This window comes from Myripristis murdjan, chromosome 19, assembly GCF_902150065.1.
Source record: "Myripristis murdjan chromosome 19, fMyrMur1.1, whole genome shotgun sequence".
In the NCBI taxonomy this organism is placed as follows: Eukaryota; Metazoa; Chordata; class Actinopteri; order Holocentriformes; family Holocentridae; genus Myripristis; species Myripristis murdjan.
Window position 1 is genome coordinate 2,767,305 of NC_043998.1, and position 72,089 is coordinate 2,839,393.

Genomic DNA, 72,089 nt, shown 5'->3' on the forward strand with positions numbered 1-72,089 from the left:
GTAGTGGGACACAGCCAATAACACTACCCTGTTTTCTGGCCACCGAGGAGAGATTTGTTTGTATTGGTTGTACTTTGGAAGGTCAGAGCTCAAACAAATGTGAACTCCACATTCCCACCATGAGGTGCACAGGAATATATCAATCTTATATCGAGTCGTATGATCAAGTCAGATGTATCAGGATTCTGGATGTATTTCCAATTGGCCCATTTGTGACGTTTCAGAATCAATCTATTTATATGCCCCCAAGTGCTTTACCCAGTGATAACTCTGGTGGAACTGGTGGAGTGTTGGGTTGCATAGTTCCCTGCTTGTTATGAAGCCACATGGTGGTGAAGTGTCCTTATTAGTCGCTCTGTGCTCCCCTGGGCTGCTAATTCACAGCCTTGTATTGGTATCACTCCATTCACTTCAAAAATAACACCTCAAACACATAAATAAACATGAACAAAGGTGACACGACCAATATGGAACACAACAAGTCCTGGTTCCCATTTTTTTCCATGGAATTCCAATTATTCATGAAGTTATTGTCAGGTTGTTTCTTCCTGGCGCAAGACTACCATGCGGACATTCGCCACAGACGTTACCTGCCGGATCTATTTTCCAATTCAACTAAGGGAATAAAAATGGGTTTGGGAACTTGCTGCTTGTTATATTGGCATAATCTGTTTTATTTGCGTTTGTTTATGTGCTAGAAGTGTTATTTTAGGACTAGTTTCACTGCACTGTGCAAGTGATAAGAGACACTAATTTATTCCAGCTTCCAATTTCCAAAGAACATGGATGCAATTAGATTTTTATGTCCAGTTTCGCAAACTTGGAGGGAGTTTCCGAGCTGTGGAGAGAAGATATGAACGTGGCATTACTCTACGTCCACACCGTGAGCTACTTGACTGATGTGTTTCTCTGCTCTGTTCTGAATGCAGCTGTGTAGTGGTGTGCTGCAGAAAGTTTTAAACCGGAAAATCATGTATTTATCCCCACTTTGGTATTGTCTTTCACGACGTTGCATTCTATTGGTAAGTTAGCACAGCAAGCCACTAATTGCTAAATTGCTGTATTGAAAATCAGCAAAGAACCTCACTTCACAGCTCACCATCCGCTGAAACGATCAATGCAACCATTCTCATAGCTTTTTTACGATTGTATTCCTGTAATCTTTCAAACACGAGCTGCAGCGAGCTCTTCAGCTTTTTGTCCATTTTGTGCTTGCCAAGCGCAACTATTGTTGAGGAAATGAAATCGCATTGTAGGGAAACAAGAAGTGCAGCAATCATTTTCATTCGTGGCCCAGATCGAGCTGACAAGCTTGTTTACCCTCCACATGTTGAGCTCCCCCAGGCTGCACAGCTCTATAGGAAATGGATGGGCTTACAGTGTGGATGTATAGGGTTAAACTAATAAAAGACCAATCATAATTCTTAATCCCACACCCAAATCCTGACCCAAAACCAGCTCTCTTGAGGGAGGGAGGACTTACTTAAACAACATCACTTAGCAAAAGCATCCTCACAGGTCCTCGCAAGGATAGAAACACAGAAACACACCCAAACACACGCACACACACACACACACACACACACATAAAGGCACAATCAAATGCACTCTCCCTCTGCCGGAGAAAGCAACATGTGAGCTGTAATGGCTATCGATTCGCCACCTCTCTCCTCCTCACAGCCTCCACCGTCTGCTCTCTTCCCTCTGTTCTGCTCCACAGGAGTCTGCCTCCTCGCCCTCGTCTGTTTCCTTTAACAAGAGCCGCTGTCAAACTTTAACTTGTCAACTCAACTTCAGAGAAATCCTCACTAGTAAAAACTTGTTTGTGCAAGCGCAGAAAGGGTGTATGTGCGTGTGTGGGTGTGCAGGCTTTTAGTAAATGGAGCTGTGGAGAGTGAGTGAGGCAGTGAATGAATGAATGGAGTGACGGCTCAGTGTTGCATCTCTGCTTCCATCTAGTGGTGGAGGGACAAACTGCAGCAAGGCCACATACCATAAGCAGCACTATAATGCTCACCATTTGCATGACGCTTCTATTCAGAGTGCATTACTATGGCATGATCACATACACTTTTTAATACTTCTTGTCCCTGTGAGAAATAAATCTTAACCACGTTAGAGCTTTAGTGCTATGCTTTAACCATCGAACCTTGCAATTTATAAAACAATAGAGCAAAATGATAGGTAGGAGACAACAGTGGTGCAGAGTCCATGTATGCAGAAACACCACTGGCACACTATTTCTAACACTCTGATTGAAATAATAGTGCAATTAATATGGTTGTGATTTTATGAAGCGACACCAAGATTGAAAATTGGTTTACAGGCGACATGGTTGTTGCAAATCTCTTGCAGAAATTCCAAAACAGTGATTTGAGTTATGCAAAACATGATCCCAGACTGGCTGCTCTGTATAAGTGCATGTGAAATCAGAGGGCAGAGCATGTTATCCGATTATGCTTACTCCACTGGGCGTCATTTCACGAATAAAACCGGCATGTAATTGCATTACAGTTCCAGTTTTTGTGCGCATGCAAGTGTGGTTGCAGTGTTGATCAAGGAGACTGCAGATATTTAAAGTCTGTGGGTGAAGTTTTGTGGAAGATTAAAAAGTGGGTGCAATATGACTGTTAACTGCAGGCGGATGGTTGAATATTGTGCATGTATAACCAGATTTTGTAACCTCCTTTGGCATATTCTAAGTTAATGTTTTCCCTCAGCCAGAGACCAGAGTACTAAATGACTACTTTTTAATGTGTTAACATTTTTTCCAATATTCTACATCGATTAATTCAATCAGTTTGTATAGTTTGGTTTATAAAGCTGATTAAGGGACTTTACATCACACTATCTGGCCCTGTTCATGTCAAAAGAACGTGCTGGTTACAAATTAAAACCTGTTCAAGAAGAGTGATCTGTCCCTTTAGCAGACGTCTTTCAGAACACTTCAAAGGGTCAAACCCATGATGTTAAGCAGGATGTTGGATTGCACTGAGTATGGCTGTGAATGATGCAGTTACCAATGAATTCAGTTTTGCTTTGCTGTCCAGTTTTCTGTCTATTTTTCAGGCACGGCTGTTTCAGAGTGAATTATGCAACAAAACATTTCAGGTTCAGCTTTATGTCAGCCAAGGAGGACACAGACATTTCTTGGTGGTTACGCCCCCTGTGGGAGTGCATTGGTAATAACTTTATTGCAAAAATACAGGTTCCCTCTTTCCCCGAGCAACACCACCCCAGAACTGACACACACAGCCTACACACACCCACATACAACACGCCATCTGTAATACCTGTCTCTCCATTCTCCATCTCTGTCTCTTACCGCCGGCTCATTCACAGACACACACGTTCATCCTTTTGTCTCAGTGCTCAGTCGCAGTTTACATTCATTCTCTCTCCTTCTCCCTCCGTATCGCCCGCCTCGTTGCTCTCTTTTTGCATTCCATTGGCTGTAACAAAGTAGAAGATGCAGAACAACAAAGTTCACCAGCAGCATTGCATGAGATTTCATTCTCTCTGCCAATAGTCCAATAAGGAGCGTCCGTGGGTGGCTGTGTCTGCCTCCGGTCTGTCTCTGATACAAGAACGCGAGGGAAGGTTGATTTGCATAGCGGACTCATGCGCTACAATTGGCTACATTCTCCCACATCCAGAAACCAAAGAAGGAAAACAACAACGGAATCCAAACCGAACCCAAATTAAAAACCAAAAAACAGCAATGTTAAATACGCTGTCTGAGTTAAGTGCCAACCTTTGGTTTAGTTACAACAATCAATCAACAATCAGTAAATTCTTTAATAACTTTACATTGGCCAGTTTTTCTCAATAAGGACTTTGTTATTTTATATCATATTAAATAGATTAAAGCATATAATGAATCTACACATGTCAGAATGCTACTCTGTAAAGGGAAGGGGGGGAGGGGGGGGCAAGTATGCAAGAGTGAATCAAGTCGTAACTGTTCATAACTGGAGAATAACTTTTCATAACCTGTGTTACAACTGAGGAGTGGTTGACAACTCTGTGAATAAGATAGCTCACTGGCTGAAAATATACCTCTAATACATATACATCATATAAAGCATATTCATAGTAGACATGTCACTCGTCTCAGGCTGAAGATGAGCGCTTCCTATTCACATGGGAGGGCTCCAAAAAAACAAACAAACAAACAAACAAACAAAAAAAAAACAGTGTCAGTGGGAGGGAGGAATAATGACGTGTGTAAGTGTGAATTCATAAGTGCCATTGAAGTTCACCTGAGGCCTAAAGTAATGCAGACTCCACTGACCCCCTCACCAGCGACTGTGCCCTTCAGAGAGTACCTCTCAGGGAAATACCCTTCAGCAAGCGCACGTCTGCCCGGCAACCTTCGCAAAGTGCACTTGAGTCACGGCCTATGAATCTCACTCTCACTGAAAAAAGCCAAAGACAAGGGTAACCGAACCTAGATTCTCTCCTTTCTCTTTCTCTCCTCCTCTGTTGGCCTGTTGCTGGCGCTACTGTTGCCTGAAAGAAAGAAAGAAAGAAAGAAAGAAGGAAAGAAAGAAAGAAAGAAAGAAAGCAGAGAAAAAGGAAGCGCTTGTCTTGTTTAATCTCCCGGTAGAAACGGGAGAGCTGTCATTAGGTCGGCGAGCGTTTGGGGGGCAAAAAACTCCAGCTAGACACTTGTGAAGTGCACTCCGCTCCTCTTTGAAATGCAGACATGAGGAAGTACCACTTTAAGTTTATCAATATTCATTAATTATCATTATCAACATTCCATAAGGTCTTATTAATTAACATACAGGTTTCATACATGAGTTTTTCTGTACATGACTTTTAGTTATTAGAGAGTTCAGTCTCGGACGGGTTTACTGTGCGCGCACACAGGAGAAAAACAAAGAAACCAACCCAAAAAAACAAACCAAAAAACCGCTAAAGAAAACATGGCCGTCCTTCTGAAACGGACCCAGTTCAGGTTCAGGTTCAGGTTCAGGTTCAGGTGCGTGTGCGTCCATCAGGAAATGCCCGTGAAGAAAGAGGAAGAGGCGTGGCTACTTGGTAAAAGCCTCCCCCTGAGCTGAGGATCCTGCGGAGGACGAGTCCGCCGGGGGTCCAGGTCCCTTCGAGAGAGAGAGAGTCCCGGTCGGACCCGGCTTGCACCGCCGGACTTAAAAAAGCAGCACGCCAGCCAGCCAGTCCGACCGCACGGGGACCCCCCCAGGAAACCCAAGGGGGAGAGAACAACAGTCCTGGGAAGTAGAGGGAGGGGTTGAGGTTGTAGTTGGGGGGGTCAGAGTGACTGCATAGACAGAGTAGTGGACTAGGAGGGGGGAAGAGGAAGGAGGGGACAAGGGGTGGGCAAGGGGGAGGGGCTAAGCAGGGCGCTGCAGGCGGCGAGGGAGGCTCTAACGTCAGTACAGATGTGCATGTGCCCGTGTGCGTGCGTGTGCGCGTTGTTTTGAGGGGGGCGGCAGGGGGGCGGGCGGGCGGCCTTCCGGAGCCGCCGTCCTCCCGGGAACGTCGAGGCGAGGTTGTCGAGGATCACCCGCCCCCCCTCCTCCCCTGTCTTGCTGCCCTGTGACATGCCTGTGCAGAGGGTGGGGGGTGCGGTGGAGGTGGGGGCGGGGGACGGGGGAGACATCAGTGAAGCAGAGCGGGACTCTGGTCAGAAGACAGCTTGACCCCCGTCAGACACAGCCAGAAGCTCCCTGCACCACTGGACAGCTCCTGCACGAGAGGGGGGAGGACAGCATGGTAAACAGCTGAAAAAAAAATGCATATCTATATATCTATACCTATATATCCATACTTTCCATACAGCAGCTTATACTCAAAACACACAAAATAAGTAGGTTTCCCTGGGGGGTTTAAAGGAAACAATCAGTGTTTGCTCTCTGTTCTACTCAGCACCATCCATACACCTCTTTTATGTAATATCAATACCCCTTTACTGTTTGATTGTTATTATTATTTGGTGCAAGGTCCCTGAGGTGACAAGAAGCCCGGAGTGTCTCAAATTTCAATTTCCAATTTCCACTGCAGTGCTGGCTCCTTATGCACACTATCTACCGAATGACGGGTTTCATTTCAAAACACCACATATCCATTTTAGGAGGGGAAAAATATGTCCTGTTGTCGGTGTTGTCACTGCTCGATATTTCAAAAACAAAATGACTGCATCCCCTAAAAAGCTGTTATTTCAGGGGCTGGAGATATAAATGACAGCCTCAATGAAATCCAACAATGGCTTCGTTAAATCATTTTGTCAGACTCACAGTCGGCTGCCATGCTTTAGAGCCACAGCCACCAAGAAGGGCCAAATAATGGAGTTCCTCTTTTTTTTTTTTTTTTTTTTTGTCATCTTCCTCTTATTTGTTATGTGTCTTCTGCTCACATACTGTATATTTGAACTGTCTCTGACCCAAACTAAAGCTGTTTGTTGAATCTGATAAACATTTCATTTCAAGAAATCAAAATTATTATATGACCAACATGCAGCAGCTCCTCCTTTGTGCCGAACACACACACACACACACAAACACACACACATGCACAGCACATGATACATCAATATCTAAGTTTAGATCCCGACACACGTTTTGAGCCTATCAGCAGCAGGGGAGACGCCTCTGCAAAGAAAAAAAAAATCAGCCTTTCAAAGCTTTAGCAGAGGAAGACAGACATGCCATCAGATTTAGCAGGAGCCATTTTTAAACTGTGCGGCTGGCAGGCAGGAGCCACATGATGATGTCACTGATGACGCCGCATCAACACGATCAGGGAGGAAGAGATTTTAGGGACATGCTCTTTGATGCTACGTCATGTTGAATGGCTGGGGAGTTTGTCTCCACAGTGATCAGGTTGTGCAACAGTTCGCTTTGCGCTATATACATCAATGCACACTGGTTTTATTGGTTTTTTTGCACATTGTTTTTTTTTTTTTTTTTTTTTTTTTTTTTTGCACATTGGGTACTTAGATCTTTAGATCTCGAGGGTCATCTTTTATTCTTTATTTTTGATTTACTTATTCTTTATTTTTGATTTACTTAATCTTGTACTCTGTGGATACTGCTGAAAACTGTGAATTTCCTTCGGGATGAATAAAGTATCTATCTATCTATCTATCTATCTTTATTTTGAATCCTTGCAACAATACTATCACAGTCATTTATTTGTAAAACTGTGTTTTTTTTTTATCAATGTTTATTTGTCATAATCTCTTTGCATGTTTTAATTTTTTAATTACATTTTTTGAAACATCTGCCTGATGTGATTGTTGTACTTAATTTTTATACTCCATTATTATTTCCGTCATCTTAAATCATGTTTTTTTTTTTTTTTTTTTTTTTTTTTTTTTTTTTAATTAAACTGTCGTTATCTCTATTCTGTGTCTGTGTGTGCATGCGTGTTTGTGTCTGTTCATTCAGCTGTGAGTAATTTGATGGATATGGTGAGAGCGTTTCTGCCCCACAAACAGCCAACTCTTTAAGGACACCACAGCTCTGTTCACACTGTCATATTGTTTAAATGCTGAGTGTCTCATTTTGGAATGACACTTTCTTTATTTACCATGCTACCCTGTTAAACCTAGTAAAAGTACTGCACATTATACACTGACACTGGTCCCAGTTAGATAGCACAACACTCCCACACTGAGGTGTGATTTTTACACTCTGAAAACACAGTCGAAAGTGTAAAAATGGCCCTGGCACCTCTATGTGTCAGTCTGTTTGCTGCCATTAAGTTGCATTCTGAAAGGAAATACCACTTAGAGGCATAAGATGTGAACAAATCAAAAAGGTTTGCACTCTCTAGGTGTCACTTTGGCCAACCATAAAAGTTAGAAGTTGGAAATAAAAGTTCCCTCTAGGTGCCCTGTTTTAAATGCCACTCATCCCAGACCTTGTTCATGGCTCCCTCACAGCTGGACCATGTTATTGCCTGCAAGAAGCAAAGGAAGATATCGTCTAAACTAAGGTGACAGTGCCGGGATTTGGAAAGTTTGGCTATGTGCTCAGTTGGTCGAGGGTATCTCTCAGCGGGATCTGTGCTGGAGTTTCAGACTAAACAGGAATCTGTGATCGGTTATGCAACGCTGGATGTTCTGACATCGTGACAAAATGCTTCAGACCCGACTCAAACAGGATCTGGAACTTCTATCTGGTTCGCTTTAAGCCCTGTTTGCACTGATCTAGTATTACATGTGCACCACATTCAGTGAGTTACATGGAGGAAGAGTGAAATCACATATTTACAAGGAGAATAAAAAAAAAAAATAAGTTGCTTGACCAAAATAAATAACAGCCAAAATTAAGTGTTAGGGTTAGGGTTAGGGTTAGTAAGTAAGGAAAGTGTTAGATTAGCTCAGAATCATTACTATCATTATTATTGTTAGGGAACCTCTACTTTCAGCAAATTTGACAGGTAATTTGTAAGTTTTACAAATTACAAACATGGCAAATTCACACAGGATTACAATCACCACCAATCTCCACAGTTATTACAAATCACTGAAAGTCATCAGGTAGTATTAGATAAGTGCAAATAGGACATTGGTCTACTTATATGTCATAAAAATGTGGTTTGCCACATAATGCATTAAAATGCTTGGCAGAGAATTAAAAATGTATAATATCAGTTTGGTATAGTAAATTGCACAGAAACTCACTCATCTGGTCTCTAAGGTGTTCCAAACAAAGAAATGCTGTATTTGTGTGTATTTGTGCTCTATAAATTTATATTTGTGTGTATTTTTCTTTAAGATCACAATTTGAAATTGATATGCATCCAGTGCAGTGTTTACCTGTGAAGCAGTGGAGGGAGGTGGTGATGAGAAGGTGTTGGTGATGAGGAGGATGGAGGTGATGATAGTGGAATAGCGACAGGGACTCAGAAGAGAGGAAGTAAGCAAGGAGAGGCACTGACATCTGCCTGCTTCACCTTTGAGAGAGAGACAGAGGGTGAGAGACAGGGGGAGAGAGAGACAGAAAGAGAGATAAAGACAGAGGGAAAGACAGGGAGGGGGCGAGAGAGTAGGAGGACAGATTGGAAATCGAAAAGCGAGACAAAAGGAAGAGTCAAGACAACACAGGAGGGGAAAAGAGCAAAGGGACAAGCAACGCGTAAAGTGCCAGGATGGGTGCAGTTAAACAGCATGGCCACAAGGAGGCAGCAGAGCACAGGACGTCAGACTCACAAAGCTGCGTGTTGCAGTCAGGCGGCTGCGGCGCGAGGTCACCATCGTGCCGCTCAGGCTGCGTCCGATTCGCTGCAGGTTTTCCCCGTCGGCAGGCTCCGCCCCCAAACGCAGATCCCGCAACACCATTGGCTAGGGAGGGGGACAAAATGCCTGTCATGTGATGGACAACTGATCAAGATGAGAAACGTGGATGATCTGTGAACATGTGAGGGGACTGCAGCAGAGAGAGCAGTACATGCGTGCGACAGAGACCTTGTTGAGGTAGGTGGGGGTGCTGGTGCAGTCCGCCCCGTACACACTCCTCTCCATGTCTGCGTTGGGGGTCTGGGAGCGAGTCTGCCCTCCCACCCTGGAGATGAGCCTCTCTGATGGGCTACAGCCTGCAAGCAGACACAGGCAGTGCTGGAGAACTGGCACTCTAGTGGACACTTTTTACTGCAAGCCATCTTGAAGTAACTTGAGGACAGACATTTTTCGCATGTGCCCATTTCTTTGTAATATTTGTCTTATTGTGATTTTGATTTGATTTGACTCATCTGGTTGTGCTTTCACACCTGATTGATCTGTTTATCTCACCAGCCCCTGCATTCCTGGCTGGCCTGGAAGAAGTTGCCCACTCTCTGTGGTCCTTCCCAAGATTTCCTCCATTTTTTCATCTTTTGGTTTCTGTTTTCTTTTTCTTTTCTTTTTTTTTTTTCTTGCCCACTATCAGGGTTCAAATCCGCAGGTGTCAATTTGTTTTCTATAAACTGTGGACCCGTAAAGCCCTTTGAAACCGCAACAGTGATTACGGGCTCTAAATAATCCCAGCAGGAACCAAACACCTAACACTTTGTTTGTATCATGCACTATTAGGCTCAATTGAGTCTATCATTCTATTATTTATTAGGCTCTGTTTAAATATTAAGCATGTATTACAAAGCATGATACAAATAAGTGGTGGTAAATACATTTCTTCAGCAAATTTGACTGTATGAGCTTTTTGAGAAACGTATATTTCACATCTAATATCCTGTAATGACTCCTCAAAATTTCCCCAAAGAGTATTTATGAATCAATATTAATATATTTGCTTTAAATTACATGGTCTATGCTTGAAAAAATAAATTGGGCTGTAGCACAGCATTCCCAAATCAAACATGCAGATCAAGATCAGTGATATTATAAATAATGGAGCTTGCACTTCTGATGCTTTAGCAAAATGGCCAAGTGGACACGCTGCTATGATGGGATCATTTTGATTTGCACATCTGACACTCCAGCCTCTGTATCGCTGCTTACAAGAGTGCCATCATGTCACTTCAAACAGGCCTAATGAATTTATATACTACAAAAAATCGTTTAGTCAGCATTTAGTCCCATATTGAGCCTTTAAAATCTTAACCCTCCTGTTATGTTCACATTTTTGAACATCTTTTATGTTTGTGGTCAATTTGACCCCTGTAGTTTAAACTTCCACGAAATTATTATAACTAAAATTGTTATTAAAGTTTATGTGTCAAGTACTTTATGTTTCTTTGTTGATTACCTAAATAGTCCTTTAAATAAAACATAACTCCCTCCCACCCCCACTTATACATCCTGTATTCCTATTATGCGACAATGGAAAAATATGCAAATCACCATAAAATCTCACTGATTGATCTAAAATTGGAAAGAAATTAAAATTTTTGGTGTTTTAATGGCTTCATATTATTTCTAAGTACAGATTTTTGTTATTTATAACTGATGCGTTACAAAGTGTGTACAGGACATTGAAAACATATCATCACGTGAATTTCATGTTTACCCGGTAGTGCCCATTACATTAGGAACACTTATTAAATATGAAGCAAAAAAAATGATGTTAATCATTCATTTAGAGATGTTACACATTGGCTGGGGTCAAATTGACCCCAAACATAATAGGAAGGTTAAAACAAGTGAAAAATGTCAATAATCCCATGTTTCCAATGCCCTCTCACTTTTCCATGCTGTTTCCACTCCAGACAAGTTTAAAGATGTTGAAGAAGGCAGGATAAGTCAGATCAGCCCAGTCGGATCCAGAAACCACGTGATTCCAGACAGTTCTGGGAACTGCTTGATTAACACTGGAAGCAAGTGGGATTATCTCATCCCGCTGGCAGATTTGTTCACTTATTTGAAGAAAAACAAGATTTGAACACTGAGTATGAGCCGAAATAACTTGCTAAAAAAACAGGGATGGAGATTGTTTGAAGTGCATATGAAAACTGACCTATCAATATACAATTAACCACATATTTGGAGGCCTGTGAGATATTTGAATTGCCGCTTTATTTCAATACATTATTTGAATAATTTACTGATCTGAACAAGGTGAGGGCACGTCTGGATGAGAGAAAGAGGATAAGGGGAGGACTGAGTGTGTGTGTGTGTGTGTTGTACATTTACCTGTCTTGCCAGCCATTAGACTGGCCTGATAGAGAGAATCAAGCTCGGACAGCTCTGCCTCCTCATAGTCACAGGGGTCACTGTGCGGCCCAGAGGCATGCTGGGAGCTGTAGTGCCCGGGGGAAGACTGGCAGCTGTAGCTGTAGCTCTGGCTGGGGTGCTGTGGCCTGATGGGAACGCAGCGGTCCGGGGGCGTGTCATACGGCGTGACCACGGCATCCGGGCGGTCCAGGCTCCAGGAGGACCAATGGCGCGTGGCGGGGTCGGGGGCGGCTCCGTGGCCCAGCCAATGGCGGGCGGCGTTGGCCGGGGAGCGAGGCCGGGGGGGCTGCCACAGCGGGGTGGGAGGTTTCCTCTGCCCGGACGCATCGAGCGGAGGCGGAGGAGGAGGAGGAGGAGGCGGAAGAGGAGGACGAGGAAGAGGAGGAGGAGAGGTGTGTGAGGGTCCGAGGTGTGTGTGCGTGGAGTGTGCGGTGTGTGTCTGAGGCCTCGCGGGCGGGCCGTCGGCGTGCGTGGTGTGTGTGTCCCAGAGACGCAGAGGGAGCGAGGGCAGGGAGATGGCTAAATGCTTCCCCAGGGGTCTGACGCTCACCCCCCCCCGCCTGCAGCAGCTCGCACAGCCTCACCCCGGTCCCCTCCGCCCCCTCCTCCCCCCCCTCCCCTCTCCTGGCTGAGCCCGCGCCCTCGCTCCCCTCCTCCTCCTCCTGGCTGGAGGGGGCACAAGGGTGAGGGAGGCTGAGGGTGAGCGGGGGCCGAGGAGGAGAGGGCCTGTAAGGTGGAGGGGGCGGGTCGGGGCCCGGAGCGGCGTCCTGGTTGGCTGTCGCCTGGTCCTCTTCCTCCTCCTGATTGGGCGTCAGCAATATTTGGAGCGGGCCAGGCTGTTCACTGGAGGACGGAAGAGAGGGAGCGCGTCAGTCAGAGACGAGGAGAAAAAAAAAAAAATCACAGAGCTGCTCTGACGTCAGGTGAGTTACTGCATCGAGGAAGGTCACAGCCGCATACGAGAATAAACAGACAGAAAACAGACCGAGACACACACACACACACAAACACACAAACACACAGCACACACACACACACAGAGAGAGCGAGCGAGCGGCGAACAGTCACTGAGCCCGGTACAAGCAGCACTCTGATCAAGACGTATGGGATGTTAATGCCGTGCTGATTTCACAGCCATGCCGCTCATGAGTCAGACGCAGGCGCAGGCTCAGCGTTATTGATCGAGAGATCACGACAAATGCAGCAAACTAACTTTGTGATCCAAACAAATCCCAAGAATTCCAGTTGAATCTCAGCGACTGATTTTGAAAACGGTAATCTAGCATTTGGCCTGGTTATGAAGCTGCACCGAGCACTGGTGCACTACATCACCGCTGCAAATAAATGTGGCTTCTATAGAGTCATTTGGTCTCACTGGGCACTATATTACTTTATTGATTTACATAAGGCTGATATGTGCAGGATATGATGTATGCTGAACATTAGAGGCTCCTCTCTGAGGGGCCAGGAGGAGGAATGCAGAGGGATGGTGTCCACGCTACACTTTATTAGTGAAAATGTGTGTGTGCATGTGCATGTGTGTGTGTGTTTGTATGTACCCAGCTGCATTTAAAAATGGATGTTTGTGTGTGTGTGTAGTAAACTAGTGTGCGTATGCTTGTGTGTGAACAGCAAGTCTGTTAAAGTCTGTATGTGTGTGCCTGTTTTTATGTGTGTGTGTGTGTGTGTGTGTGAGTGTGAGTGTGAGTGCCAACCCCCCTCCCCCACATTAACTCTCCCCATCTCGTACAGCCTTAGTAATTACCCAGCAGGCTTTGCAGCAGCAAGCTATAAATCAGAGGCTTGTGTTGATCAATAGAGGAGAGGAGGAAGGTAATAAAAGAGGAGAGCACTGAGCTGCACCCCTCCTCCTCCTCCTCCTCCTCCTCCTCCTCCTCCTCCTCCTCCTCCCCTTCAGCCCTACTGACAACAGTTAACCAGGCCACTCCAACACACAGACAGAACAACACCAACACTGACACGACGGCTCAAAAACAAGTGAAGCAACACATCCGATCGATAATCAAAGTTGAGTATCCTCCTCAAACGTCGCATGTGCCACCTCACTCTTTTTTTTGAACAGTCGCATTGGGTTGAATTTTTTTTTTTTTTTGGCTCAGCGCACTTCATACAGGAGCTCCATAAAGCCAAAGCTCACTTCTCGCCAAAAAACGAGCACATCGGGAGGGAAACACACGGCTTGACTGAACACACCGACACAGCAGCGGAGGACAAAACACAAACCACAGCGGTGCAGGGTGTGTGTGTGTGTGTGTGTGTGTGCGGACGGACAGGCAGGACAGAAAACACACGGTGGCTTTACAGTGTGCAGACGGACAGATGAGCCGCACACACACACCGAGCAGAGAGGGGCTCTGGCAGCACGGAGCAGCACAGCGCAATGAGAGGAAGCAGTGAAGCACAGGAAAGCAGAGAGCAACTCTCTCCCTCTCTCTCTCTCTCTCTCTCTCTCTCTCTCTCTCTCTCTCTCTGCTGCTCTCTCACTCTCTCGATAGCAACACAGAGCCTAGCAAAGCAAGTTTTTGCTGCACTGCAACACACACAAACACAAAGTGGATTAGGAGTTATATACTCCGGTGTGTGTGTGTGTGTGTGTGTGTGTGAGGGCACGCACACATGCACACGCGCATACACACATACAGCAGGGTGTGAGGGTGCAGTGCTTGGAGGGGAGGGGTTCTGGGTTTTTGGACAGCCAGTGCTGAAGACACATACATGAGGGTATTGGTGGTGTTTTTTTTTTGTTTTTTTGTTTTTTTTTGTTTTTTTTAGACAGCCAGCACCCAAAGGACACACACAGAGGGGTCCCGAGGCGGGTTTTAGGACAGGCAGTGCTGTGGACGACACAAGTGAGGGAGGGAGGGGGTTGGGAGGGAGGAGAGAGGTGATTCTGAGACAGGCACCTGTGCGGACACATAAGGGGGACAGTCGTGGTACCTGCGAGGCCCCTGTGGGTGGGCGCTTCCTGTCTCCCGCTCCATTTCCTGTTCCTGCCTGCGTTTGATTGGGCCCCCAGCGCTCCTCATGCACGCAGCTACAGCCAATCCGCTATGAGCGTTAGCCTCATGCAGGGGTCTGAGCACAGCTGAGGATGTTAACAACAGAGCGGGAGATAAAAAAAGGAGAAGAGACAGAGAGACACAGAGGCAGAATGGGAGGGAGAGAGAGAGAGAGAGAGAGAGGGGGGAAACGGAAAAGGAGTGGAGAAAAGGGGGCGGGGGGTGGGAGGTGAGAAAGGACAGAGGGTGAGGTAGAGGAAGAGAAAGGGGTAAAATGAGGATGAAAGAACAGGACAGAAGAAGGGGGACAGAGAAAAGAGAAGCAGAGCAAAAGGAGTGGTTATGAGGGGGCCGGCATGCAACACGCTCCTCCACCGTCAGTGAACATGTGTCTCTGCCTACAGGAGCTGCAAATCCATGAGTGTGTGCACGTTAGTGAGTCACAGAGCTCAAGTTAGGAGATGAGGAGCACAGTTAGGGCTGCGTTCACTGAGCCACGGACACCCTGCAAAAACTCCACATCTTACCGAGATTATTTGTCTGATTTCAAGTCAAAAATGTCTTATTTCTAGTCAAAATATCTCATTACACTTAAAATAAGACATGATCACCTCAGAAGTAACTTGTTTTTAGACAACTGTCTCTTGTTTCAAGTGAAAATTTGCTTGAAACAAGTGAAAATTTGTGAGTTCATTTGCAAAAACAGATAAAAGCCATCCTTCAAATGAATACACCTTTTTCACTGATACTGCTTGGAGTACACACACACATATACACACACACACACACACAAAGCATGATTTAGGATAATAAACATTATGCCAGGCTAAATAAACATATAAAAAAATTAAAATAAATATAAAGTAAATTCTAATAAAATTCAAAAAAAAGTTTGAAAAGGTTTAATAAATTCAAATGGAGATATCTGTTTTTTGCAAATGAACTCTTCATTTGTTTCTTGTTTCTAGCTAATTTTCACTTGTTTCAAGTGAATTTTCACTTTTTCCACTGGCAAATTTTGCCAATGAAACAAGCACATTTTCTAAAATTGTCTAAAAACAATTTCCTTCTGAGGTGATTGTGTCTTATTTTAAGTGTAATGAGATATTTTGACTAGAAATAAGACATTTTTGACTTGAAATAAGACAAATACTCTTGGAGAGTTTTTGTGTTTTTGCAGTGCGGGGAGGCGAGTTAGAGCTAAACACAGGAGCAAACAGGTGGAGAGCAGAGCCGAGTGAACGCAGCCTCCATGTGCGTCTGACTACTGTTAGTGGGTGGAAAGAAAGACGATGCAGCAAAGGACAACAAAAGAGCAGCCATCGCCCATCTGCCCTGCCATCAAGAAGAGCCCGGTGTTCAACTTTTCACCGATAAAGACGGGCCGGGGGCTGGAGGGCGCGTGGCCGCTCTGTTGTTGCTGGCTTTAATGTCCTCTAATGCCCGAAACCATTGATACGGATGTGGGAAACCAAATTCCGTTGCGTAATCGTACTGATCGTGATGCCATCTGTTCATCCGCAAGTTGTCCTCTCACTTCACCAAGGTTGAGTGTGCTCGTAGGGGTGTGTGTGTGTTGGCTCTCTATGTGTATATGTGTGTGTGTGTGTGTGTGTGTGAGGTACCTAAGGCAGAACCATACACGCACTGAAGCACACACAGTAGGACAGAACATAATAATCCCTGATCTAGAGTTAGTTGGTAGGCCGCTGGGCTGGAGGGGAAAACCCGCACACCTACAGTTCATACAAGGCTCACACACACACACACACATTTTGTGAAGGTATGTGCGTGTCACAGAAAGACACGCACATACCAGTACAAAAAAACAGAACTCTGATACTTTTTTTTTTTTTTTTGGTGCATTTTTCCAAGATGCCAAAAAAATGTTGATTCCAAATGCCAGATCAAAACTGGGATTCATAAAACAGAAGCTGACAAACGCTGGTGCAGTTGCTATGGTTACCATACCACACTGCTAAGGCCCATGCAAACAATCCATTCGGCTGTTACATGGTAATCTACAGCAGGAAATGCTAGCGCAGTGGTGTTTTTGACTTAGGGGCAGGTTTTCTCTCCTGAGTGTGTCCCAGCTGTTCGGACTGCAGGCAGACCTACCCCAAGATCCAAACACAGCGTGAGCCAGACTACCTCCGTTTGTGGTCGGGCAGATCCCATCAGATTTCAGCAATGACGCATTTACACATTGCATCAACCTGATCTGGATTACGTGCCCAGGTACAGTTCACAGTTTAAAACCAGGTATAAATGGGCTCAAGGTAAGCTCAAGATTTCTGCATTCAAAAAGAGCTTGCTTGTGTTTTAAAGCCTGTGTTTTAAAGTGTGGTACTGTCACATGACCATGATCCCCGACCCAAAAAGGAAGTGACCTACAGCGAGGACTGCTTTTCTGCACCAGCATGTCTACATACCTTTGTTACTCTTTTTTGACCACAGTAGCCAACCTATAGCACTAAGTGTCTTATAAATACACCATTACTAAATATACTGACTGACCTCACCATAATCACTTCCTTTATGTTTTCAATTTCATTATTTTGTTATCGTGCTCAACATTAGCTCTTTCACCTCTAGTCTAACACCTCTGCACAGATTACATGTCAGACCAAGGTCCATTCAAAAATCTGGCAATTTATTTCTGCCATGCAAATTGGTAAAGGACATACTTTGGGAAATATGACTTGAGAATTTTTTTTTAATACTAACTATAAGGGTATTCTCGCACAAATATAATCTGCCAAACAGCTCCTATTATCGCAAAATCTCAACTGTTATATCTGGATGGTGCCTGCAGGAGTGTATTTTGGTGGGAAAAGACAGTAGAAATAGTCAGTGCATCCTGTCTAAAAATTGAAAATGCACTGATATAGATGCAGTTTGGTGGATAATATTTATGCTGACTTTTTAAATGGCTATTGAAATGCATAAATCTGAAAGGGGGCTGCATCCAGCGTGAGCTATTTTGATTTTTAGTTCTTCCTCAATTGCCGAATGGAAGAAGTCAGCCTATAAGCTGAGAATACACATGGTACTTTTAGGACACACAAATACAGAAAATACACATGCATACACACATTTGTGTGGAAGGAACTTACAGGAACACACATACACACACACACACACACATGTAGTGAACCTCATACACTTTAGCAGATACTGTAGCTAGATCTAACATTTGACTCTTACATTGAACCTAGCTGGAGCTCAGCTGGAACTGATAGAGGGCATTCACACACACACACACACACACACACACACACTGTGTACAGTACATAAACACACACATTCTGACATAAACATGCAAACCTATCATCACGCACAAGCATACTTGTAGAGTCATTACACTTACACACATGGACAACACATAAACCCAACATATGTATTCCAGCGTAATACACACTGAACTAACAGACAAACAGATAATAGACAGCTAATAGACACAGTGGCAGATGGGGGGACAGACGAACAGATGGGGAGGAGGACGAAGAGGAGGTCAGACAGAAGCACAGACATACAAGTCGATGCGATGACTAAACTAGGTGATAATATTGTCTTAAAGCTGCGCTGGGGAACATTTTTATGTAGAAATGCTCCCATCTTATCAGACGAAATGAAAAAGTGGAACTGGGAGAGAGACTAGATTCACGTCATCCCTTAAAAGATACGACGCGGATTCGTCCTGTTAGATCGATTCCATTCTGGCATCAGGTATGGTCAATGGCGGGAAACTGGCGAATTAACTTGAACTCAAAAACGATTGCTAAACCTCTGAACCACCTCCACCTCCACTTGACGACTAAGATGAAGAAATTCGACCTCTGACATCATGCTCAGTTGTCTTCGCATGATATCAGAGGTCCGCAAAGTCTGCAAACTTCAGTCACCTCTCCCATTCACTGCAAAAACTCAACATCTTACCAAGATTATTTGTCTTATTTCAAGTCAAAAATGTCTTATTCCTAGTCAAAATATCTCATTACACTTAAATAAGACATGATCACCTCAGAAGTAACTTGTTTTTAGACAATTGTCTCTTGTTTCAAGTGAAAATTTGCTTGAAACAAGTGAAAATTTGCTTGTTTCATTGGCAAAATTTGTTTCTTATTTCTAGCTAATTTTCATTTATTTCAAGTGAATTTTCACTTCTTCCACTGGCAAATTTTGCCAATGAAACAAGCAAATTTTCACTTGTTTCAAGTGAATTTTCACTTGAAACAAGTGAAAATTGTCTAAAAACAATTTACTTCTGAGGTGATCATGTCTTATTTTAAGTGTAATGAGATATTTTGACTAGAAATAAGACATTTTTGACTTGAAATAAGACAAATAATCTTGGTAAGATTTTTGCGTTTTTGCAGTGTTTGAGAGCAGAGTGAGAGGATGCCTGTGACAGTGCAGCTACAAAGGTGCACTACGCAAACTGGTCCAAGGTCAGTTTAAGACTCAAGCTGACAAAAACCTGGAGAAAAAAAGTCAACCACCAAATGATGTGCTTATTCCATGCATTTTGTCAGTTCAGTCTAAAGGGTCCTGGCTTCAATCGAGCCGCTGAAAGTTTTGCAGAGTGCACCTTTAAACGCAGTTGCTTTATTGCACTTGTGTTCGCCGCTCCTCATAGCTTCTTCTCCACCTTTAGCTCCATCGATTTCACTTTCTCGTTCCCTGTCTAACTCTTGGTTAGTGGCCCCGCCCTTGTCCTCTAGCCTTCCTCCCTCTCTTGTTCTCTCGCTCCGTCCCTCCCTGTGTTCATACCCTGGTGTTGGAGCTGGTCCAGGTCCATGAATTTACTGGGTTTAGGGTTGAATCCCATGGCGGCCTCCCGTTCCGCCTCCCTCCGCCTCTGCTGCTCCTGCTGGCGGGCTCTCCTCGCCACCTCCTCCTGCAGCTCGTCCAGCTCACTACGCCCTGAGCCTGCATGCACACACACACATGCACACAAACACACACATAGACACACAAGGCAACATGCACAGAACACACGGGAGAGGAGGGTGGAGGGAATTCATTCATATGGAATTTTATGTACAAATAACATGGCTGCACCTAAAACAGAAGTCCAAGTCTCATACACAGACACACACACACACACATACACACACATACACACACATGCACACCTATGTTGGTGCTGCTGCTCCAGCTGGGTGAAGCCAGCTCCTGCAGGATGGCACCGCTACTCTTTGACTTGGGCACTGTGCGCCATGAAGGCCCTGACATCAGCACCCGCTTCTGCTGCCCGACCTCTCTGGAGAGAGAGAGATGGAGAGAGAGAGAGAGAGAGAGAGAGAGAGAGAGAGATGCAGGATTGATGATGAAAAAATGTTAGGAGTGCAGTTCATGTGTCCCTAGATAAATTTGTCCATTGATTCATTCCAGATTATTGGACCATTTGTTGTTGTTAATGTCACATTTGTATTTCATGCCAATAAAACACCTTAGAAACGAAATTGAACTGAAAAATGAAGAGAGAGAGAGCGAGAGAGAAGAGAAGGAAGAGAAGGGAGAACAGGTGGAGACTGTAAGAGAAACATGAACACGAACGACTGTAGCTATTGACATGCTGACGGTGTAATAAAATACTGAAGCTGCAAACATGATATTTAATGTCTTTTGAGGCATTACTGCAGAGCAATGAACTCACAAACAAAGGATAAATACATGTGCATTATGTATTCACATGCATGGCTTATGTACAATCTCTGCTTTGTAGGAGGTGATTAACTGTTTCAATGTGTGTGTGTGTGTGTGTGTGTGTGTGTGTGTTCTACCTGTCGGGGCTGCTGCTGTTCCTCTCGCTGCTCTCGTAGCCACTCTCCATCCTCTGGATAAGACGCGGCTGATGCTCCATCCCCCTCAGAGGCGGAGGGGGAGGAGGGGGGCCCATTTTCCTGCCACCGCCAAGTGACCCAGGCAGCCCGGTCAGCCCGGTCAGCCCGGGCCCGAGTTCCACGTCACCCAGCTCCCTCCCCACCACCTCCGCCAGCCCTTGCTGCGTGGGGGGAGCGGGTCCCGTCGAAGGAAGAGTCAGGGGCTCTTGGGGCTCCAGAGGCAGAGAGGGACCGGGCAGGGTGCTGTAGCCCAGAGGAGAGCCTCTCTGGCGGGTAAAGATGCTGTCAATATTCAGGGCCTCTCTCCTGGGCCTCCAGGCTGGCCTGTAGCGCCCTCCAGAAGAACTAGAGAGGAGGGCAGAAGGGAGGGACAGATGGATGGAAGGGAGGAGAGGATGGAAGTTTGGAAGGGAGCAGATAAAGGGAGGAGACTGTTATATAGGATGTTATATAAATCTAACACTGCAGTGCAAAAGGGTGCATTACCCTGGTCCCTAGGTACTAAAGGCTTAAATTAAATAAACTGCAAGTGTGGTACACTGCATAGGACACAAGTCTCTGGTGCAGCGGCAACTGCTTGTGTTGCTGTGTGAAATACAGAGACGCAGAAAAATTTGAGCGAGCATGAATATGTTTTTTTGACGCTGGACCGATTTCATCAGGAAAATGATGATCATGATTCCACACAGGGCATCAGGGTCCAGCTGCCTCATGCACACAAGGCCAAAATGTTCACATGGTTTGAATGGGAGTAAGACTTATTTGCAGTTAAAAACGCTGAACTACAGTAGTCCCTAAGGGAGCTCCAAAGATTGATCAATTTGCTCTCCAATGGGAATTTAGCAGGCATGTGCGAGACAAGGCGCCAAAATGTTTCTGAAAATGTTACGAACAGTCATTCAAACTATTTCATTTTTTGATCATTTTAGTCATTTCAGTCCCACATTTTACTCGTTTCATTAACAGTTTAATTAATGGCATTAATGAATTCATCATGTCACTCATAATAAACCGTGGCCTTGATCTGTGCTTTAGTTTTTCCCTCAGCTGTCACTCCGGGGCTTCAAACTGCATCCACTGTCTGAAAACTCTCTGCTTCTCAGGGACGTTTCAAATCTCTCTGCCTGTTGGTATGTTGGTATATTTGTATACTTTCAAAGGGCTATGACTGCACATATAATCTGCTTTCCAACCCCGTTAGACCTTACACATTGAAGTGGGTTTTCTGAAGCATCTTTAATTTTACACTAGTTGCATACTCAATTATAAGCTCTCTGTTTAAATGTCAGTGAAATGAACATGTGCAACCCTACAAGCGAGGCTGAGTGTGTCTCTGTGAGCGGCTCTGAGCTCAGTGGAGCTCGATGCGGTAGCCCAGTACCTGGACTTGCTCTCACTGCTGGTGCTTTCATCCTCCCAGTGGGGTCCCCCAGTCCCTCCCTCACAGCCCCCCACCCCCGAGGAAGAGGAGGAGGAGAGGGGACGAGAGGAGGAGGAGGAGGAGGTGAGGGGCCGACGGGAGGAGAGGAGGAACACGGCCGTCTCCTTGTACTCCTGCAGGGGAGGAGAGGGAGGGCGGGGAGGGCCCTCCACTGCTGACTCTGAGCGTGAGAGAGGGGAGGAGAGAGGAGAGGCGGGAGGGGACACAGAGAGAGAGAGAGCGAGCGAGGCAGAGAGAGAGAGAAAGAGAGAGGGAGAGGGAGAGAGAGAAAGTAAATCCAATAACATTTTATTTATCCCACAGGGGGCAATTATGTAGGCAGCAGTGCAAGTAAATATGAGAATAACCACTAACGAGGCGCATAACCTGAAGAGTCTGCAGTAATGAAGCACAAGAACAAAGGCAAGCGACAAAAGAAAGGAAGGCCTTATTAACTTCAACTAAAACTTGAAAACGGACCTTTATTTGCTACGACTTGTTGCCACAAAAAAGCATTGAAATTCCTTGACACATCGCACGCGGTACGTTTTCTTCCTGACGCTGCCTTCACATCATATCGGGAAAACCCACTTGATGCTTAAAAGCACCCTTGAATTTGTTGGAAGCTGTCAAAACATCGTGATTTAGGTTTTCTGCTGGCAAAGTCTGGCTGTTCCTGATTAGGTGTTGCATGGCATTGAGCTCATGCTATGCTGTGTTTATGTGGTGAAAATCGTTCAGTTTGTTTTTTTCAGTTAATATCGATATATCAATCCCCATACGGGACTATGGCAATTTCACTTTGCTGGTCAAAAGTCAGAGCAAGCAGGGTCCAGCAACAACAAAGCACACATGCACGATAGGACACTGGAAGCAGCGTTACCTCCGCTGCTGGCGCCGTGCGGAGGGGTGCCGATGTCGTAGTTACAGACCACCGTGGTCTGCGATTCGCTGGAGAGGTGGCTGCCCGTGGATTGGTGGAGGGATCTGCTACGAGAGGCGCGGTGGCTGGAGCTGTCTGTCGATGAATCTGTACGGGTGTCGCTGGAAATGGAGGGCTCCCGGCCTGAGAGAGAGAGAGAGAGAGAGGAAAAAAAAACAGAGAGACAGAGCAAGATTAGCAGGGTGAATCTAGAACTCTGTCCTCCAACTTCTGATTAATCCTGCGCCTCCATATGTTTACTGTTGGAGGCAGGGAAACGAGTCCAGGCTTTGCAGCGTATGAAAGCAGAAGTTGGATTATGAGGCTGAAGGTTGGGGCTTTGAAGCCGTGACCTTGCGCGCTCGCACACAACAACAAACACCGAGTAATCTGATCTGATCCGGTGTGCGGCGTGTTGTCGCGGCTGTACCGGAGTCCTCGCTGTCGTAGCCGGCCTTGCTGCAGTGCTGGAGATCCAGCTGCGGGTTGGAGCTGGAGCAGGGGTTGGGGCTCTCCTGCGTTACCACCGGCGTCCCGCGGGGGTCAGCGTAGAGCAGCAGCAGGGGCTGGTAGTGGCCCTTGATACAGCGAGACACCACGTCCTTCCACTTAGGGCCGATCTAGAGGTGCAGCAAGGGAACACACACACACACACACACACACACACACATACAAAGAGGCACAAATGCATATACACACACACAGTAAGTAAATCTATCTGCATTAAGATATAACTTTACACATATTCCACCAAAAGTAGAAGGTCAGCAGAAGAACAAACCCTCCTGCTGCCGCTGCATATCATTATCCATATCATATTCTCCCACTTTCTCAATGGCATAATCATCTCGTGTGAGTGTGCAGTGAGGTGCACTGTGCACTGATACAATGATCAAGGACATATGGAGTTCAGCCTCAATTCCTAGCGCACTTTTCACACAGCGAAAACACCAAGGTCCCCTCTTACAGGAGGGAACCGCTGCAAGCAGTCCCAAAGCATGATTCATGCTTTCATCACCAAAGTATCACAAAGTCAGACCAGCACTGCAACCTGCGCTAGAACATCAGCTGGGACTAAAACATGGACAACCGCACACACAATCAGCCCTACGGGAACCGCTGCTCCAAAAAAAAAAGAAAAAAAAAAAAAAATCACCATGCAGCACGAAAACTACCATATAGAGAAGTTCCCATCATTCCTGCCCCCACAGGGACAAGCAGCGATTTATATCCCCCCCAGTCCATGTCACAGCATCAGGATGCAGAGCCCCAAACTGCAGCTCACCTCTTTCACATGGGCGTCGTCGAAGTACATCCACTTGCGTATCTTGGTCTGGAAGAAGAAGGTGGAGTAGTGCTTGCCGTAGTAGCACACCATGCCCACCAAGTAGAGCTCCGCCTGGCGAGCCCTCTCCTCCGTCACACGGTAGAACAACTACAGAGAGAAGGAGAGAGAGGGAGAGAGAGAGAGGAGGGAGGGGGAGGAGACAGTGAGGAAGAGAGCGAGAGAGAGAGAGAGAGAGAGGGGAGCAAGGAAGAGGTGTGCAGTAGGGGGACGAGAGAAAGGGAGAGAGAGACAGAGGAGTTCATTTGAGCACTAGTATATTTTTGCACAGCCAGTGTATATGCTGTAATCCTTCACATATTGTCCTTTCTCATACTCTCATTTCCCTCTCATTGGTATTCATTGCACACACTGATATATATATAAATATATATATATGGATAGATTCTATATAGATTCTATACCCATTAATGCACAAACCACGCATTGATCTTATGTGTCACTAAGTTCTGCTGCTGCAGATGCTACTGCTGCAATTTTGCACATCCTGCCAAAGCTAGAATCCATCTTTTTTTTTTTCTTTTTTTTTTTTTTTTGCACATTTTCAGTCATGCAGTCCTGTTTAAGATACAAAGGAGGAACAAAGTTAAGTGAGACAGCGAGAGTAGCCAGGACAAAGACACAGTTTCTGCCCTGAAAAGTACCAAACCTATTGTTTAATGTTGCATGTAGAGGGGGGTAACCAAAATATAATTAGCCTTATATCATATTTGCTTGACAAAACTGATTGATAAACAGATGGGAAAATAGAAAGAGCTGGAGAAGAAAGGAAAGAAGGATGATTAATCCAAGAAGCAGATGGATTTACTTTTGGTGATCTATCCACTATGCAAAAACAAAAATCAGGAAGCAAACCACATTATGCCTCAGACTCGTGTCTGAAAACGAGAGTCATCCAGCGACAGCGGGCCAAAGAGACAGAACGGAAGGCTAAGCAGACAGAAGACAGAGGGAAAACATGATTGAATATAACACATATTCATATTCGTCGATTCATTATTCATAGGTATCATTTCAGGATGCCGCCAGAGACGTTACAGAGGCAGGCATTAAAATGCATTAACATTAGTCAGTGGTGTCAGCGCGGATCAGGGGTCGCACGCGTCAGTGTGTGTGTGTGAGGTGTGAAATCTGCAGCATGTGACGGCGGGACTGCAGCCTTGGTGTTTTACAGCACTGGTGGAGGGAGGGTTTGTGGATGCTGGATATTATGGTTCATGTGTGTTGCATGTATTTGCATGCAGTTTGTGTGTGTGTGTGTGTGTGAGTGTGTGTGTGTGTATTAGGAGGGGATCATGATCAGGATGTGCTGCATGTATGTGTGTATGTATGTGTATTATATGTACACATATGTACTGCAAAAGTGATAGATAGATAGATAGGTATACTTTATTGATCCCAAACTGGGAAATTCCCAAAAACTGGGAAATTCCCAAAGTGTGTGTGTTTGCATGCTTCTGAAGTAAAGTGTGGGAGCCTGCGCCAACATCACATGGTTGTTAACGTTTACAACAAGCTACTGTTAGCTCATTAGCTACTTTAGCCTCTTTTGTTGCTGTTTTGTTGCTTAGCCACCAACATACTTGGTTAAGGAACAGGTCATGGTTAACATTACAAAATGTTAGCTAACATCAGCTCGCTAAAAATAAACGTGGCTGCTGCTTGACACAGGCCTCGAATTCCAGAAACTTGAAAACATCACATTTGAACATAATCCTTGTTTTTGCAGAAAAATAAAATGCCTTTTTTCCGGGCGAGTGGGCAGGTATAGGGGAGAGTGGGGTAATTTGTGCCAAGGGGCAAGTAGTGGCGCCCCTGTTATCTATAACAGGGGGGGGCACTAAACAGTTTCTATAAGATCCAAAGTGATTGTTCCCAGGGATGCATAACATCCTAAACTATATGTGCATATTTTAGTTGGAGGCATTACTGTAATCCCCTCGCTTCAAAGGCACTTTAAGTAAAAATTGGCACTACTTACCCCACTCTCCCCTACATGCATTTGTGCATGTGTGTGTGTGTGTGTGTGTGCGCGTTAGAGTACGGATCGAGCCACATATTTTTGTCCGAACTCCACCCGAGCCCGAGAGCACAGTAACTAAGACCAGCCCAAACGCCACATTTTGCTTGTCTGCCATCGTTAACTAAGTTCCTGAAGTAGCCTACGTGTTGCCTTCAGCGTCATCCCGTAAACTCCAACACCACACAGGAAGTTGCCCAGAGCAACTTGCCCAGAGTCTATCATATTTATTTATTTTACTCCAGAGGTTTCATTAAAATAATGCCAACATGACCGGGCCCGACCCAAACCTGAACATCATTTCTATATTATAGCACTCCAGTGTGTTAGTATGTGTGTGTGTGAGTATGTGAATATGTGAGTGTGAGTGTGTGTGTGTCCCCCTTACATCCCCCAGACGCAGACAGGTCCCCAAGCTGTGGATGACGTCCTCTGCCAGGTCGGAGTGGTCAGAGTCCCACACCAGGCCGATGGACACGATCTCTGGCGAGTTCATCAGCACCCGGCGGATACGCAGCACCTCCCCGCAGTTACTCTGTGACGGGGGGTGGTGGGGGGGGCAGGGCGTGTGAAGGGGCAGGGCAGAGACAAAAGAAAAAAAATAAAAAATTAAAAAAACAGGAGAAGGTGATCGAATGTTTTTTTTTTTTTTTCATCCTGCGCTATGAGGCCCAGAGTGTGACACTGGTGCACGTCGCTAAAACCATTCCTTTATTTGGCAGTGCTGAGCGCACACACACAAGCAAATATGTACGGGAGCGTGCGCGTGCATACACACACACACACACACACACATAAAGTGAACAGCAGGCGAATGAGGGGCAGAGATAAAAGGCAGGAGAAAAGAGGAGATGATGAAAGGATTGAAAGAGACAGAGGAGAGGAGAGAGAGGGAGACAGAGAGAGAGAGAGAGAGAGAGAGAGAGAGAGAGAGGAAGAGGCAGTGTGCTGAGTTGTATTTGTCCCTTGGGCCTTCTGTTGAGTTCAGAACCGTGTGTTCTGAATCCTTCCTTTGAGTCATGACCCACCGCAGAGCTGGTGCACACACACACACACACACACACACATATGCACACACGCACACACACACACACACACACACGCATGCACACAGGGCTGGCAGAGCGGGCACGGAAACAGCCTGAGAACACCCTGGCAACCAGACACTTTGCCAGCATACAATCCAACACAACACACACACACACACACACACACACACACATATACACACACACACAAACACACATGCATCCATACACACACACACACGCACAGATACACACAAATTCTTCCTTTGTGGGCGGCGGGCTGTCTTGCGCTGGCACCAGGGCTGGCAGGAAGGGATTTTGCCAGGCCTGGTTCTCGATTCCCTGAAAGGGACACGAACGCGGCCAGGGAGCAGCGACCAACAGCCAGCACACAGACACGGGCTATGTGTTCGCTCAGGATGCAGCTATGGGGCAAACATGCTCCGTTAGCCTTCTGTGCTGTCTCACTGCGTAGAGCCGGAGCTTTCGCAAGGAGAGGGAGTTGCATAACGGGGCTTTTTGGTCTGAGGACGGGTTCGCAAAATGCTGATTGTGGCGTTCCTCGGAGCAAAAATGCAGGGGAATATTTGTGAATGATGCACTACAGCTCACACAGCACTGAGCTTACTGTAAGGGCCTGTCTTAGATTCACATTGGTGGGGCCAGAGGTGGAAAAAGTACCCAAATTCTTGATTTAAAAGTAGCACCACCACAACACCATGGAAGAAAAACTTCAGTAAAAGGATATTTGAGTTCATTTGCAAAAACAGATATCTCCATATGAATTTATTAAACCTTTTTAAACTTTTTTGATTTTTTTTTTTTTAAATTTACTTTATATTTATTTCTATTTTTTTATATGTTTATTTAGTCTGGCATAATGTTTATTATCCTAAATCATGCTTTGTGTGTGTGTGTGTATATGTGTGTGTGTACTCCAAGCAGTATCAGTGAAAAAGGTGTATTCATTTTAAGAATGGCTTTTATCTGTTTTTGCAAATGAACTCTTCATTTGTATTAGCAGAAATTTTTGCTTAAAAGTTCATTTAAGTGTACCTCTCATTTATGCACACACAGGTATGCACTTATGCATGCACCGTAAGCAGTTCAGCACTTTGGATACCTACTGAGTGCACCTTTCAAAAGCCCAGGTCAGACTGCTTCAACTCTGCTACCTTTGATTCAGAGAACACACTGACCGTGCCTGCAGACGCTCCTTTCAAACCGCTTTTTCTTTCACATTTGCATGCGCTAATAAACCGCCTTGTCCACACCGTTCTGCTGCTAACTCAGCGAATGCTAATACTTGAACTTGGAACCTGGAATTTCCGTCTTGTAAATTTCCAACCTGCCACAACAGTGTCGACTCAGGATAAACGAACGCTCACAAGAAGAAGAAACTCTGACTCTCCCTTCACAAGGAATGCCAAAGAAAAGAACATCTATTTTCCCTGGGATGACACATCACACGCCCTGTTGTCAAGGATCGGAATTACAAGCACTCCCTTCACAGTGTTATATCACCGATGTTAACCTGTAAGAAGACAGTGTTTTAATGTTGCAGGTCTAACTAACATAAACTGTTGACTAGTTTTAATCTCTACCAGCACATCATATTTTATGAATGTATCATGCATTTTGCATGCAAAACCGAAATATGGAAAGGAACTACTAACTTCAGCCATCAGATAAATATAGTGCACTACTAAAAAGTACAGTATTTCTCTCTCAAAGTGACATAACTAAAATTAAGTAAAGTGGATTGAGGAAATATACTGAGGAAATGGGGATACTGTTGAGGTAAGCTGAGTATTACCCGCCATTGTATACTCCGTATTTCAGTGGAGCTGAATGAAGCTGATGGGTGAGCAGACTCTAAACACCCCAAAAAAAAAAAAAAAAAAAAAAAAAAACACATCCTGAGCTACTCTGTTGCCGCTACCGTCCCAGTCCCTGGCGCCGAGTAAACATCCCCACACACTCCTATCTTCAATCTAGCACCTACCTTCCAGCCGCCTCACTCCCATCTAAATACCATCGCTTTGTTTTAGCAATGCCCAAGGAGGTATTAACAAAAGATCGGCTCTGGAAGTGATGGAAGATAAACAGAGGCAGGTTGTGTGTGTGTGTGTGTGTGTGTGTGTGTGTCCCGCAGGACAGCACACACACACACACACGCGCACACACACACACACTGTCTGCATTTGGACCATGAATAACCTAATGGTGTGTATAGCAGGGTTGCACTGCGGGGCGGGGTGAGGGGGGTTCTGGAGCTTTTTAAAGAGAGAGGGGGGGCAGCTGTTTGGCTATGCCCAGAGAGGAGGCTCTTTGTGTGGACACTTTGGCAGAGAGGGCTGGGTGTGCGGGGCCAAGCTGGATCAATTCACTGCCTCTCACCAGCAGGCCTGTCCCATGTGGCAGCACAGCACACAGGCCTGCAGAACAAAGGAGCACACGTTCCTGTGTCCTCCTCCCTCCATACCTTCCTCTCCCTCTCCCTCTCCCTCTCTCTCTCTCTCTCTTTTACTGTCAGTGTCTCTTGTTAAATCTCACTCCCCTTGATCTCTCTCTTTCGTTTGCTCTCGCTCCTCCTGTCTCGTTCTCGTCTCTCTTGAGGATAGAGCATATATGAAATTCCACATTAACCTCTGCAACTCTGCCGCTACCACTGACGGCTTTGTCACTGCTGCGTGATCAAGCTCTGTTCAAACCCATATCATTTTATTTTTAATTGCACCAGAGATCCCAAATGACACCTAATGCGTCCCGCTGAATTACTGGGAAATGTTTATGACATGCGCAGGATATCTAGACATTTTTATATCTGATGTAATGGTTCAGCCATAAAACAATGGCATCTTGGGTTTGAATATTTCACAGTGTAACTGTGATGTAGCTTTTTTAGGGCCCTCGCCTTTCTGAAAGAGGGCCCTATTGTTATTGTACTGTTTATTCTGGTTCTTTTTTTTTCTTCATTATTATTACGTCTCTTTAACGCTTAATTTGACCCCCTAATTTTAAATCTATTTTCTTTTTTGGGGAGGGAAGCAAGATAAATACATAGCAAGTTATTTAACACAGATAGACATTACATGACATCACATGCATACAGTGGGACAAACATTACATTAAACAGAGACTAGGGCATAAGTGTAAAGGATGAGTTGGTGGAGTAAACATCTGTGTAGGAGAGAAAAGAAAATGAAAAAAAGCAATGAAAAAGAAAAAAAAAATCCAAAGTAAAACAACTTGACAGTTTTTTTCCCTTTTTGTAGCTTCAATGAATCGCTGCCACCAGCAGATACAGAATACATATGTGCTGCTGTCGCACAATAAGGAAAAATGCTTGTTTTTCTAACTTTGAAGATACTTAAGGGAAAATTACAGGAAAACAAAGTTCACAGTGTTAAGGAACACTGCAGCAAACACAAATGTTAGCAGTATCTATTTTGTGAGAATGTGTGTGTGTGTGTGTGTGTGTGTGTGTGTGTACTCACAGGGCAGTTGCGCAGGTCTCCCATGTTGCTGGCATTGCGCAGGAGTTCTCCAAACATGTCTGGTGTGGGCTTCTCTCTGCACTCCAGCATCCTCACTGCCTGGTTACTGCAGCATGGGACACACACACACACACGCACGCACGCACGCACGCACACACACACACACATACACACATATTGAATGTGTACACTCTGCAGAACTAGGACAAAGCTTATGTGAATAGAGCAAAATGACTGTTGTCAAGCCCAAACAGAGCCCATAAATGGACGAATATAAAACATTCATATAAAGCAGCTTTTGTGCGTCAGGCCGAGTCTGTATCATGTTGCAAATGATGGTTTGTATCTGCATTAAGGAAGTCACTGAGCTGACACTCTTATCGAAAGCACCTTACAGAGAACGAGCAGGGGCTTTTCCGCATCCTGCAAAGGGACACTGTGAATACTGGTGGATACAGCAGCTGTCCCAGGGATTCAAACCTACAACTTAACAATTTCCACTTTCTCCAAACACGAGACAGCCGTGCTCCTCTGCCGTCATTTTTACACGCTGCAGAATTCAGGGATTTTCTGCCGTCTTTCAGCCAAAAATACCACAGGAAATGAAACAATTGTCTCCAGATTATGTCTGGCCCCGCTTATTGTTCAGACAGCCATCCACATGCTCTCCGCATTATCTGCACTGACTCGGAGTCAGTCCCTCAGTCTTTTGTCGCATCTGCATTATCTAATGTACAGGACAATAAGAGCGAGAAAAAAAAACACCATATCCTCCTGAGACCCGAGGAAAAAAAGTGTCTTTCAATTTAACTTTTTTTGTGATTTCTTGTCTATTTAGAGTTAAAACAACAACTCCCAATTTAGAATTTCACAAAAATATTTTTATTTTAGATTTTACAGTACGTCCACTGTAGTGGATTTTACTGTAAAAAAAAACAAAACAAAACAAAAAAAAACAGATAACTTTAAATTTAAATAAAAAACCAATCAAATAACCACAGACAATCAATTACAGACAATCAATGCCATTAACAAGCAAATATGTAATTTTCATAAGTAAAAACCAATAGCTAAACAATATTTGACTTCCTGTTTCTTTTTTCACGACATGTGAACTGTTTTTATGACTTAGTTGTAAAGCACTTTGGGTACCTTATGGTTATTGTAAAGGGCTATAGAAATAAACTTGATTTGATTTGATTTGATGTGCGTTTTTCTGCAGCTGCCATTTTGGCTCAATAGAAAGTGGGTGTATCATTGGAAAGGCCTGGAGGCCCTCTGTACACCAGGACTTGATAGGGTAGTTCAAATGAGTAAAAGGATATAGACGATCAAATGATGTCCACTACAGAGGACATCATTGAATAGGCTGGGTCTCAGGAGGGTATAGTGGAAATATATGAATATATTGATGCTTCCTATGGTCATGAATCCCTACTAGCTCCAGGTCTGCTGTGCTATAGGTGCCCCTGACTTCTGCTCAGTCTCAGTATTGGATTATTACCAATATTAAAGGGCAAATGAAAGCAAACAGCAAAACATCTTTGGATGTCCCAAAACTGAATATCTTTACTAAAAGGTTCTACAGTCAGTGATTCCTAAATGTTTTGGGGTGCATCAGTGCTGCTTTGTCATGATTTAATCCCCTAAAGTGCATCACTTTCTTATAGTACTAAATATATATAAAACTACTTATTAACTTCAAAATTGCATTTTTGAGGCAGCTGCTTTAACACTGAGCTGTGTTTAACACTACAAAGAGCGACCGGCCTCCGAAGGACAAACCCAAATACAACTCGTTAACAGTGAATACCAAATGAAATGTGCGCAAGCTGTTTAGCGGCTCTGTGCCACGTATGAGATTACACGTGTCATGAATCAGCATTTTTTTTTTCCTGAAAGTATTCCTTGAAGAATAACGGCTTTGAAAAAAAAAAAAAAAAAAAAAAACAGCAACCAAACACAAACTCAAAACTCAAAACTCCCCCTCCTCTCGCCCTTTCCATTAGCCCAAACTGAACTCTCTCAGCCTCTCCTCTCCGTTCTCCATTCTCTCCCTCGCTTCCACCCTCTTCTCTTAGGATTCACGGAGCGATGCGAGGCGAAGGAGACACGCAGACGTCAAAATAAATAAATAACACAACAACACAAACAAAAATAAAAAAAAAAAAAAAAAACACCAGCGAGGAACAAATTCGAGCCTCTGTTTTAGAGTCCCGCCCTCGCCACGCACGTCTACGCTGCCGCTGAATCTATTTTTGCATTTTTATGATGAGCTTACCTGTGTTGACTTTTGCTTATTTGCCTGCCTGGCCCGTAAACAGCCTCGATAGCGGTAAAAATAGCTGTGCAAAGCGACCAGGCACAAAGAGAGAGTGGTGGCTGTGGTGACTGTGTTGATTTGTACTTTTGCCCCCTTGTTTGTGCCTCTATTTCCTTTCGCCTTGCTCCGTCTCCAAACGGGACGTGGAGTGATATATCCCCCCATTTCCTTCTCATTCACAGCCTTTCCGACCCACTGTTCCACTTATAGATTTACGTCGCCTCTTGGGTCTACTGAATCAAACAGCTGATTGATTACTTCCCCCGTTCCTTATTTCATTGACTTGGCGCGCGTGTGTGTGTGTGTGTGTGTGCCGTTTTTATGTAACAGCTATGAGAATGCGCATGCCCATTTTCTGTGGATGTAGCATGTGCACGCTCGCATTTACCTGTGTGTGTGTGTGTGTGTGTGTGTGTGTGTGTGTGTGACATATGCACAAGCTCACCTGCCGTCCGGTATGCAGTATACGTGTTCATATGTTCCCATGTATATGTGTATATCCATGCATGTGTGTGTGCGTGAGTGTGTGTGTGTGTGCGTGTGTGCGTGTGTGTGTGTGCACGTTGCTCAGCGTTCAGCAGGGACCCATGCAGAGAAGAAGAGAACACGGTGTACCTTCCTTTACTGCCACCCAGCCCCAGCTTGCTGCCAGATTTACTGCAGTGTGTGTGTGTGTGTGTGTGTGTGTGTGAGTGTGTGTGTGTGTGTGTGTCTGGTCTTACCAGAGGGATGTAGTGGAGATGTAATGAACCATCTGAATGAAGGGCAGGGGGTCTGATGTGGCTCCACAGCTGTTACACACACACTGCAAACACACACACACACACACACACACACACACATATACACACAAGTACATTCTCAGAGCTGGGTGATTTCATACAGCATGTCTTTTCATTAAAATATAATTCAGGAGGAAAAATATTTTTAAATTGAAGCCACACAACTGAATTCCATTATAGCCCTTAGAAAAAATAAAGTACATTATAAAGTACATTATATATGTGTGTGTGTGTGTGAATATATGTATGTGTGTGTGTGTGTGTGTGTGTGTGTGTGTGTGTGTGAATATGTGTATGTGTGTGTGTGGGCGATCCAGGGGTTTAGCTGGACAGCTGTTAAGGTTGTCTCCCACTTGAAGACAGCCCTCCGTGTGTGTGTGTGTGTGTGTGTGTGTGTGTGTGTGCTCCCCACCTGTTCAAACAGAGTCATGGCAAACTTCTGGTGTGGTATGCAGTGTTTGGCTGTGCAGATGTCCTCTCTGCTCTCCGCACTGATGTGGAAGTGGATGCGCATCAGAAGATTTTCCTGAGAAACAGGCAAACATGAGATAAAATGGATGTGTATTGTGTGTGTGTGTGTGTGTGTGTGTGTGTGTGTGTGTGTGTGTGTGTGAGAGAGAGAGACTGTCAGCTTGTGTAAGTCTGTGTGTGCAAATGTGTTGGTGGAGGAGTGTCTGTGCATTTATGTATGTGTGCATGAAGATGTGTGTGTGTGTGTGTGTGTGTGTGTGTGTGTGTGTGTGCATGTTGGTGGTCGTTCCTCTCTGTTGGTGCTCTTGTTAATCTGACTGTGGGAGCAGCATCTATATTTCATAAGAAGCCAACGGATTCCCTGACTGAACACATTTACTACCAATCGATCAGACAGCGCCTCACAGGCACACACACACACACACACACACACACAAACACACACACACAAACACAGTGGAGGTCTTTAAGGCAGAAAGAGAGAGGAAAAGAAAGAGAGGGAAGGAGCAGGAAAAAGAGAAAGGAAGAGAGGCTGAGAGAAGAGGAGGAGGAAGAGCATCACACTGCCCAGCACCTGAAACACCAGTTTCCCTTCTCGTTCCTCCTCTTCAACGTTTGACGAGTGTCATTCCGAGTGAGACAAACCTACTTTTCCAAAATGACTTGACTGTCCAACATGACTGAGCTTTATGTCTTACTGCAAACCTTTTCTTAGAAAATCAGAACATTTCAGAGGCGTTTTGGAAATCCTGACCAAAGAGCGTGAGGTAATAACGCTTTATCCAAAATAGAGATATGCTGTATATACAGATATAGCACTTGGAATGAATATGACTCTTCCCCCACCGACTTCTCCTCCTTCTCTCTCTGTCGACTATTCACTCTGTCTCCTATTAGCTTAAAAGCAATTATCTATATCGATGTTTCCTTGCTCTTTTTACAGCAAAGCCACCGAGACAAACCTACTGACTTTAATCTCAGACACAGATACAAACGAGCACACACACACACACGTATATATGTATCTGTAGCAACAACATACATAATGCATATTTTAGAATGAAGACGCTCACATCTGCTTATGGCAAAAACGCAAGACACGTATATGCAAATATGTGCAGGTGTGTCATATACAAGTTGTGTGTAGTGTTTGATGTGTGTGTGTGAGCTTTTCATTTGTATGTGAACATCGAAGTCCTGTATTAAGAGCTTCATCGTGCACTTTCACATACTTTGCACATGCATATACATATATACACACATACACACACATGCACATGTGCACATACACAAATTACAGTTAGTAGTTTTTCCATCAGCTTGCTTGACTGCAGTACAGATCTGTTAAAGTTCATGGCAAACACACCGTGTCTTACATATAGGCCTTGCTTATTCTAATAAGTTGGTCTATCTCTTTTGTCTAGGTGTGTGTGTGTGTGTGTGTGTGTGTGTGTGTGTGTGTGTTTATGTGTGTGTGTGGGGGGGTGTGACTTACAAAGCACTCGGCAGCGTCGTCCATGATGCCCAGCTGAAAGCGTTGCTCGTCCTGGAAGGTCTTGGCCAGAGCACTCCGCAACACGTCTGATGGCAGCACGCGCTCACTGCTGAACTGGAACTGAGCAAAGATGCTCTGCAAACACACACACACACACACACACACACAAATCTATGAATTCTTAATTTAACCATTATAAATACACTATGTCGCAGATGCTTTTACCAAAAAGTACTTGCATTACAGGAGTGCATACATATGTATGTATGCATGTGTATGTGTATGTGTATGTGTGAGTGTGTGCATATGTGTGTATTTGCATGCACATGCATGCATCTGGCTCTGTGTGTGCCTGACATAGTCAGACTGAAATATAATTCTCTACTCACAGCTGTCCTGTAAATCTACACCATGTTCTATCAACTGACCCATAAAACAGAACCAGTGGAACTAGTTGTCAGCTTGTCAGGACCAAAGTGCCGCGCAACTATCCCATAATAACCAGACTGGATCCGAATATAACGTCACGGCCGAGCCTGGCCTCAATATCAGACTGTATCAATAATAAATTGCATTTGTAGTGCACTTTTCTTGTACAAAAACAGCTCTCAGAGTGCTTTGTAGGAGTAAAATAGAAACTAAATCAAATTGTTGGCCAGAGAAAAAGCTAGGCCACTGAAGTGTGTTTTGAGGCCAATGTTCAAAGCTTGAATAGTCAGATCACTCAGTGTGGAGAGAGCAGCGGTGCTGCCTCATCACTGTTTACATAGCATGAAGGTCCAGGCAACCGTCACGCCAGAAAATGCATCTGTGCAACACTGATTATGAGCAGATATAGAGTCATCCATGTTAATATTCAGTACATGCCCTCGGGATTGTCCCACTAGCAGTGGTGGACAAAGTACACAACTCCATCACTTGAGTCAAAGTATTGATCCTCCTGGTCAAATATTACTCCACTACAAGTGAAAGTTGCTCAGTCAAATTTTATTGAAGTACTGGAGTATTTGCTTTTAAAAAAAATCTCAGCATTCAAAAGTGTATTTTCTTTTTAATATCAACATGTTGCAGCATTGTTTTTACAAAGCAATAACCTCATAACTCTCTGAAACCACCTAATGAGTGATTTGCTTGTGCTTGTTTTACAGAGCTGGATGATGTATTTCCATTTTTACGGAGAAAAGCATGTGGCTAATCATTTTAGAAAAGAAAAAAAAAATCAACAGCTGACTTCAAAGCTATGTTTAAAATTAATGAGTAATGACAGCCTTCATAGAAATGTAGTAGAGTCAAAAGTACAATATTTATCTTTGTAAATGTAACATTTATCTTTGAAATGTAGTAGAGCAAAAGACAAATACTCAAAAAAATAAAGTGCTGATGCTCAAAAAATGTACCTAAGGACAGTACTCAAGTAAATGTACTTTGCTATTTTATTTATTATTGTGCTATTTTATTTCCTGTTATGCATATGAGAAAGGATTATTATTATTAGTAGTAGTAGTAGTAGTAGTAGTAGTGGCAGTGAAAGTGACAGTAGCAGTAGTAATAGTAGTAGGAGCAGCAGTAGCAGTAGCAGTAGCAGTAACAGTAGCAGTAGTATAGGAGACACAGCAATAGTAGCGACAGCAGTAGTAGCAGTAGTAGTACCAGCAGTAATAGGAGTAGTAGCAGTAGTAGTGGTAGTAGCAGCAGTAGGAGTAATAGCAGTAGTAGCAGCAGTAGTAGTAGTAGTAGAAGCAGTAGTAGCCCAGTAAACACATTAGTAGTAGTGACAGTAATAGCAGTAGTAGTAGTAGTAGTAGCAGTAGTAGTAGTAGTAGCAGCAGTAGTAGTGCAGTATACACATTAGCAGTAGTGACAGTAGCAGCAGTAGTGGCAGCAGTAGTAGTAGTAGTAGTAGCAGTAGTAGTAGTAGCAGCAGTAGTAGTGCAGTAAGCACATTAGTAGTAGTGACAGTAGCAGCAGTAGTAGTAGCAGCAGTAGTAGTAGTAGTAGTAGTGCAGTAAGCACATTAGTAGTAGTAGCAGTAGCAGCAGTAGTAGTAGTAGTAGTAGCAGCAGTAGTAGCAGCAGTAGTAGTGCAGTAAGCACATTAGTAGTAGTAGCAGTAGTAGTAGTAGCAGCAGCAGTAGTGGCAGCAGTAGTAGTAGTAGTAGTAGCAGTAGTAGTAGTAGCAGCAGTAGTAGTGCAGTAAGCACATTAGTAGTAGTGACAGTAGCAGCAGTAGTAGTAGCAGCAGTAGTAGTAGTAGTAGTAGTGCAGTAAGCACATTAGTAGTAGTAGCAGTAGCAGCAGTAGTAGTAGTAGTAGTAGCAGCAGTAGTAGCAGCAGTAGTAGTGCAGTAAGCACATTAGTAGTAGTAGCAGTAGTAGTAGTAGCAGCAGCAGTAGTGGCAGCAGTAGTAGTAGTAGTAGTAGTAGTAGTAGCAGCAGTAGTAGTGCAGTAAGCACATTAGTAGTAGTGACAGTAGTAGCAGTAGTAGTAGCAGTAGTAGTAGTAATAGTACAGGATATGGAATAGCAGCAGTAGCTGGACTTCCCAGTCCTGCAGGGCAGTGGCCCTCCTGCTCACATGAGTTAAAAGGTAAAAGACCCCAGGCTAGCTGTGCCTTTAACAGCAGCAATTAAATTATTATATTCAATACTAAAACTAATAGACAGTCAGTAAGAAGATGATAGGAGAAAGTAATGAGATCTTATTGCTTTCCACTGAGTATAAAACTGCCTGCTGCATTTTGTTCCAGCAGCGGCTCAGAGAGCGACTTTTGACTGAGGCTGGAATGCAGAGAGTTGCAGACGTCTAAAGTGGGAGAGATAAAAGCATGGATGACTTTCTCCGAATTGCCAACGGATAAAAATGACCTAATTTTTGTTGGTAAGACATCTCAGCTGGAGAAAGCAAAACTGAGGAACTATTTTTGACCAGGATATAAAACCCTCAATGCAGCGAGAGAAAAAAAAAAAGAAGTGAATCTGACCTGTTAGAGGATGTATTCTTCTAACAAGGCATCATTTAGGTCAAAACCATTCGAATATATTCTATATATAGTAGCATCTATAGTCTTACATGCAAAAGTGTGAATACAAGCACACAGCCTCAAAATACACTTCCAAAAACTTCCAAAAACAACATCAACATTTGCATTACTCAATACAAATTGCCTTGAACTTGTGAACTAGATTTGCAACCAGCTTTCTGCAGAATATTTATTTTGCTTAGGGAATCACTACTTCAGTGATTTTTTTTTTTTTTTTAAATAGTTAACTCTGTGTAGGATAATTGGGACTGCAACAGTTCTCATGGGAAAAGTCCATGATATGGATGTACCAAAAGGAATATAGAAAAGAAAACATGACCACAGACATAAGAGATCATTCTCAGGCTTTCGCTTGGTTGATAGAGAAAATACATCAACTATGTCTCTTGGTTCAAGTGAAAATTTGCTTGTTTCATTGGCAAAATTTGTCTCTTGTTTCTAGCTAATTTTCACTTATTTCAAGTGAATTTTCACTTGAAATAAGTGAAAATTGTCTAAAAACAATTTACTTCTGAGGTGATCATGTCTTATTTTAAGTGTAATGAGATATTTTTACTAGAAATAAGACATATTTGACTTGAAATAAGACAAATAATCTTGGTAAGATTTTGCGTTTTTGCAGTGTAGGGATGCACTGATTTATTAATTGAATATCGGTATAAGCCAATATCGGCCTTGTTGACTGCCATCGGCCTATGAGCCAATAACATGACATTCACCGATGGCACTGGCCAATATTTATATGTCCATTTTCCTCCAGGGCTCAAGACTAATGGTGACCTATCAGTGAAGAAAAATGTGTTTGGGATGGACAAACATCTTCTGCAGCATTCCTCCGGGACTTAAGGGGATTTTCAAGGATCTTATTGTCATTACTATTATGCCTGTCATTTAGAAGATGACAAATTAGATCGACTGCACATCAATAGTGACCACAAAATTCCCCTCCCAGGTGCTGACTACAAACTGAGCATCTTTTCTCTTGCTGTTACTGTTAGTAATAAGTTAGTCATCCTCTTAGCTGACTGAGGCGCGTGACCCGTGAAAAATAAAATGATTGTGAAATGATTCCGCGGTACCGACCATTCCCCCCATCAAGTGAGAAAAACATGTTGCACTGTTTGCAGAGAGTAAACGGAGGCACTGAAAGTGAAAGACAAACCGACCACCAACACCAGGGAACTGCATCCTCAGGTCCGAGTCGGCCGACAAGTCAGGACAGATGAAGGATGAGGACTGATCCAGCGAAGACAAACCACTTTACCATGATGTGTTCAAACGTAGTGTTGCGAAATTTTGTTATTTTGGTGAGAAACTAGAATTTAATTGGCTACATTTGTTTGAGGGAGAAATTAGTGGGGGTAGGTAGTTGTATAGCGGCCTTGTTTCCTACATTTGTATGATTGAATTTCAAATTCAAAGATAGTATAATGAAGGTCTAAAAGACTTTAAAGCAGTTCACTTAAGAAAAAAAATAGCGGTATCGGTATCAGCCAAACTGTTTTTTTTTTGTTTTTTTTTTTGTTTTTTTTAACTTTGATATCAGTCCTGAATTTCACAATCAGTGCATACCGTATTTAGACCGTATTAAATCCTGGGTGATGGGTTTAAAATGGTGCGTTCACATGCGCAGGTTGAGAAAAGCAGACTTGCAGCTCAGAAACATGCATGCATCCTGATGGAAACGAGAGTGTTTCTGTTCCGGGAGATGAATGATTGAAAAAAATACTGTTGCGGTGCTTGCAGTGTAGATTGGGCTTTAAGTCGCCTGCACAATAAAACTCTATTAGCACTTAAATGAAACGTGCTATATTTTTAGGCGGCAGGAAATGAGTTAAACTAACTAAGGGCTGTGGTGCACATCAATGCCCACAGAAGTTCCAATCCCCCCGGTGACGGACTGTACAGTGAAGTAGGTGCTGCGGCCGCTCAGATTTCACCTCTCCTGCTGATCAGCCACTACATTTCTCCACTTAACCTTAACTCGACCTCAGCCACCAAGTTGATTCACTTGACAAGAGTTTAGTTCAAATCAAATTAATGACAGCAGTAAGCTAATGAGCTCTTCCAGCCATGATGTGGGCATGTGTGAATAAAAAGTCAAATTCACAAGTTAACAGCTCTATTTTTTCCTGTACCTGTAGGTGCTTTCATTTCCCTCTTTACCTTTTTTTTCTGTCAAATTAAGGTTAGAAAGCGTGTTTTTTTTTTTTTTTTTCTGAATTTCAGACGGCATGCTTGATATTTTGCAAGCGAGGTACTGAGGAGGAGTGAAAATGTTACAAGACAATAGGCTCCACTAGCGGGCTGTGTATGTGAGCGTGTGCAGATTGAGGGTTGGCAATGGGAAAGGTAATGCAGTCGTGCTGATAGGGGGCTGTGAGTGTGTGTAGGTGTGTGTAGGTGTGTGTGTGTGTGTGTGTGTGTGTGTGAAAGAGAGAGAGGGAAAAGAGGGAGAGAGACTGAGAGCAAGAGAGTGTGCGCGTCTGTTCGTGCAAGTATGTGTTTGTGCGTGTGTGTGTGTGTGTGTGTGCGTGCGTGTGTGTTATGGTGGCTGTGCTGACTGCAGCAATGCGCCAAGGAGAATGGAGGGGGAATATACCCTACAGAGAGAGGGAGGAGAGGAGGAGGGAGGAGGAGAACAGGGAGGGATGAGGCAGAGTGAGTAAGAGAGAGGGAGGTGCGTGTGTGTGTGTGTGTGTGTGCGCGTGTGTGTGTGTGTGTGAATTTGTATATGTGTGAAGGCAGGAGCAATCTACACCAACTACCACATTCATTCATCTTTCTCTTTCCCTCTCTCTCATTTTCTCCTCTTTTTTTCTCCCCGACTCTTCCTATTCCTCAGTGTGTGTGTGCGTGTGTGTGTGTGTGTGTGTGTGTGGGGCGGGGGGTGATGGGGAGAGGATGGTTTTGCTGTTGAGAGAGATAAAGTGTTGCAGTGATTTCTAGAGGGATAGCCACAGGCAGGCTCTCAACTTATGCTTACTCCGATGGCAGCCCCCTTTATCTGCTGCAGATAAATGAAGAATCTCACACACTCCTTCTTATTCGTCCAAAAAAAAAGAAAAAAAAAAAGAAGAAAAAGAAAATTTACAGCACAAGTAAACACCGGATGCCAGATCCTTAATAAACCTCTATGGCTGTCCCATATGGGGATTTTAATTTTCAGTGTGTTTGGGTTGCATGTTGCATTCAAAGCCCTGTATCTCTGGTGCCATAGGGAGCGGATTAAGCCACGATGCCACAGGAAGACTAGAAGAAGAAGAGCTGTGCTGCCATTGGTCGATTTCTGATAATGGGACAATGGAGAGGCAGTGACAGGACGGTTAATGGAAACTGACAGGGAAATGTGAATGCTCAACATGGTGACAATATCTGTGATTCTCACTGCTTCAGTACACCCGCGGCTGACTAATACGCTCACATACTACACGCCCACAAGCATTTTTGTGTGCGTATGTGTGTGTGTGTGTGTGTGTTCCTGTGGATGTGAGTGTGTGTGTAGCATCCCAGTGCGCTGTGCAGCACACAAGAAAGATTTGTGTGCATGTCTGAAGGTGAACGTGTATAGCAACCCAACATGGTGTGTAGCATATGAGCAAGATTTGTGTGCATGCGTAGGTGTGTGAGTAAGTGTGTGTGTGTGTGTGTCTGCGCGTGTGTGTGTGTGCGTAGCATCCCAGTGTGGGCTCTGCTAGCTCAGCGCTTTCAGTCAGCCAATTAATTACAGAGAAGCGCTGGAGACAGAACAGCGTGTAGAACACACACATCGACACCACTACACACCCCACACACACACACACACACAGGACTACACCACAGCACATTACACACGATGCTTCCCTTCACTTAGACATGTATTTATCTTCATCGATGCAACAAATGGCCGGGACGGAGCTGCATTAAGCCAGTTGGTTATCATGATGCTGCATTAGAGCTTCATGAGGGGCGCTAACAGGTGCACTGCAGCCGCGTGAGCCACACACACCGACACACACACACACTCGCCACAGTAACATGTCGCCATTTTACATTCCTGCAAGCCAACGAGTAAACTGAAATGTCAAGAAACACGTCACATTCCGGCATGATGGGGCTTTTCCACACTTGAACGAGACCCGTTTTTTACAGTGTTGCACAATTTCCTCGAAGTTCAGGCGGCATTTACAAGCGGCCCAGACTTTGTGATTAAAAAGCCTCGTGCGATGAAACTGCTCTCTAATCGGTCAGAGTTTTCATGCGGGAAAAGTCGAGCACGAGTAAACAAAGAGTCAGTCACCGAGTGAGACGAGGTCACTGCTGAAAACGCAGCATCAGCGTGCGTGGCATCATCATCATCATCATCATCACTACAGCGGGAGATTCTCTGCTTCTTGTACAAGTTGATTTTTTTTTAATCAGCAGAATATCCATTTTGAATGTAAATCAATCTGCGTCTCGGAAACAGTGTACTTACGCCTCAGGATGCTTCAGACATTTTCTCTGAACAACTCCATCTCAGAAGAGAAATCAGGTACACTGCAAAACCTCCAAATCTTACCAAGATTATTTGTCTTATTTCAAGTCAAAAATGTCTTATTCCTAGTCAAAATATCTCATTACACTTAAAATAAGACATGATCACCTCAGAAGACAATTGTCTCTTGTTTCAAGTGAAAATTTGCTTGAAACAAGTGAAAATTTGCTTGTTTCATTGGCAAAATCTGTTTCTTGTTTCTAGCTAATTTTCACTTATTTCAAGTGAATTTTCACTTTTTCCACTGGCAAATTTTGCCAATGAAACAAGCAAATTTTCACTCGTTTCCATCAGAATCAGAATCAGAATCAGAATCAGAATACTTTATTGATCCCCAGGGGGAAATTACTTTACACTTTACGTTTCAAGTGAAATTTACACTTGAAAACGAGTGAAAATTGTCTAAAAACAATTTCTAAAAACAACTCCCAAGGTGATCATGTCTTATTTTAAGTGTAATGAGATATTTTGACTAGGAATAAGACATTTTTGACTTGAAATAAGACAAATAATCTTGGTAAGATTTTGAGTTTTTGCAGTGTAAGCTTGACTGGGTAATATTATAGACGCAGACATATTCATCATCCTCTTAACACAAGTTCGTTCATGGCTACAGTCCGTCCAGGGTTTGAATGGAAGCAAGCCGAGACCATCTCTTCTTTTGGCCTTTTCTGCTTTGTGCCACATCCGAGAGCCACTAGTGGGTTCACATATGTCCAAAAGAACTGAACTTTATGGTGAAACGCTCGTGGATTTGAAACTTTATCCACTTTTGTTTGATTCATTGGCTTCATTAGCCACCAAAACTACTTTGTTAAGGTTAGGAAGAGGTCATGGTTAAGGTTAGGAAAAGCTCGGGAGCTTGGGACTCGAAGCCCAGCCTGTTGATTGTGCCATCAGCCTCCCACCTCCCTCTGCACAGCATCCCCTCCCCCTTTACATTTAAATTTGAAAACACGACATTTCAATGTATCTTTGGTTGGCAGAAACATAAAATTCCAGCATTTTTTTTCCTGGCAAGTGGGCTGGAGCGTATTCATCTTGCACATTACTTCACTCTATCACCAAGTGATAAAAAAAAAAAACATAGTGATTAAACCAAGAGACAGAGAGTGGCTGTGTTGATATGGGTTTTTTTCCAGAAAAAGTCCTGCGGTGCACAGGAAGCCATGCGTTTTACATTTTCATTATAGCAGCAACAGCAGTTTGTGTTTGGAATAAATAAGAAGAAGAGGAACTGGGTAGTTAGCATGAGCGGTGACAGCCACCACGGTTTAACAGACAAAGGAAAGAGCGCCACCTACGGAAACCTCATTAACAGCAAACCAAAAGAAAAAGATGTCCCAGTGCAGGACACACTGTTTGACTGACAGGTGATCTCTGGGAAACGCAGTGCAGAGGCACCGCAGGCCAATCAGAGCAATCAGAGTGTGTATGTGTGTGTGTGTGTGTGTGTGTCTGTGTGTGTGTGCGCTCTTACCTTTAGAGCACAGAAGATGCACGAGTCTTCCATGCACTTGTGCGTGGTCAGCTGTCGAAAGCTTCTGCGGAAGATGTCAAGATGCCACAGGACCTGGGAGGCAACACACACACACACACACACACACACACACACACACACACACACACACACACACACACAGAGAGAGAGAGAGAAAGAGGAAAATAAGGCAATCAGTTCAACGTCAGTGCCTCTCAGTGGGACACTGTAGCATATATTGTTCGTGATAACAGACATAAAACATGGCACCTATTTTCCTTTCACTATCGCTCTGCTTCTCTCACCCTCTTCCTTTCTGTCTGTGTGTTCTGTTCATTTGTGTGTGTGTGTGTGTTTATATGTGTATGTGTGCCTTTTCTGTCCTGTGAATAGTTGCTATGTTCCAGGTGAGGCAGAGAATAAAATGCCATATGCCAAAAGTACCGGCCTGGCTGTTTTATTGTCTCTGAATTTTGATTTTTCTGTAGACATTAAAGATGTCCAAATCATCCGTCTGTCCCTTTTGTTTAACTCTGTTTCTCCATTTTAGCATAGCAGGCAGCCTATATTATCTAAAATTGGAAGATTCACCTTGTAGTAATTTACTTTGGGCAATATTTCAGGTGAGAAACTACGTATTCCTCCACTGCTCAGTGATTCTTGCTGTGCAGTCGCCAGTCAAACACCGAGTTCACTTTCAAACCAGGAAGGTGTTCCCTTGTAGTTCAGGACAGTAAACTATTTTAACCCTCCTGTTATGTTCACATTTTTGAACATCTTTTATGTTTGGAGTCAATTTGACCCCTGCAGTTTAAACTTCCACAAAATCATTATAACTAAAATTGTTATCAAAGTTTATGTGTCAGGTACTTTATGTTTCTTTGTTGACGACCTAAATAGCCCTTTAAATAAAACATAACTCCCCCCACCCCCACTTATACATCCAGTATTACGCGACAATGGAAAAATATTCAAATCACCATAAAATCTCACTGATTGACCTAAAATTGGAAAGAAATATTAATTTTTGGTGTTTTAATGGCTTTTTATTATTTCTAAGTAACGATTTTTGTTATTTATAACCAATGAGTTACAAAGTGTGTACAGGACATTGAAAACATATCATCATGTCAATTTCATCTTTACCCGGTAGTACCCATTACATTAGGAAAACTCATTAAATATGAAGCAAAAAAAAAAAAAAATGATGTTAATCATTTATTTAGAGACGTTAAACATTGGCCTGGGTCAAATTGACCCCAAACATAATTGGAGGGTTAAGATCACATTTTGTGTAATTTTACCATAACTTTTATCCAGGCTTAGATGCATAACATTTTGGTTTCTAGCTTCTAGTTCCTATTTTCTTTATTCATTTCTTCTTTCTTATTCTTCTTCTAATTTCTATCTTTCTTTATTTCTTACTTCCCCACTCCTAGTCCTAAAATTTTAGGACTTACAATTTGATATTTTAAGATAAGATAAGATATTCCTTTATTAGTCCCACGGTGGGGAAATTTCACGCATTACAGCAGCAAAGTGGATAGCAAGATATGAAGCATAATTTACACTATAAACAGTATATACAGATAATAAGTACCATTTTCATGTTTTATAGTCAGCAGTCAGCACACTGTACCACATGCTGAAGGGTTAGCATGGACCAGTGGTGCAAATGATCCAGAGCGGACACAAGGATGATGTGATGCTCATATCCTTGTTACTTAAAGGTCACGCCCTCCCACAAACTTTGCTCCTTTACATCTCAGAGGGACTAACCAGGTGGATTAAAGGTTAAATTAAAAAAACATAAGAAGAAATGGGCAGACAGAGACAAATGGAATAAAATGATGAAAGAAATGAACAGATGAAAGACAGAGAGAACGGGAGAAAACAGACCCGCACTTTTTTTTTTTTTTTTTGGGAAAAAGATATGCTCCCAGGAAATATTTAATTCATCTGACATCAACAGCAAGGTTATAATGAATTAAATATTAACATGGTGCACTCAGTTTTTCACCACAGTTTCCTCCCCTCTTTTCCCTCTGGCATTTTGATAACATTTCAATGTGTGTGTGTGTGTGTGTGTGTGTGTGTGTCTTTGCTTCCCCACAAATTTTCAACATCACAAGAGAGAGAAGTGGGTATAAAGTTGGAGAAATGGACAGGCAGGAAGACAGATAGACAGGTCGGTGTGATAGACGGACAAGCAGATAGACAGGCACAGAGAGGAACCGGAGAAAACAGACAGACAAGTGGAACGGGCCTCTCTCTCTCTCTCTCTCTCTCTCTCTCTCTCTCTCTCTCTCTCTAGAGCATAATTAGATGAAAAAGCTCTTCATACATTCATTCACGCCGCACTGAAAGATAATATTGACACAACACTGTCCCCTTAGGCTTCAACTTAAACACACACACAGACACACACGTACACACACACACACACAGACATGCATACACACACACGTGCAATTACACGTGCACATTCACAAGCAAACAACATGCACAGTTGCGCATCTTCACGGACACACATACATACACAAACACACACATGTACACAAAACCAATATGTCTGGCAGCCTTAGCAATGTGTATGTGTGTGTGTGTGTGTGTGTGTGTGTGTTAAGAAGAGAGAGTGATAGGTGGGGAAAAAAGGGGGTGGAGGATGACAGATTGCATGCTGACGCCGGTGTATGCGTTCCCTCCCTCCCTCCCTTTCTCTCTCTCTCTCTCTCTCTCTCTCTCTCTCGCTCTCTCTCTCTCTCTCTCTCTCTCTTGCTGTAGTTTATTTAGTTCTGATGAATCGGCTCCCTGCAGAGAGACACAAGCACAACAGCGGGCACAGGGAGGGCACACTCGCTCTGTGCCTCTCTCTCTCTCTCTCTCTCTCTCTCTCTCTCTCTCTCTCTCTCTCTCTCTCTCTCTCTCTCTCTCCCTCTCTCTCTCTCTTTCTGCGCTCGACTCGTCTCCCACTGCCTGTCATTCTCACGCTCTCTCCTCTCTCTTCCTCCCCATCTCTCTCTCTCTCTCTCTCTGCCAAACCCATATTTCACTCTTAATTCCTCTCATCCCCCTCTCTCTCCCTCCCTCCCTCCCTCTCTCTGAGAGTCGGAGCAGAGGGATGAAGGTGGTGGAGAGGCTGTGCAGGAGTGGCAGGACAGACTGGAGAGAAGAAGAAGACCCACTCTGGTCTTTAGTTGAGCGGTCACAGTTAATCCAGGCCATTAGCAGCGCTGCTCAATAAGGACTTTGGCTGCTTTTACAAATTTCCAATCAGCGTCTCCTCGGCCCGCTCGGCTGCAGCGGCCCCCCTGCAGCTGGAAGCACGCAACACAACAGGAAATTCATCCGCCGGCCTTCACGCCGCTGAGAAATCCAAGCATTGTGACTGCTGTTACAGCACCATCATCATCATCATCATCATCATCATCATCATCCATATGACCTGATTTGAATATCAAAACAAGAACAAGAGCCATTCTTAAACTGCAACGTCTACTGGAACTGATCCTGCCACTGGCCTTGAAGCGAACCAAAGAACCAAAATAACTTCTATCGCTCAACAAAAAAAAAAAAAAAAAAAAACCCTCATGGAGCAGGAACACTGTTTTCTGCTGTATTTTTAGTTTGGTGATATGCATCATATCTTGAACAAACTGGGTGCGGCAAATATATTTTTGGGTTTCTTTTGCTTTTGCTTTGTCAAATAATTCAGCTTCACCGGGTGTTTTTTTCCTCCTTGGTTTTCCATACTTGGGGATTTTATCATTTTTATGTATTTTACATATGTGTGTGTGAGCGTGTTGCTGTACATTGTGATCTTCGGCTGGTTGTCTCTCTCTGGCAACCCGGGACAGTTTTAGTGACTGGCCATGTTCTTTGATTTCATTCTTGTTTCCATTACAGAGTAATAAAAAAAAAAAAAAAATGACATGCAATTGAAAATCTACAGCAGTTTTACCTCTGATTAATATAAACAATTGATTTGGACATCAAGATTAATTTTCACAACTTCAGCTCTAATTTAGCCTTAAATTTGTATAAATAAGGAACCCCCTGATTAATTTTTATCCCACACACACACACACACACACGCGCACACACACACCCTCTCAGCCTCACCCTCTCCTGCCTGAAGAGCCAACCCCTGTGTCTGTGGCTCGTCGCGGGCGGTGTGGTTTGTACTTCATAACTCCTGCAGCGATTTTATTTTTACCTCCGTTTACACGGGGAAGATTTGCTGAGCACGTATGCTCTATTTCAGCGATGCCCTGCTTCACGCTCATTCAATTACAGACATTCACACAGGGGAGCTTCCGAGAAGTACCGCTGCTGATACTTGTGGCCACTCCGGCAGCCCCACCGGAGCAGCTGGGGGCTAAGTGCCTTGCTCGAGGGTACTTAGGGAGGAGGGAAATCTAATATATCAACATATATACCTTAATACCAGAGAAATGTGGATTTACAGATTTATATACAAACATATATGTGCATAAAAACACCATATTGTCCTTATGGTCATATATGTGCACCCATACATGCTCAACACACATATATATCAACGGCCATCGGTGATGCATGTATTTGTAAGTACGTTAGACATAAATGTACATATATGAAAATGTTCCAAATTTAAATATAGTTCTCATATGGATATTTAATATACACTGCTATGGTATGAACATAGTATATGTGGTATGAATGGTATGAACACAGTATATTGCATATATTATATTTCTGTGTGGAGACAGCATGCCGCATTTATTATGGCTACATTAGTGGTTTATAACACAGAGCCTCCTATAAGCTAATAAAGAAAGATTATCCTCACTAGGGCCACACTATACTGGAAAAACTGACATTGTGATTTTATTATTATTTTTTTTTTTTTGTGCGATATATATATATATTGTGATATTTAAAAAAATACAGAAAATTTCACCAGATACAGGCAGTGTGTTGTACTGATATACACATATAAATGTGGATAGTTTAAAAGTGTATACTTTTCTGACCCTCCACTTGCTGTTTCAAGTATGTGACTCTGACAAGAGGAGAAAGGAGGTGGAGAGGTATGTGAGAAAAGCAGCATATGTTTCTCATCAAACTGTAAAAATGGACTTACATGTCACATGTGTGTTATTTAAATGGGATCTACCATTTCTAACAACATTCAAAGGTTTGGTTAATCTGCATGCTGGAAGGTGAACAGGCCTGAAGATGGTCACACTCTCAGACTCAAGCAACAAACGGATTTATCTGGATGCTGGCTCCATGTAAGTCCAGACTGATCTGGATTCTAAAAGTTCTGTTGGGTGTGTGTTGTGTTTCTTACATTAGCATTTACCATGAGGGCCCTGTGACAGCTACTGTTTAATTTTTAACCCCCACCGGGACGAGGTGCTGCTGATAACAGGAATACACACTTGCTTAACTGAGCGGCTGCCTCCAGCATCCAGGTGACATTATCTGTGACAGCGGCCGCATCTCCTGCATGTCTGCAGGCGGCTGATACGCAGGCTCCGCATGCACAACGATCGTTTTATCAAGCAATGGAAAACAGGAAGCGCTCATTCTCAGGTTGTGGTCAGCGATTAGTGAGGCCTTGGTTGGAGAAATGATCACTGTGCATGTAGAGCCTGCATATCCAAGAACCCTTAAATCACACTACAGAGATCATATCAGATATCAGACAGACTTTTCTTCTAGATTCTTCTAGATGGGAAAAGAGAGCCCAGGTTTTCCTTCTGCATCAAGCAGCAAAAAAGCTGTTTGAGTCACTTTGCCTCACTTCACATCACAATGTCAGCGCTGAAACGATATGTGGTGCAGCTGTAATCCTCACCGTGACCCCTGCCACCGCTGGCCTGCACTCTGTCCCTCACACAGCGAAGGACAAAGACACACACTCAAACAAAAACCCACCGATATACGCAAGCATGAGTACACACATACACACCCCAGCACACAAACACACACAAACTGCAAAACAGCAACAAAGCTCTCATTACCTTAATATTCCCCTAATTTATTCTCAGTCCTCTGTGTCCCGTTAAATGCCCTCACTCTTTTCATACATGTGCGTGTGCGTGTGTGTGTGTGTGTGTGTGTGTGTGTGTGTGTGTGAGTGTGTGTGTGCCCTTGAAGTGGCCCACTTCTCTCCCCATTAGAGCTGCTTTGCATGTCTTTGTTGAGGCATTTTCTTCATTTCACACACACACACACACACTTCCTGCCTCTTCACTCGCTCTCTCCCGCTCCAGCTCTCACACTCACACACACACACTCCTTTACCTTGTTTTGCTTTGTTTGAATCTTTCATTTCTCTTTACCCTCTCCCAGCAGCACCCCGGTTCTTCCTCCCTCCTCGTCTCTTCCCTCTTCACTTGTTTTTCTTTTCTTTCTCTCACTGCACTCTTCCCATCCTTCTGTCTTGTCTTCTTCTCCCTCAGCAACTTTCTTTGCTTTCATCTATCCTTCCGCTCTCTCTAAGCCTCCAGCCCGCATCCCCCTCCCTCTTTGGCTTACTCCAATCTCTTTTTCTTTTCCCCTCTTTCTCGCTGTTTTTTCAAGCCAGTGGTTGGATAGCATGCGCATGTGTGCATGGGTGTACGCATGTGTGTGTGTGTGTGTGCGGGTGTGTTTGTGCCAGCTGGAAGTCTTGGGAGGAGGGAAGAGCTTGCGTGTCTGTGTGTGTGTGTGTGAGAGAGAGAGATAGGAGATTATTGGTAGCAGTGCTATGTGAGCACCTCCACACACACTGCCTGTCCACACTGAGGCCAGACAGGCAGCGCTGCCAACACCCACTGCAACATGCAAGCACCCATTAATATGGCTCTAATCTCATCCCTGTTGCGCTTAAATATCAATTGACTGGAGCGCGGGGGTGCGTGTGAGCGGCGGGCGCACGCCATGTCCGAATGCACGCGTGCGTGTTCGCGTGGGAATGAAATGTGTGTGGATGTAAGTGTAACCTGTGCCATTTCTAAGACTTTATCCGTAGAGGTGTAGGGGAGACTGGGGCCTGTTGTAACACGGGTCAGCTGCAACACATTCACTCCTGCCAATCAAGAGCGCGCTAGAAATCAGGTGATCGGATGAGTAGATCCTCCATTTTGTTCCGCATGTCAAAAGAAAAGAGGTCCTGAGGAAAACGGCCAGCTGCATGGCTTAATTTCTGATTTTTTTTTTTTTTCTTTTTAAATTAGGATAGGGCAGATTGTGGATAAAAGTATAGGCTTAGTTTCTGCTTATGTTACATAATGAGAATGGACTAGCTAGCTGTTTAATGACTGATAGTGTTGGGTATAATCATAAGTAAGTAAGCAAGGTTATTTTTATTTCGGTCCTTTTGAAAGAAAATAAATAATTTACAATCTAGTCCACTAATTATAGTGGTACGAAAAGGCGTAGGCTGAAGCCAAAGCTTATTTTGCCTACCCTTTTTACAAAGAAACTATGAGATTTAAAAACAAAAAAAATAACAAATATTGTTGGGGATATTAGTAACAGAGCTCAGAGATGTACATGCCACTCAGTTTTGTAATAAACAAAAACAAAAGTTCATACCAGATTTTGAAAAATCTTTCTCAAATGAGCAAGGCACACAAAAATGTGAGAAAATTTACAAACATCCCCACTCTCCAATATTTATTATGTATTTTTCCCCTGTATTCTGAGCATGTATGTGTGTGCACTGCAAAAAGTCAAAATCTTACCAAGATTATTTGTCTTATTTCAAGTAAAAATGTCTTATTTCTAGTCAAAATATGTCATTACACTTAAAATAAGACATGATCAGCTCAGAAATAACTTGTCTTTAGACAATTTTCACCTCTTTCAAGTGAAAATTTACTTGAAACAAGTGAAAATTAGCTTGAAACAGGAAACAAATTTTGCCAATGGAACAAGCAAATTTTTACTTGTTCACTTGTGTCACAAGGAAAAATTTGCTTGATCATGTCTTATTTTAAGTGTAATGAGATATTTTGACTAGAAATAAGACATTTTTACTTGAAATAAGACAAATAATCTTGGTAAGATTTTGACTTTTTGCAGTGTGTGTGTGTGTGTGTGTGTGTGTGTGTGTGGCTATCTGTGTGTGTTGGGGTGTCCAGCTGACTGACCTGCAGGGCGCTGTTGAGGAAGCAGCTGTTCTGTCCCGGCTCGTTGCTCAGGCCTTTGCTGGGTGCGATGGAGGTCATGGTTCTCGGGGTCACCAGCCCCTGCACCCCAGCGACCGCTCCACCGCCCGACGCAAAGTAGTTCCTCTTCCACGACATCACTACCTGGGCGCCGCCGTTTCCACGGCGAGGCGGGGGCGGGGCGGGGCAGAAGACGGAGAGACGGCCTCTATGTCACTCCCATGAGAGAGAGAGAGGGAGAATGAGAGAGACGCAGAGGAGGAGGAGGAGGAGGAAGAGGGAGCAGGAGAGAGAGGGAGGCGGTGGCGGCTGAACGGGGGGATGCGGTGTGTCCTGGACCCAAAGTGGGCACCCATACAACCCTCCCCTTCTCTGGCCCTTTTCTCACTTCAGAATCTGTCCACTTGGTTGAGCCAGTGGTTGGGTTTTTCTTTTTCTCTCTCTCTTTTTTTTCTTTTTTTTTAGTTCCTTGGGTTTAGCGGTGTGTGTGCGGGGACACCAGAGTGTGTCCAAAGCGTCCTTTGGCAGACTCTGTCAGATGGGCGTCGATTAGGCAGCGCCGGCGTTCCCATGTGGAGACTCCTTGGATCCTCGCTCCGCCTCCCTCACTCTGCCTGCACGACACAAACACCAAGCCGTCAGGACGTCTCACACAAAACAACGGGCCAGATCTACTTTTTAGCGGATTAACACCAACAGTCACAACAGTGGGATTATGAAATATTCCTTGCTTTGACTTGAAGGATTAAAGTAAAACAGTTGCAGCGGCTTCATTTAGGCTCCTTCTGCATCATGTAAACGGTCACATGACCACAGGAGCGTCAGCTGGGGTGACATTACATTACTGATATGATACAGGGAAGCACTTGGAGAAATCTGTTATGTCATTTCATAATCGGTACTTAGGGGCATTATCAGGAGCTTATGCTGGATTCAAGTGTCACCGTGCACGGCTTCGCAATGCATGTCCACATGAACGTGTGTGTGTGTGTGTGTGTGTGTGTCAGGGAGCGATAGGGAGTGAGCGAACGAGGGAGAACAGATAGACAGACGGTGCGAGTACGTGTGTGTTTCTGTCTGTCACCCTACAGTACAGTGTGTGTGTGTGTGTGTGTGGAGGTGGGTATACGTGTGTGTTATTGTTTTTATAAACAAGTTGCATAACACCACGGGGCAGTACCTTGCGGAGCCGCAGTGCCCCCCTCCCTCCCCTTCCTCCCCTCCTCCCCTATAGCTTCCCCACTTTTTTTTTGGCAAAGCTCCATCATTGCCTGGTTGCTGGGTTGCACTGCCACAGCGCCCCCCCCTGGCAGAGGGCCAGAGGGCACGGGGATGCTGCGGTTGAACAGGCAGCGTGGGCCGTTGCCATGGCGATGGCCACACGGGATGGGGACGGCCGGGTGGGGGTGTGTGGGTGGGGGCGGGGGCGGGGGGGGGGTGTCGTGACAAGGCGAGCAAGTGAAACGCATTAGAGCAAAAAAGGGAAAGAAACATTATGCAACTGTTAGACGGTAACATGGCGGCGTCAGCTCACCCACTTGTCACCCGGGCCGCCTCCTGCACCTCTGAGCCAAGTGCTCCTGTGCTGCTACCAAACTCTGCCTCAACCATCACACCTTATGCAAAATACATGCAGCCTGTTCATGATATTATACACATTAAGCGTTCAGGGAGCAAACGCAAGAGGAGAGACAGAGGGAGAGAGAGAGAGAGGGAGAGAGAGAGAGAGAGAGAGAGAGAGAGAGAGAGAGAGAGAGAGAGGGAGAGGGAGAGGGAGAGAAGGGTTCCTTTGCACTCGATTCATTCTCAGTTATGTAAACCCCTTCCCCCTCCTGTTTTCCCCACCGTTGTCACGGCGACAGAGGATGGTAAACAATCCTCCAATCACCAGCCTCCTCGTGACCTTGTGACCTCTACCTATCTATCTATCTATATATCTTTCTTTCTTTCTATCATCTATCTTTCTATCTATCTATCTACTTATCTCTCCCTCTCTCTCTATCTGTCGATTGATCTATCCACATACACACACACACATACACACCCAGACGTACACATACAGTACATTCACACATAAACAAACAAATTTAAATTGCCAGAGGATTTAGAAAGGGATTTGGCTGGCATGCCCCTGTGTGCCATTTTTCTTCCACAGAACAGCATGCTGAGCTTCTGTCTCAGCATACAGTGTGTGTGTGTGTGTGTGTGTGTGTGTGCGTGTGTGTGTTTGAGTGAGTGAAAGTGAGTGTGTGTGTCTCCCACCGAGCCTCTGTGGAGTGTGTGATCACACATCCTCTCTCTGACTGCGCCCTACAGCCACACACAACCGAGATCACACTGGCAAACAGTCACACAAGCCTTGTTTATATGCTGTGTGTGTGTGTGTGTGTGTGTGTGTGCTTGTGTGTATTCATGTGCCTGCGTATGTGTGCATGTGTGCCCACATCTTCGGCTAGTTACCATGGAAATAGGCCAAGCAGCAGGCACGCGGGGGAAAAGCCGAACCATGTGATTTAACTGAGGGACACACTCTACCGCACTGGTTGAGAAAACACACACAGACACACACACACACACACACACACACACACACACACACAGACACGCTGGGCTGGCTAGTGATGATGATGTGTATTGATGGTAGAGAGTTCCTGGAAGCCAGAGTGAGTCAAGGCGCTAGTCAATCAAACTCCCTGACCCTGCGCTGGCAGGCTTAAGGCGGACAGGACCTATGGCCGGGGCCCAGACGCCTCCCTGCCACAGCCTCCACACACACACACACACACACCATTTTCTAAAAGCCCACAGCTCTGTACGTTTAAGTGTTAGCTCAGCCGCGAGGGGAACACACTGGTTTAACATGCAGTCACAGGCCGTGAGTATGTGTGTGTGTGTGTGTGTGCGTGCGTGTGCTTGTATGTGTGTTTGTTTATTTCTATCCCTCTGAGAACCAGTAAGGAAATTCACAGTTTTCAGCAGTATCCACAGATTACAAGATTAAATAAAATTTAAAAAAAAAATAAAAATAAAGAATAAAAGATGACACTAGAGATCCAAAGATCGAAGTACCCAATGTGCAAAAACAATGTGCAAAAAACTCCTCCACGCCTTCGTCCTCGACCCTTTTCCTCCCCTCATCCCTTTAACTTTCCCCCTCCATCCCTTCGTCCCCTAACCCTCCATCCATCCCTGCGTTCCTCACTCCTCAACCATCCCCCTCATTCCTCCATCCCCCAGCCTTCCCTCCATCCCGTCAACACGTCCTCTCAGTTCTCCATCGTTCAATAAACTATTTGGAATGTGTATCCTATTGGTGTGGTCTTTTGGTAGTGAAATGCTCTCATTATTACAGCCAGTACTACTACAGTTAGTTACAACTACTGTACCACTGCAGCAGTTAACGCTACTACTACTGCTACTTCTGCTGCTACTACTATAACCACTACTGTTCTTAGTGATACTAACAGGCCTATTGTTACTACTTTTACTGCTACAGTTACTGCTACTACTACTATTATTTCTGCTGCTACTACTTCCACTGCTGCAGTTGCTACTAATATTGACATTACTGCTATCCATCAATCAATCAATTAATCAATCAACTTCACTTATATAGTCATGCATCGAATGCAACTCCAAGTCCTGAACATTAAAAAAAAATACATGTAAATGAATAAAGTAACTACTACTACTACTCCTGCTACTACTATTACTACTACTACTACTGCAATAATTACTACCACTACTACTATTGCTACTCCTGCTCCCACTAGTACTACCACTAGTGCTACTACTTGTAGCACTAGTGGTACTTTACTTGTTTTTTCTCCAAGCAACACTACCCAGTCCAAACTTCCTCTACATCTTTTTCTCACTCTTTCCTTTACTCATCTTCTTATATTTTTCTCTCTCTCTCACTGATGTTACTTTTATCTCTCCCCCATTTTCTCCCTATCACACCCCCCCCACCCACCTTGTTTTCTTTCTCTTGCTTTTTTCCATCTCCCTCTCTATTTTTCCCTCGTTTCTGTCTTTTACTTCTGTCCTATCTCTATCTCTCTCATGTTGTCTTTTCCTCTCATGCACTCCTCCTCCCCTTCTTTCCTTCCTCTCCGACTCACCCTCCTGTCTCTCCATTCCTTTGAGCTTGTCAAAACGGTGGGGGGAACTTCAGAGGTTTGCCTCGGTTCATCCCAGGACTGGTTCTGAACGGCGGGTGCGACGCCTGTTTGATCCCCCCAGCGCACTCAGGACGGCTCCTCTCTGATCCACATCTCTCCCATTAATGTAAACAATCTGGAAAATATCCTTCCACATCCCCCCTTCCCTCCTTCCGCCGCTCTGTTGTTCCATCAGATCAACACTTGAGAGGAACGGCACAACATATGACACGGGGATAAAGCCCGCTTTCCGCTTTTCTCATCGCTTATTTTCCATGTATTGTTTACTCTCCTTCTCTCTCTCTCTCTGTCTCTCTCTTTCTTTCCTTCTCTCCCTCAACAGAGAATGAGGAGGGCTTGTTGGTGATTAATTTTTACGTTTGAGGTCATATTCCTGCTTGGGACTGCTGCATGGTTTTAGCATGAGGTTGCTTCACTGTGGTCTGTATTTTGAAAGAATAGCTGCGTTTCCATCCAAGTATTTTACATGAATTATGATGCGAGGCTTGAATGGAAACGATTTGCTACAATTTCCTTTACATTCCACCAAAGTTTGTACTGTCACTCGAGGTGGAACAGGTTTTGGTCAGTTAAGATGTTGCATGATAAATAGCAAAAAGAAAAAAACAAATAGAAAATGCATTTGCCAAATAAATAATGACTCAACTTGGTCTGTGAAATATCTGTCCACATGTGAGAAACATGAGTACACATAAGCACATCATGGCAATTAGTTTAATTTATTTAGTTATACTAAATAAGTCTGACATTCATTTTTATTATTCATTTATTTATTTATTTATTGTTTTGTTTGTTTTCTTCAAAATTTGCTTGAGAAATCAATGGAATGGCATAGCTAGAGATATTGTGCTGTCATTTGACTTTACCTCCTACTCCCCACCCTGTGTGTGTGTGTGTGTGTGTGTGTGTGTGTGTGTTGTGGGTTAGTATGGGTTGGTGACAGCGACACCAGTGTCAAGCAAGCTAAACAATGAGCCTATACTCTCCCTAAGGACAAAAGCTGGTCTCTCTCTCTCTCTCTCTTTCTTTCTCTCTCTTTCTCTCTATCTCTCTGTCTCTCCCTCTCTTTCTCTCAGAGAAAAACAAAACATACAGACAACAACCATATTTTCATATTCCCCAGTAAGGAGTAGAAAACTTGGATCTTAGTTCACAAAATCTGCTGTCTGCCTCTCTCTCTCTTTCTCTCTCTCTCTCTCTCTCTCTCTTGGCCGTTCTCTCCTCTTCTCCTTTCCTCTCAGTTCATTCCTGCTCTGTCTCTCGCTTTCTTCCTCTCTGACCTCCGTTTTCCACTCTCATTCACTCTCTCCATTTCTTTCCCATCCATCTCTGTCTCTTTCCTTTCCATTTCCGAAAAACTTCACACACACATGCGCACACAGACACACACACACACACACACACACACACACACATACACAGTGGTTTCCCTGTAACTGGGTTATGTGTAACTTCAAATAGCCCTCGTCGACAATAGGGAGAGCCCCAGAGTTCATCCTTCCCTCTGCGCTTTTCTCTCTCCCCCTCTTTCCCACTTTGATTCAACAGAGAAGTTATGTGCATATATATATATGTGTGTGTGTGTGTGTGTGTGCATGTGTGTAGTACAGTAGTGCGCACATAAGCACGTGCAAACCCATGTGTGAGCAAGTTACCAAGACGGAGATTTTTTTTTTTTTTTTTTTTTTTTTTTTGCAGCCGTCAAGGTCATTTCCCCACTCAGACTGTGTAACATTAAAGCACATGTGAGAACACACACACACACACACACAGAGGCACATGCTATATAGCCTAGATGCAAGCCATTATCACCGTGGCACATGTGCACACCCAATCCTATTAGGGGAAGATATAAAAGGGTGTGAAAATTTTTGCTTAATATTTAGGCTATTGCATAACCATCCTTATTTAAGATGCATGCTGGGAATCACATGAGCTTTTTGCAGCTTAGGGCCTGGAGAAAGAGAGAAAAACAGAGTGGGGGGGGTGAGAGGAGGAAAAGAGGTTTTGGGGGTGTTGAGAGAAAAGATAGGCAGGGGGAGAATGAGAAGGACAGGAGATGAGGGAAGAAAGATTACAGGAATAAATGTGAGAGATCAGAGAGAAGAGGGAATGTCACGAAACAGGACGGGTAAAGGTCAAAGGAGGCATTCGAGCGTCGCTTTTCTCTTCTGCTCTCCTCCTTCCTCATCCTCAGAAATACCTTCCTCTCAGTCCCATACTGTACATGTGGACCTCAGCCCCCAGCAGTGGCCACCTTAACTCATCACAGCAGGCTGAAATAGCACCAATTCATGCATCCCCGAGCAAACCAGGACCGGGAACATCACACAAAACACTCCACAGCAACTGAATCCACAGCACAGCCTGCAAATCAAGAAATCCTCACTTGACTGACACTTACATAATTGTAACAATTGAAAGAGTCTGCTTAAAAGACAAATTTCCAAATTGCTCCACCCGCATCATCTCTCCTCAAATACATGCAATCATGCCTTAACACACTGTTTCTAAAAGACCAACACATCCACATGTTGCATGATTTTGGTGCTTTGATTCTCTGCTTCTAAAAGTGGGGCTTTCCGCAAATTACTAAATAAGAAATGATGTTTGAACAAACCACTGAATTAATCTGAATCAATTAAAATCCAAACTACCAAAGAGAGGCTGATTAAAAGCAGGCGGTCCTAGCAGTCAGCATATTCAGACAGCCATCCTGCACGGTGCATAGACCACAACTCCCAGCACTGGGTGACAGAAACAAGGAAGATTCTCTATTTGCAGCAAGTAGACACATTCAAGCCTGCTGCAAAAATGATGTCAATGTTGTCAAAAATTTCCCTTTCAAATAAGAGAAACTGACGGACAGTTTAATGCTAAATAGAAGGTGAGCAAACCATGACCTCCAGTCAGTGATCACCATAATGCAAATGACTTCAAATACTGACACAAATCAATCATAATTCCAGAAAAGCATTAATTTATACTGTTGCTTGTTACTACTGTGCAAATAAAAACACATGTAAGAGAGTTTAGGTGGGTTTACCCTCCACTGACACCCCACAGTGACAAGATCATACTGACTGGAGGCCTTGTGTGGAAACGGTGTGTATGTTTGGCTGTATGATATTCGAAATAAAGCAAGAAAATGGGCCTTGAGTTTGTTTCTAATCCAAAAGGAGGTTGTGCAAGAACCGGCCAGTCTCTTATTCCATTTTCCCAGAGTTGAGCACAGAAAGAACACACAGACACTCCCATTCTCATAAGACAGACAAAACTACCAAAAACAATAAGACACAGGACAACAGCACCCCGCTGGGCCCGCAGCACAAACTTGCTGCCTTCCACGGGCCTTCAACTCCAAAAACTAAAAATGATGACAAGTCCAAGCTAAATGTCATGGCGACATTTCAGCTTAGTTTGGAGGGTGAAGGTGCTCTGCTGTGGTTCTGTGGCATTGTGTGTGTGTGTGTGTGTGTGTGTGTGTGTGTGTGTGTGTGTGTGTGTGTGTGCGTGCAGAGACAGAAACAGAAGAATGTGTCACCGCTGATGTGTCGGCGCGCTGCTCTCTGAGCCGGTGGTGATGCGGCCCCGGAGAGGACCAAAGTCATCTATCACAGGGGTCGAAACCGCAGCGTTAAATCAATAGCGGCCCCCGGGAGCGATGAAAGCAGAGCGTGGATCCGCCACGGTAAAAAGGGCTGCAGTCTCTCGGCCATCCATCAACAAGTCCACGGTCCACCCGAAACACCGCACCGACGCAAAGCCCCCAAAAACGCGCAGTTCCAGGTCGGCGAGTCTAAACAGCGCTACTAGTTAAAAAACAAGCCGGTACTCTGATGTGAACGGAGCGGGATGCTGCCGTGCGTAAGAGCAGCAACATGCCGCCGAGAGAGAGAGAGAGAGAGAGAGAGAGAGAGAGAGAGAGAGAGAGAGAGAGAGAGTAGCTGCTGCGTAGGAGCGATTTACTCGAGCCTATCTGAGAGAGGAAAATGATTGACAAGATACAGAACAGCAGAGAGAGAGAGAGAGAGAGAGAGAGAGAGAGAGAGAGAGAGAGAGAGCAACCAGCGAGCAGCAAACAGCCGCACCATGTTGCTCTTGTTGCTGCTGCTGCTGCTGCTGATGATGATAATGATGATGGTAATGGGGCTGATGATGATGGGGTTGATGATGATGATGATGATGATGATGATGATGATGGTGATGATGATGATTATTGTAGTGGTGATGGTGACACCCAACCTCTGTCATGAGAACAACACATCTGGAGAGGACACATCTGGCCGACACGCTGACTCGCACACCCCCCATGCATCCCTCCTCCTGACAGACACGCATGCACACACACACACACACACACACACACACACACACACACACACACACACACACACACACACACACAAATACGCACGCACGCACGCACACGCGCACCTCCGGATGGTGTATTCTATCCGGTCTGTATTCACACGCGCGCCCCCGGCCCCCCAGCAGTGATGCGGCTCAGTGCGGGCAGTGCGGGTTACTCACCCTGGGTGCTGTCGCCGCCGGTCCCCGTCCGATCGCGTGTCCTGCCGTGTGATTTAACGGGAGAGAGGGCGAGCCGTGGGCGCATCCAGCCTCCACCAGCGCCATCCAGCGCTGCGGTCGCGGCACGCCGCTCTCGCGATACCAGGCCATTTTCCAGCTCTCCGTGTGTGAGCGTGTGACGTCGAGTTTAATGGGCAATTTGTCCGGCGCGATGTCGCCGCCTTCTGGACGCGAGGTGGAAAGAGGCAGGGGATAGTAATGATGTCATCCCGTCAAGCTGACCGGCCTTGCATGTTTCAGCAACGTCCCAGAGAGAGAGCAAACCTCTCTCTCTCTCTCTCTCTCTCTCTCTCTCTCTCTCTCTCTCTCTCTTTCCTTTTCACTCTCTCTGTCTGCCTATAGTCTCACACACACACACAGATGTAACCTGCTGTCCTGTCAGCAACACTATTCATGTGCAGGACATCTTTATAATTGTTAACAGATGGAGATGTGCCAACTCTTCGTTGACTGTCACACACACACACACACACACACACACATTTTCAACCCCGAAACATCGGCTATTCAGGTGGATCAGGAAGGTCATAGGCACCTTGTTTAGGCTGGTGGTGATGTTGCAGAAGGGGAAAATTACCCATTGGACATTTGATAAATATTCCAAATTTCTATAGACAAATTGAACTTAAAATTATACTCTGAAAAAATATTTAGTTAAGCTTGTACATCTGTCATTGCTGCTGTAGTTTCTTGGCCTGGGACTACACTGTTAAATAAAGGTTAAATATAATTTTAAAAAAGTCAGTTATATTCCATTCACAATAATGAGCTCCTGGGCCAGTCCATACAATTCCACATAAGAAGCAGGCAGACATTCTGTAAAGGGGAGGTTTATTGCATAAATACATAGGTTTAAAATGCAGAGTTTTAAGAGTGCAGAGTGCTTTTCTATTTCTATTCACACAGGTTTCAAATCGGATCACAGAATGCAAAAATTGGCAATAAGACTGGTTCATAGTCGGGGATGACAGGGCAAGAAAGCACACAGGAGGCCAGCGGGGGGAAGGATTTTGTCCTTTACAATAAGGGCATTTTCAGTTCCATGCAAGTGAATACATTTGAGCACGTGTTCATGGGAGCTTACACATGTCGTCTTGGTGTGTCTGACTGTGTTTTTCTACGTTATGTGCATGCGTGTTCACAGATCGTCCGTCTCTCCGTCAAAGGGGATGTTGTCCAGGTCCATGTGGATGTGTGTGCTGTCCTCGCTGCACACCCAGCCGATGGGCGTGCGGTTGAAGGAGGGCCGTGAGCGGATGTCGGCCTGCAGGGTGGGCAGGGGCTCCGGCTCCTCGGGGGTCATGTTGAGTTCTGGGAGCTCGAAGGTCAGCATTTTGGAGGCCTTGTCGTAGCCGCCATAAGGCAGTGCCGTCCTGCATGGGGAGGCAGGGAGACCACCCGGCCAATCCCGTCAGTGTTAATTAAACTCTGAGAGTGCAAAAATCAACAGTGCTTCTGGTGGTCCACACCCATTAGAGTCAAACACTTTTAGATAGTTTTGAACAGCTGCCCCAGAGCCATATCAGCTCTATGAATGAACAAACAACACTCCAATCAACACTTGTCAAGTTAAAATAATTGTGACTGAGCGATCAACACTTGTTAAGACTAGAAATTGTGTTGAGTGCCCTCCAAACTTGGCAATGCAACAGCTTTTACCGTTCGCATTTTGATAGAAGGCAAAAAAATACATGTATTTTCAACACATTCCACAAGATCAGGCTCCCGTAGATTAATCACCCATGTCAAACATAGATTATTCAGTGTTCATTGCTTATACAAACCCATTAGTAATTACCAAGGATGCAGCTGTTCTGACTGGGGGCCACAACAACCATTAACAATAGTGCAGCATAGCTACAGATATCCAGAGTACAAAATGAGATTAAGATAATTCGATTCGTGTTACAGTGGTGATCATAAGCACAGGTGCGTACATTTCAAAAAGCCTTTAATGACATGTGTGTAGTCTGTATATATTCTCCACCACAATCCAGGGTAAAACCATGGAGATGCAGCCGGGAAGGAGGCAGCCTTTCACTGCTGATGAAACAATGCTGGTTGTCATAGCGATGTGTTTTCTACGGCAGCAGGTAAGTGAGGTAATTTCGCTGAGGTTTGTGCTGCTGCTATAATAGTGCTGTTTTACGCTGCCACTATCATCATACTGCTGTTGTAACACAGCTTTTATAATGCCACCGTTCTAACGTCACAGGTATAAAATCACTGTCATTACGGCACTGTGTATACCAGTCTCTTGTATGCAGTATTGTCTGTGGGTGAAGCATTCACCATGTTTGTTCCTGGTTTGTCTAAATAAGTGGTGCAGATGAAAAGCAATTGATGAAAAGCAATATGTATGCAAAAAAATGTCCCTCTTAACAAGTCTAGGTCTGAGGCCGCAAGTCTATTTTTGAGTCAAAAGAGAAGATCTGCCTGAAGGATGAGATCATTTCAGCTGTTTCTAGTTTAATTTGACTTGATGCAAGAAACTCAAAAAAGTCTTGAACCGAGGCGTGTCACTCAACTTGGGAGTGTCTCTTGATTTATTGAAACTCGTGAAAACAAGTGACATATCCATTGATTTTCTTTGAATCGGGATCGTTCATGTCATCTTTCATCATGCATGGATTTTTACAGTAATGCTGCATACAAGAACAAATAACTTGTGAAGGTAGAATTTTTTGCGATGAGTGATACAGAGGAATTACAGTAGACAGGATATCATGCAGCATACAATATGTGTGTACGTTTTTCTGTAAGTTTTATGGGCTTTAAAGTGACTATGATTGCATTCACATGTCTGTGTGTGTGTGTGCGTGTGTGTGTGTGTGTGTTGTATGTACCTGTTGAAGCTCTTGAAGTGAGGCAGGTCACCGTGGATCAGGATGGGTCCTGGCATACTGGCCCTCATGGTGGCTGTCAGCTCCTCGTTGCCCTTCATGGCCCGTTCCCATGGCGACACGTAGGTGCGAACATACTCCCTCCTCCTCCTCTCCTTCTCCGCCTGCTCGTCCACCTTCTCCTCCACCACTGAGAGACAGAGAGGCAACAGAGGAGCAAGGAAGGGGAGACCAGAGGGTTGAAATGTAAAAAGTTAACAGGAGGTGTGTGTTGATATGCCAAAGATGGTGATGATGTGTGCCTTTGATAGATAGAAAGAGTCTAAATTATTAACACTAGAAAGAGAGAAAGACAGAAAGAAAGACCACAAGAAAGAAGTGTGTTTGTGTGTGTGTGTGTGTGTGTGTGTGTGTGTACTTAATAGTGTGTGTTTTGTCCCCACCTTCCTCCTTGGGCATCTCAGGCTTGGGGGGAGGAGTTGGAGGAGACATCAGCAGATTCTGGAGGTTCTGCTGGAAGACGGAAGAGAATACACAGTCTGATCAGCACATGAAAACACACACTCACTCGCGCACACATACACACACACATAAACACAAACATGCAGAACCCCCTTGGCGCTCAGTCTCACCAGGTTCTCGTTGGTGACGATGAACTTCTCGACTCTCTGCTGCCTCATCTTGAACATCTTGGAGCCCTTGTTCTTGAGCAGCGAAAGCTCCTCCAGCATCACGTCCTTGGGCGTCTTGATCTTGGTGCCCAGGTCGAACTCAGAGGCCTCGGGGTCGGACTCGTCATCTGAGGGGGGGCAGAGGAGGAGGGAAGGAGGAGGAAGAGGAGGAAAGGGAAATAAAAGAGGAGACTGAATACAGAATACCAAAGTGGGTGTGCGAGCAGAGGGCCTGTAAGGGAAATGCTCTTGGCTTATCCATTCTAAAACAAATGTATCATGGTAGTGTACAATATCTTGGATCAAAGGGTTCACCCAGTGGCATATTTACTATACTGAAGAGTGATAATAGGAGGAGATGGAAGCCCTTATCCTCATTTATTCTAAGGCCACTGTGAAAACTTGAAATGTATTGGCTGGAGGGGTCAGTTAAAACTGGATTGGTTGGGTTACATTAAACAAACTTCTTTAGCTTATGACAAGGAGTGTATAAAAAGAGGGACATTATGCCAGTGAGGCCAAAAAGCCCATCACTTGGTTTATGCTTTAGTTTCACAGGTTATTATCCTGGCCAGGTGTCAGAATTACTGGTAATTTGTTATATTGTTAACTAGGTCACATTTGACATATTGATTTGGAGCAAACATTATACTCTGTTGTTAAAGTTAGCATGAGCTGGGCTTTATGATTTATGTTTGGCTGTAAGCAGCTGATGGACTCCCTGTGTTTTGAGACCAGAGCCGAGGACGACTGATGCACACGATGGGGAAAAAAAACACTTGTTTTATGTTTTACAGTGCAGCCAAATCTCTTGTCAAAATTCAGTTATACAGCTGTCGTGACTTCAGTGTTTGTGGCACCGAATGTAAATTTGGAATGCTGTAACAATGATGCACATCCCCACATTAGCTGTTAGGTTAGCTGTTAGCCACCACACCCTCTGAGCCATTTTTAAATCCTGAAAGCGTCCGTAATAGTTACACCATTACTGAGTTAATGCTGACTATTGTGGCATAGATATGTCCCGTATTTGCTGAAATTTGCTGAAAATAACTGACAACGCCTAACGAGGTGTCTCACGCCATGGCAGTGTTTGCCTCCACCTTGCCCATTAATTTCCAATATTGGGACACATGATTTTTTTGATTATTACTTACCTAATTAGCTCATTAGCTCCACTGTCTCACACTGTGGAGTACTGAATGATGTAACTGTCCTGCGTGTTATACAGTCAGCATTTATGCAGAAGTGTGGTGTGGGCGTTAGAGGAAGGGGCACGGGGGGTTATGGTAACATTCCTCCCAGCTGCATATAAAAGAGAGCAGGTGGTTGTGGAGGTCACTAGGCCAAAGCAATATGGCAGAAAAGGGCATTTGGGAATGTCACACAAGGACCTCTAGCAGGAGGCTGGCGTCAACCAGACATTTATAGAGGGAAATCCTTGGCCACCTCTGGTACGGCAAACACCCCCGCACCATGCACGCACACACACACACACACACACACACACACACGCACACATATACACATGCACAATCTCTTCCTCCACTCTCTCGGTGTGATGGAGAGATCTGATGGATTTTACTGCTCCACAGAGCTCCTCATAAAACACTCCTCTCATCCACCATACACACTCCGATATCACTCATAACACCTGGAACCGAGCCATAGGCGCACACACACACACACACACACACACACACACACACACCTATAAAGCTGGGAGTTGGCATTGGAATGCTGTGGAGAGCTGTTAGCAGTGCCTCGTAAATCAGCCTGTATGTGTGTGTATGTGTGTGTGAGAGAGAGAGAAAGAGGGAGAGAGGGAGAGAGAGAGAGAGAGAGAGAGAGAGAGAGAGAGTAATTGGGGCTGCTGTGCAGAGTGAACTCTCCCATGGGGATATTGATTAGAGTGTTAATTCAGAAGAATGTGAAACTGGAGCCGGCTGCTGACTTGGAGGAAATTGGACAGACTGACAGAGGCAGGGGTGGACAGACAGACAGACAGACAGACAGACAGATAGATAGACAGACACACAGACAGAACGACAGGCAGACAGGCAAGATGGATGGAGGGTGGACAAACGGGAGCAAAATAAGAGATAAACAGGATAAGTCCCCGATGGACTGACAGAAAACAAAGTGGCTGACAGACAAACTGACAGATAGGAAGATGAACAGGCAGAGGGGACTGGCAGAACACTTCCCACACATCCATAGACACACACAGCAAGATGAACACACTGGTGGATGGGATATGTAAGCATGTGGACAGACACATCCATTTTGCAGGGGATTGACTGAGGGAATGTGTTTCCTCAGTGTTTTAGAGGAATCTTGGTCGGGCTTCCCCCTGAAAGTCGATGAGTTGAATCATCAATCATAGACCTCCGCAGTTGACTCAGAGGGTAGAGTTAAAGAGTGTGTGTGGGGTTTTTTAAATAGTTACTGGGCATTGCAATATGACACTATAACAATATGTATGCTCTTAAGAAAATACTGCAGTTAGGAATGGAAAAATATTACATTTTTATATCCTTTTACAAGTGGTAGATGGGGGATGTATTTTTCTACAACAGCAGCTGCTGTTTACAATTAATACACACAAAGAATTTGGTCGTTAACATGAGCAGCTGTAGCCTCCATAGTTGAACAGACAAATAAACGAGCACCACCTACAGAAAAAAAAAAAAAAAGAAAAACTCAAGAAAATACACAGAAAGTGACAGATTGTTTGGTTACCAAGGGATCTCTGGGAAATGCAGCACAAACACACAGCGGTAATGAGCACTTAGCACCAAAGATGTCACCAAATTAAAATGAAAAAAAAAAGGACAAACATTGCATATGATCAGTTTAATGCAGCCATTCTGTTTCAAATAATTGTGACCATTATTATATTTTTTGGTGCCATTAAGGTTGGCGAGCTTGTGATTGGACCGCCACCTGAAAATGACCCACCTCTCTCCAGGATGCCTCGAGCTTGTCAGATATTGTGTTACTGCATGGAGCAAGTGTGTGTGTGTGTGTGTGTGTGCGTGTGTGTGTACGTGCATGTGCGTGTACGCTTATTTGATTGCAGCATGATAAGAGCACAAGTAGCGATTTACACCCACACAGTGCCCTTTCCACACGCGCTCAGACTGTGCAGGTAGCAGAAACCAGAGAGTGAGACTTATAATTGGATATGACATTTGCAGCATTGGATGATCAAATCACATGGGAGAGACAGAAAGGTCTTCGCGGGACGAGGATGAAGAGGACTGACAAAGCGTTGCACGTGTACCATGTGTGTTAATGTAATATTTGTTTGTATTGTGTGTGTATGTGTGTGTGTGTATGTGTTATGTGTGTGTCCTACCATCCTGGCTGATGTTGGACAGGTCAGTGATGATCTTGTTGGCCTTCTTCCTCTTGTTAGGAGGGACGGGAGTTGTCAGAGGCATTACTGCAGCCTGTTGGGCGAAGCAGAGGAATGATGACTTCATTTCCAATCACACACACACACACGAGATAGACAGTAGCTGCAGATCATTAGAAGTATTTGGTAGGGATGGAAGGGATAGGGCTAATGGCGTCAGGACATCAAAGCACTGCGACACATCTTCACCGTAGCGAGTCACTTAGTCTCACATTGACACTTAAAAATCGTATTTTTCTTAACACCAGTGGGATGAGATATTCCCACTTGTTTCCAGTGCAGTTTCACAGCTTCAGGACTTTTTTCAAACACATAAATATGGTGAAACAAAGCAGAATAAGGCAGATCAGCCCATTAGTATCAAGAAAATGACACTTTTTTTCTCTCTCTTGTTTAAAGAAAAACAAGATTTTGAGACCTAACATGAGGTTAAAGGGCTTTAATGATGTTTTTTTTTTTTTTTTTTTTTTTTTTGAAGATGGAGTGTATTGTCTGTCAGGTGCACAAAAAGATCAAGTATGACAAAACCAACAACACGGCATGCCAAAAGTGTTAAATGCATCCGTGTTTATTATAGGATTAATTTGTTTATGATGGTGTTTTGAAGTCATTCCCATATTCCTGCACGCTACAGCACAACCTGGCGAGGATCCTTAATTAAGTTAAACATAGTCTGCTGATCCACCAACATGGTGAATAGCCTCTGCATGCCCCTGAGGACACTAATTCCCCGTGGCAGCCCGTGTCTCTCTCGACTAACTCCTCAGACGGGGGCTGGCAGTATGTCGCTGTCTATTGCACAGGTCGAAATCAATTATGTAGGGCTGGAGGTGAGTCCCGCTACAAGAGAAAGAGCCGAAGGGCCCATCCATAGGGAGACAGTTAATGTAATTGCTTTTCATCGGCTGTAATTGAAGCTCATTTCCTAGCCTGGGATTCAATCCTCAGCGAGCTATTTTTATATACCCCATGTTCTACAGCTCTGTGCATTGAGCGGGACTGTCACCAGTGTAGGACACACACATGACAGATGACACACACACACACACACACACACACATATATAAATGTGTGCATGCACGCACATATTCACACTCAAATGGCTTTAGAGTCTCTTGTGCTGGATAGGGGTCGGCGGCCATGGATTAAAAAGGAGATTACAGGCTTTTTGGAGATTCTGGGAAATTAGTTGCCGGGAAATGCCAGTGGGAGGGAAACTCTGTGGAGCTGATGGAGGCTCAGAGAGCTGCCGTGAGGGCCTGGGTCCTGTTACCGCCTCTGTGGGCAGAGGGGCGCTCCTGTCCCCCACGGACAGCCTGTTTTAGCTCCAGATAAATCTCCAGGGGACAGCTGAGGACGAAGGCCATCAGTCAGCACATTCCCAAACGCACACATCCATCCTTTCCAAGCAGCCAGCTCCCTGACTAAAAACTCCGTCGCACTGGGCCACATTCCTCACCTACCACAGCGTTAGGTAAGAACTGGTGGAATAAGGAGTTGTGAGAGGGCAAAGTAGGCCAGTGGCTGCCTCCCATGCACATTTGTTTAATTGCCACACCAATTCACTAGTTAGTTTGTGAAATTTTGACTCAGCAATATAGCTGTCTGAGCATGAGATTAATGCCAACAAGAAATCTCAAGGAGGTGCTGCGTCAAACAAACAGTCACTTCTGGATATTAGGTTGAGCATCTGCCTCTGATTCCCTCAATCATGTGTTTATCCTCAGGCTTATGGTTCAAAATGGTACAGAACATGATGCATCACTGACAAGGGCTTCTCTGTGAGTGCCTTGCCAACAGTTGTTAACCACAGCAATTAAATGAATTTGAGTATAAACTTTCCTGCAGTTTTTTTTTTGTTTTTTGTTTTTTTTTGGCAGCTTGGTTACCAGAAGCACCAGATAATTCTCAAGCGCTCGTGGCATGTGCGAGAGTCTCAGAGATTATGTTTATGTGGTCGTACGCCATTCATGCTGTCACACACTTTGCTCTCTCGCTTGGATGTCTCACCTAACACCCAGGTGTCCACAGGAGAAGGTCCCACAGCGTCCCAGACCAGGTGTGAGTCGGAAGAGGAGTAGATTCCCAGGTGGGTTCGGGTCCCAGAGTCTGTATCTTCCTTACTGCCCTCCTCTACGCCCCAGAGAGAGTGAAACCCTATCGGCAGGGCTGCTGCAGTGCTATGGACCGGGCCTTGGGAGGGGGCGTGGGGGGTGGGGGGGGTGTAAGGGTGGAGTGCAGAGGGTGGACTCAGGGATATGGGGGGTGGGGTTCAGAGTTCAGAGGTTGATACCTCCTTGCAGATGCTCCTTGGGGCTTTGCTATCTATAGACCACAAGATATGGATCCTGCTAAGAATACTCAATACCTAGTTGTCTGACAAGGTCTGATATGCCAAGGCGCATAAAACTTTAACTCAGACTTTTTTTTTGCTAAGGAAGATTCTGCAGTCTGTGCAGCCTTGATTCACTCCCCCATCTGATAGCAGCGGAGCAGCAGGGGCTTTTGAGGAAGACAAAGTAGACAAAGTTGGGAAAGAAAAGTCTTTGCAGCAGTCACTTTCTTGTTCTGTCTTCCTCTGTCACTTAGTTTGTGCATGTCCAAAAGCAAATCTTGTTTATGTTGATGTGTTTCTGTAGCCCCGGTGTCTCTCCTTCGCTGTCTTCCCGTGCCTAGTGAACCTTTGGGTAGGATTAGCAAGTTCAGGCCTGCTCTCCTTGCAGGCAGCAGCTGTCTGTATGCTCATCACTCACTGACCAGAAGGCGAGAGGAGGAAGGAGGAGGAGGAGTGCCGATTTTTAATCAGTGTTGGACAGAGGTTTTTTTTTTTTTTTCAACACAGCACTCAGCTCCCTGCCTTTTTGTCCCCCATTATCAAAGATCAGGAAAGGGACTATGGATTGGGTATCGTCCATTTGTCTGTCTGTCTGTCATTCGTTAGTCTATTACCAGCCTCTGCTGGTAATAGACCAGACTTAAGTATCGCAGCCTAAGGTTTAACACCACCAGAATGTGCAGTAGCTTCTTCCCCAGGCTATCAAACTACTAAACATACACTAATACACAGCTATCATGTATACATTGACATGAACTGGAACAGTGTACATTGCCAACACTGCTGCTTCAGTGAACTCTTTCTCTCTAGGTATACATATATATTTAAACATATGTATTATCTGAATGTATTTGTTATATTTTTTTTTATATGTTTTTATGCAGCATTTCACTATTTTTAGTACTTTTATTTTATTTTATTTTGTCAGTGGAGGCCATCACCAGGCTAACAGGCCCTTAAGCGTCCAGCTCAATATCTAGGGCACTGCAGGGTTAAATCTGATGAGCCTTTGGGGTAGATGTGTTTTTATATTGACATCTAGTATCCAGA

At 44.4% G+C, this 72,089-nt stretch overlaps 2 protein-coding genes across 2 annotated transcripts; both read right to left on the reverse strand.

The window, feature by feature from the left end:
* Positions 1-5,616: 5,616 nt before the first annotated feature.
* Positions 5,617-53,466, reverse strand: LOC115378165 (inactive ubiquitin carboxyl-terminal hydrolase 54-like). Its single transcript, XM_030078346.1, is given in 21 exon segments — positions 5,617-5,715; positions 9,185-9,316; positions 9,440-9,567; positions 11,600-11,954; positions 12,093-12,197; positions 12,199-12,484; positions 14,600-14,747; positions 19,435-19,593; positions 19,800-19,927; positions 20,451-20,855; positions 21,892-22,111; positions 22,814-22,996; positions 23,283-23,472; positions 24,138-24,287; positions 26,606-26,752; positions 30,746-30,851; positions 33,791-33,873; positions 34,263-34,376; positions 35,817-35,951; positions 44,852-44,944; positions 52,978-53,466. Coding segments are annotated over 21 exon segments (3,510 nt in total). The 5' UTR covers positions 53,134-53,466; the 3' UTR covers positions 5,617-5,628.
* A 9,441-nt stretch (positions 53,467-62,907) lies between these two features.
* On the reverse strand, positions 62,908-68,732 carry myoz1b (myozenin 1b). The gene is made up of 5 exons (XM_030078187.1): positions 68,645-68,732; positions 65,245-65,411; positions 65,056-65,125; positions 64,616-64,802; positions 62,908-63,142 (listed from the first exon to the last, which is right to left on the reverse strand). Exons 1-5 carry the CDS (start codon positions 68,727-68,729, stop codon positions 62,908-62,910), a joined length of 744 nt encoding a protein of 247 aa, XP_029934047.1. The 5' UTR covers positions 68,730-68,732.
* Positions 68,733-72,089: the final 3,357 nt, after the last annotated feature.

What these genes read in the sequence shown, in the direction of transcription:
- myoz1b (XM_030078187.1), bottom strand. Translation starts at nt 68,729, where the DNA reads ATGCCTCTGACAACTCCCGTCCCTCCTAACAAGAGGAAGAAGGCCAAC. An exon ending in TGAGATGCCCAAGGAGGAAG is followed by an intron (nt 64,803 to 65,055) that starts GTGGGGACAAAA and finishes TCTGTCTCTCAG; the next exon opens with TGGTGGAGGAGAAGGTGGAC. An exon ending in CACTTCAAGAGCTTCAACAG is followed by an intron (nt 63,143 to 64,615) that starts GTACATACAACA and finishes CTCCCCATGCAG; the next exon opens with GACGGCACTGCCTTATGGCG.